Genomic DNA, 69,344 nt, shown 5'->3' with positions numbered 1-69,344 from the left:
GACTTCATTCTACTGCTTGGAGAAATGATAGCATGCGTTTCACATGCACAGAAGCATTGGAGCACAAGGAGAGGAGCTGAAGATCAGAAAATCTGTCCAAGTGGCAACATACCTGAGAGCAAGTGCAGAGTTTGAGCACAAGCAGAAAGATCAAAGCACAGACAGTTTGAGTGTGAGCTCAGGATTTAGAGTGAAAGCTTCACAACGTCTGAACAAGAAATGAGTCCTGATCTCAGACTGAACGCTCTGGAACGAAACATCAGGATGAAAGGTTCCTCAGAGCAGAAGAGGAGTTCTGGATCTGGATCAAACTGAACCAGGTTCTGTTGCTTTGAAGTGAAAACACTTTGTTGGAGAGTTTGTACTTTTGGACCAATCACAGGAGGTAGAGACAGAATTAAACGATAGAAGAAGAAGAAGAAGAAGAAGAAGAAGAAGAAGAAGAAGAAGAAGAAGAAGAAGAAGCTGCAGTCTTCTCCTCCTCAGATGTAATGAACCACGAGGACGTTCATTTGGTGCATTTGAACTAGTGGAGTTCTGTAGTACTGTAGTACTGGAGTACTGTGGAGTTCTCTAGTACTGTAGTACTGTAGTACTGGAGTACTGTGGAGTACTCTAGTACTGTAGTACTGGAGTACTGGAGTACTGTGGAGTTCTCTAGTACTGTAGTACTGTAGTACTGGAGTACTGTGAAGTTCTCTAGTACTGTAGTACTAGAGTACCGGGGTACTGCGCCTGAAGGTGTTGATGCTCCTGGTGATACCATCATCATTTTACCATGGCAACCAAATGAAGCGCTTCATTCATTTCCCCCCCCCCCCCCCCCAACTGACAACACGCCTGAGTCAGACGACGTCTAGCAACCAATCAGAGTCAAGCATAGGTAGACTCCACCCACATGGGTGATGACTAACTTCATTAGGCCCTAAATTACAAAGTGAAAGCCGAACTACCAGATCAAAGGAAACATAGAACACAGGAAGCTTCAGACTCAGAGAGGAACGGTCCTTTGAAGTGAGTCAGTCGTCCATGTCGTCCATGTTGTCCATGTCCTCCATGTCGTCCATGTCGTCCTCTCTATGACCGTTACTCTGGGCGACTCTGTTGTCGTTGTTGCCATAGTGACGTCACAGAGGGTACTGGTCCCAGTTCAAGACGTCGTCTCCAGATTCATGACTCACCCGTCGCTCAGCGTTTCTCACCTTAACAGGTTTTTGTGAGTTTAAACTTTACAGTTTGACCTCTGCTGGTTCTCGTCCAGCCTCACCTCCAGGACGGGACGCAGAGTGAAGCCAAGGCGCCACGGCACTGGTTCCAAACCAGTCTAATATCGTCACGGTCTAACAGGGACCAGCTGATCTCACATCTGCAGAGCGGCTCTGTGTGTGTGCATCTATCTGTAGTTCTGGGGACACTTTTGGTTTAATACCATCACTGTGAGGACATTTTGTCTGGTCCTCACAAAGGTCTGTTTGAGGCTTAAGACTTTGTTCTAGGGTCAGAATCTGGGTTAAGCTCAAGTTATGAGTTGTGATGGTTAAGGTGGGGGGGGGGGGGGTAGGGACTTCAAAAAGCCAATGAGTGTCCTCACAACTATAGAGAGACAAGTGTGTGATGGTTTGCATGTGTGTGTGGGTGCTGGTGAATGGGGGGTTACATGACATCAGAAGGTCGTCACTAATTAAAGGGCGAGTGGACTGAGGGGGGGGGGGGGGGTTTCCGTCATTATTAGCCTGTTAGCTGCAGTGTCATTACTGTGATTAACCCAGGTGTGTTTTCTCAATGACCCAATCCTCCGTCCTGAATGAATGGAGCGAGGGATGGATGGAGGGATGGAGCGAGGGATGGATGGATGGAGGGATGGATGGAACAGAGGTCTTCCAGTCCCACGAGGTGCGGCCCACCATGGGGGGGGGGCACCATGTCACCACTGGCAACAGCAACACAAAGAAAAACTCCTCTGGAAACCGAACCCCCATCACGAGGAGGAAGTGATGTCATCGTCCGGTGAGTTGGACGAACACAGAAACATGTCGACACAGAAGACACACAACGGGTTTGTTGATGTGGTGTCACCGCACAGGAAGAAGGTTCCTGGTTCGGTTCTGTGTACCGTTTGATCCTCTTCCTCCCACAGTCCAAATATATGCTCCACTTCCTCTACTTGTTTCAAAATAAAAGCACTGCAGAGGTCTGTGGTACTTTCTCCTTAAGAACAACTGACCGCTTGTTGGTCTTTTCAGTCTGTGTCTTGTAGAAATCAGAACTGATCTGCTGACACCATCACTTCTACTTCATAAACCTCATTAGCAGAGACAACATCTCTTCTCTTGTTTCACAGCCGTGGACACAGCAACCATCTGATGGTCGTTACAGAAGCCAAACAATATCCTGCAGACTCCTGTGACCCCCCCCCCCCCTCCCCCCCGCCTTGAAAAACTGAAACTTAAACATGTCTTTTGTCGACTGAAGAGGAAAAGAAAGTGTTGCTCATTTGTTTCACTGCAGGATTTGACCCGGTGTCCTCCCGTCAGTGCAGCGTCCTGCTGGCTCGGCAGTAATGGCGTCCAGCTGATGATTCACTGAGATCAGATGACTCCGATCCTCAAGCCAAATCAAGCTTGGAGGATTCCCCTGGATATTCCCTGCTGTCCTCCATCCCTCGCCTGCAGCTCTCCTCCACCTCACTGTTTACTCAAACTGGTTTCACACTGAAGACTGAGATTTAACTCCTTGACGCTCAGATCTGATTGACCTACATGATGCTGGTCTGAGCCTCATGACGCACGGCAGCAAAGCTCCACATGAGCTGAATGAAGAGGCTGGTCTGAACCTTAGAAGAATTTAAATCCTTCTTATGAAACCACCTTTAAATTCATTACATCCAGATTTGAATTTGTATCTGCACCAAATTACACACACTTATAAATACCAGTGCTCTCAATGTGTCGGAGTCTTTTCATCCAGATGAATTGATTATTCTCTGAGAAATCACTGAGGATGTTTTCAGACCTGAACTCGAGCAAAGTCCTGGAACAACGTGCGATTATTCAAAAACTATAAAATCTGTGAAATAATGACATCGTGAGAAGCTTTATTGCTTAGAGTTAAGAAATGGATCCATGGGTGCGAGTTAGAATGTCTAGACATTTCCTGTAGTGAGTGTTTGTGTAGCAGCAGCAGCAGGTTGTCGGGTCCGACTCCTTCACACCAACAGGAACATGTGGGAACATCAAGGCGAGGGGCGGAGCCTGTAGAGCAGTAGGGGCGGAGCCTGTAGAGCAGCAGGAGGCGGGACATGATGTATAAACTCTGCTGTGGACAGATCAGTGTTGTTGTTTACAGCTCATCCACACCGGAGTCGGTCCTCATCACCAGAAGATCTTGAACCTCCTCGTGTTTCCAAGTGGACGTCTTCGTCTTCTACGTGTCCGGCTCCTCTTCTTCATCCTGAGATGTTTGTGTTCTTCATGTTTCACGTCACGTGTTAGAAACCTCATCATCACGTCCACTCGCTCACTGGGAAGCTTCCACACATTGTCCTGCTGGTTCCTCACATGGACTCACTCTGACATGTTGTGAGGCAGCAGCTGACTTGGACAATTCAGGAGATCAGTGACGTTCTGAGAGCAAATCCAAAAGAAAATTCATTGAGCTGTTATGCACCAAAATGTTATGTCCCCAGCCCTCCACTGAATATCATGGAATCTGTCCAGTTGTTTTTGTGTAAACAATCTAACATATGAAAACATAATCTGTGAAAGTGAAGATGAGTCCAAACAATGGAGGATCTGTTTGTTCTTCTGTGAGATCTAAAGGCCGATGGAGACGGAACCTTCTCTTCAGGCTCCACGGCTGCACTCCAGGCTCCAGATGTCTTTCTATGTCAGCTCCAGAGGATCACAGCCCGAGTGCTCACACTCGGTTTCCATGATGGGAAAAAAGACACAGATACAGTACATTCTGGATTTTTGGATAACAGAATCTGTAATGAAGAGCCCCTGGGGATGGAATACTACATACACAGATATGCTGAGTCATACTAACAGAAGAAGAGGGCCAGGTACAGGAGGGAGGATGTTTCCATTCAAGGACCAAAATAGATCATGTGAAGTTTTCTGTTATTGACGCTGGAAAATAATCACGTTTATCGTTGTGTGTAAACCTGCAGGTCCACTAATGACCTCATCTTGTTAACAATCCACGCAAAAACAAACACAAATTTTAGACACAAATCACAAACAAAGTCACTGCAAAGACACCTACAGCTGAGAATTTGTGGCAGGTGAAGCAAATAGACACAAATACATTTTCCAACATTGCAGAATGCTGAGTCATCGTGGAGATTCTCCTGACGTCACAGAGAATCAGCACAACTACCAATCACAGTCTGTTAGTCTCATATTCCCAGTTTGTCTCATAGATGTTCACAAGGAGCAACTTCCTCTGTTCTTAACTCAACTAGAGTCAAACTACAGAGAAACTTAGTGATCAGTGAATGAAGCTCAGTCCCATGTGAGGATCCTCTCCCAGGACACACACAGGTGCTGATGGACCTGAACACATCAACACAACAACACAACAACAGGATTCACTACATGAGAAGAACCAGTTTGTAACTTCATGTTTAAAGTGTTTCTACAGAAAGTCTGATGGAGATGAAGGAGCTGACACGGGGGAAAGAATCAAATATTGAAGACATCTGCGACAATTCTGTGACTAACAACCAAATCCTTTGTGTTGACACATGACCAGTGCACCTGAGTGGTCATGTGATATGTGTCAGAACAGACGTGGGTTTAAAACTGTGATGCAGCCAAAACGCCCACGTGGACACTGATCGCTTTAGTTTGGAAAACCAGTGGAATGGACGTCAGGAAAACCAACCTTCTTAGACCTGAACACGTCCTGCAGAAGAAACTCCGGAACTCCTCGATCCTCCTCATGAAAACCTCTCAACATCTGCATCAGGACCTGGAGCTAGAGTTCAGAGTTCACACGTCTGCTCAGCTCCAGGATCTGATGTGGTTTCCAGATGGGAACAAACATAATGACGCCTCTGCAGACAGGAGCTGCTCTCTGTGAGTCTGTGACGATGAAAGCTGCTGGGAGCTGGACCGCATGGCGGAAAACCACAAATTAATTTAACACATCCAACTGGTGGGATGGGCCGGGGGTGGGTGTGTGTGGAGGGGGGGGTTCCAGAGTCTCAAACCTGCAGTAAGTCCCACACACTCTGACTTAAAGGTTTCAGTCATGACTTCCAGGTTGTGACCGAGAGTCGACACCAAAACAACCTGAACCTGTGAAATCCATCACCTGCAACTAAAGGGACCTTCACCCCAAACTGTTTCACTCTGCTTCACCACAACAACTTTGGTTCATCAGTGATAACAACATTTAAATTATACAATCTGTGAAACTGTGACATCGTTAAAAAGAAGAAGACGAGCTGCAGCTCAGAAACATCCTCCATCGTCCCTCAGAGACATTTAAACTCCTTCACATGGGGAAATGATGATGTGCAATCATAATCTATGTTCCAGCTGCGTCCCATCACACACATTATCCTTGTGTGTGTGTGTGTGTGTGTGTGTGTCTGTGTGTCTGTCTATCTCAATGAGCTGTGTGATTGGCTCTTTACTGAATAAAACAAACAAAACGACATACAGCCAGAAAAGCTACCTGTCAATGAGCCGACCAATCAGCAGCAGATTTCTCTCCTCTGCCCATAAAACTGTTGAGGGAATTGAACCTTCAACCCTGCAGGCTCTGAGACAAAACTCGAAACATGATGCAGACCAGTGAGGGACTGTTATATAAAGACGATTAAAGCCATTTAAACCTGAGACATTTGAGAAACATTTATATTGAATAAGAAGAAATCAACCATTTTAGTTTGGCTCTGCAGGAAAATAAATTAGATTGGAATTAAATTAGAAAGAAGCTTTTTCGCTCCCAGAGTGTAGTACCATCTGTAGCCACAGGGTGACAGTAGAGTAAAGGAGAAGTGGAAGCTGAGGTGCATCAGTCTCAGGACGATGATGAAGATGAGGCGGATGATGATCAAAATCTGATCAGTCAGAAAGGATGGCTGTGTGACTGAATTAAACTAACACACTTTTAAATCCCTTAAACTATTGCAAGGAACCTAAGATCCTAGTTTGATATATATCTTCCTGAACCTCCTGAGAACCTCCTGAGAACCTCCTGTAGAACTCCTGAGAACCTCCTGTAGAACCTCCTGAGAACCTCCTGAGAACCTCCTGAGAATATCATGTAGAACTCCTGAGAACCTCCTGTAGAACTCCTGAGAACCTCCTGTAGAACCTCCTGATAACCTTCTGTAGAACTCCTGAGAACCTCCTGAGAACCTCCTGTAGAACCTCCTGAGAACCTCCTGTAGAACTCCTGAGAACCTCCTGTAGAACTCCTGTAGAACCTCCTGAGAACCTCCTGTAGAACTCCTGTAGAACCTCCTGAGAACCTCCTGTAGAACTCCTGAGAACCTCCTGTAGAACTCCTGAGAACCTCCTGAGAACCTCCTGTAGAACCTCCTGAGAACCTCCTGTAGAACCTCCTGAGAACCTCCTGTAGAACCTCCTGAGAACCTCCTGTAGAACCTCCTGAGAACCTCCTGTAGAACTCCTCAGGAGGCCTCTCCACATCTGGCCGGCTCAGGCTCGTCCTTGTTGGGTTTTCTCTGTTGAGCTCAGGTACCTTCAGTTTGATGTTTGTAAGTTTTCTCATCTTCAGAACTCAAACACTTCCCAGTACAGTTTACCATTCACACATACATTCATACAGTGCATCTATTAGCAGCACCTTTTTCATACACTTAGGCAAACAGATGGGGAAGACTGGGGATTGAACTACCGACCTTCTGGTTGGAGGACAACTGCTCTACCCCTTAGCCACAGCCACCTGTTGTCTCTCTATGTCCGTCCTGCAATGTACTGACGTCTCTGACTCTCGCCAATGTCCCTCAGAGGAACACTTCTATAGATGATGGATGTGTCCTTGTGTCTTTGTGTCTTTGCACTGACACAAAACACACACCTTGTATTTTTTCCATACATGACAAAGTGACTGACAGCAGATATATTCAAACTTCGGCAGCTGCACTAATCTGTTTGATCAGATGACTTTAGCAACGGAGACATCAGCATGTGTCCTCCAGAGACGAGTCCTCTGATGGGACGTTGACGTCCAGTTTCTGTTTCCCAGCAGCTCTGACAGTTTGAACAGGGACAAGCTGAAGTGTGTTCCAGTTTAACAGCCAATCAAACAGCCTAATCAATGTGTCAGCCGGGGGGGGGGGGGGGGGCGGCCGCCAGTCGCTGTGATGACAGGTTAAGAGTTCCACTGAGAGTTTGACGGACAGCGGCGGGCTGCAGGCCAAGTCCCGCCCCCTGAGCAGAACATGCAACAAATCATGAAAAACTCAAAACACAATCGGAGGCAAAATGTTGATGAAACCAGACGACAACGGGTGCAAACACACGTGTAAAGGTCCTGTGACAACATGACACATGAGGGTTTGTTACATGTGTCTGTATATTAACACAATCAGTGCATGATCCAGGTGATAGAGAGACACTGTGAAACTGTGAGAGAGAGAGAGAGAGAGAGAGAGAGAGAGAGAGAGAGAGAGAGAGAGGGAGAGAGAGAGAGAGAGAGAGAGAGAGAGAGAGAGAGAGAGAGAGAGTGAGAGAGAGAGATCCAAACCCTTGGGATCCAATCCCAACAGCCAGTAAAAACAACCATTTTAAAAATAGTTCCCAACAAAAAGGCTAAAGATGAATGCTCCTGGCCTCTGGTTTGTCTGGCTGGGTACAGACTCCATGTTGCTGCTCAGTGGACCTCCTCAGTTCCTCTTCACCTTCTGAGAACCTGCTGCTGGAAGGAAACATCTCAGACATGGAAGGAATCTTACTGGCTGATCAAACTGGAGAGAGAAGGCTACACTCCAGCAAAGTCCTCAAACAACGTGTGATTATTCAAAAAACTATAAGTTATGTGTGAATAATGACATCGTGAGAAGCTTTATTGATTAGAGTTAAGAAATGGGACCATGGTTTCCCCTCAATATTAATATTAAACCCAATGGAGAGAGCAACAGAGAACTAAAGAATAAAAGATGGATTCAGTCAAAGGTTTAGTTCTGATATATTTCATAGAGACATTTCTGTGAAGCTAACACGTTTTCCTACGTTTTGATCTAAACATCATGTGTAACAATCTCCATGAGTCACTTTGAGAGCAGCAAACAAAAAGTAGCTGTCCTGACCCCCCTCTCGCTCTAAATGGGTGAGAGACCTTGACTCCTATTCATTTATTTGGGGCAGTTTTGGGAAATTTTGAGTGAACTGTTTGGAAAATGTCTGAGAAACGATTCCTGAGTCTGATAGGACCTGATGGGCAGGAAGGGAGGAAACAAGGAGTAAGGAAGGGAGGAAACAAGGAGTAAGGAAGGGAGGAAACAAGGAGTGAGGGAGAGAGGAAACAAGGAGTGAGGGAGGGAGGAAACAAGGAGTGAGGGAGGGAGGAAACAAGGAGTGAGGGAGAGAGGAAACAAGGAGTGAGGGAGGGAGGAAACAAGGAGTAAGGAAGGGAGGAAACAAGGAGTGAGGGAGGGAGGAAACAAAGAGTGAGGGAGAGAGGAAACAAGGAGTGAGGGAGAGAGGAAACAAGGAGTGAGGGAGGGAGGAAACAAAGAGTGAGGGAGAGAGGAAACAAGGAGTGAGGGAGGGAGGAAACAAGGAGTGAGGAAGGGAGGAAACAAGGAGTGAGGGAGGGAGGAAACAAGGAGTAAGGAATGGAGGAAACAAGGAGTGAGGAAGATAGGAAACAAGGAGTGAGGTGAGGGAGAGAGGAAACAAAGAGTGAGGGAGAGAGGAAACAAGGAGTGAGGGGAGAGAGGAAACAAGGAGTGAGGAATGGAGGAAACAAGGAGTGAGGGGGGAGGAGGAAACAAGGAGTGAGGGAGGGAGGAAACAAGGAGTGAAGAAAGGAGAAAACAAGGAGTAAGGAAGGGAGGAAACAAGGAGTGAGGAAGGGAAGAAACAAGGAGTGAGGGAGGGAGGAAACAAGGAGTGAGGAAGGGAGGAAACAAGGAGTGAGGGAGGGAGGAAACAAGGAGTAAGGAATGGAGGAAACAAGGAGTGAGGAAGATAGGAAACAAGGAGTGAGGTGAGGGAGAGAGGAAACAAGAGAGTGAGGAGAGAGGAAACAAGGAGTGAGGGAGAGGAGGAAACAAGGAGTGAGGAATGGAGGAAACAAGGAGTGAGGGAGGGAGGAAACAAGGAGTGAGGGAGGGGAGGAAACAAGGAGTGAAGAAAGGAGGAAACAAGGAGTAAGGAAGGGAGGAAACAAGGAGTGAGGAAGGGAAGAAACAAGGAGTGAGGAAGGGAGGAAACAAGGAGTGAGGAAGGGAGGAAACAAGGAGTGAGGAAGAGAGGAAACAAGGAGTGAGGAAAGAGAGGAAACAAGGAGTGAGGAAGGGAGGATATGTGAATGGAGAGAAACAAGTAAGAAAGTAAGATAATGTCAGGTGACGGAGAGAAAAGAGAGATGATAGAGGGAAATGTTACAGGGAGCGGGGGGGGGGGTGAGGACGAGGGGGGGGGGGGGGGGGTTGAGGAAGGAGTTGAACCATTTAAAGAGGAAACTGGGGATGATGTTCCCCAGTTTCCTCTTTAAATGGTTCATCTGCTCTTCTCTCCCCTTCTTCTCTTTCTTCTCTCTCTTCTTCAGTTCTTTCTCTCTTCTACAACTTAAGTATAATAAATTTGAACATGGCAATAAAACAGGTAAATACTTAGCCAATCAGTTACAACAGAAAAAAGAACGAGCAAAAATCTTAGCCAATAGGATCACAGCAGGTGAAACTAACCAAAACCCACAAGAAAATAAATACAATCTGCCAGAAACTTTACAGTAATCTATATTCTTCAGACAAAGACCTGTCAGACACACACATTGTGTGAGAGAGAGTCAGTGTGTGTGTGTGTGTGTGTGTGTGTGTGTGTGGGCGATCTCAGAGCTGATATCAGATTTAACAGTTTAGATGTTTGTGTGTAATCCAGTCTGCTGTTCGCTGGGAGGACTGGTTCAACTGGTTCTTAATTATAACCGTTAAATCCAACCTGTGTGTGTGGCTGTTGTTAATCCAGTCAAATGTTGAGTGACACATCACACTCAATTTGAATGGGTGTGTGTTTGTTCATGATTGAGTGTTTGACTTACATTCCATCACACGGCTTAGAACACAGCGACTGCCGTTATTTGATGCACGGTACAAAAGAATCACCGCCACACGCTGAGTTCAGGTTCCTGCTTTTCTTTTCTCATCTGTTCATGTTTTCATGTCTTCTTCTCAGGGACTAGAGGCAGACATCTTTAAACTTCAGCGTTTGAAATGAAAAACGACCCAAGTTAGAAGAAAACAAACCAATAACACATTCAGGACCAGGTTTAAAGTCATTAAACTTTTTAAAGGGACTGACCGAAGTGACGATGACATCTACATGTTTTTGTTTGATCTTTTATTAAAGGACCAGTGCGTGGGATTTAATATCAAACCCACCGTGACATCACCTGTTGGTCAGTGAGCTGCTGCTCTGAAGCCTCAGTCGGACATCTTGTTCAGCGCCATCTTGTTTTTTTAAAAGCAGAAGTAACCATATTTGGAGGAGCGGGGATGGAGCCTGACTGAGAACGTAAGGATACGCCCACCTACACCTGCACCTGCACAACCCCCATTGATGGTGCTACCTGTCAATCACACTGTGGTACCCCCCCCCCCCCCCCCCCCCATTCATCCGGTGCTTTATGGTCTGTTTGACTCTAAATGATCATAATTCACTAAATGAACATCAGCTGTTTGAAGAAGACTTGAAACTAGAGACTGAGACAGAAACTCCTGAATGTTACTGACGTTATAAAGAGAGAAGAAGAGTCACTTTCTATAGAAACTACCAGAGGAGTCGCCCCCTGCTGGTCACGACACAGAACACAGGTTACAGACTCCTCTGCATTTGCTTCGTCATTCAAACCCAGAGTCTACGAGTTTTGGAAAGGATAATGTGTAACTTTTATGGAATTAAATACCAAAATATAAGTAACAATTACAATTTAATAATAAACCAAAATTAAACTATATATATATATTCAGTAGCACTTCCATGTTGCACTTTGCAGTTTGGCCTCTTGAAGCAAATTGTCCAGACTTGATTCTTGTTGTTGTTTGTTTGTTCCTCTCTGCTGATTCGCTCTCTAGATTAAACATCAGGTCAATGAAAGGTCACAACAATCAGCCCAGATTACATTGTGATTAGATTAAAGTTATGCTGTTAATGATTACATTTTGATTTCATCTTTGAAATTAGGAAACTTGCTCCACGATAACGAATGATATCAACTAATGAATCACAGATTACATTGCAGAGGGATCTGACCCAACCCTGTCAGTGGTGACCTGCTGAACTCCACCTGACCCACAACTGGAGCTTCACATTGCAGTGTGTTAATTATTAGTAGCTTGGTATGTAGAATACCATAAAGAATCATGAACCTTCTAACAGACAGAAACACTGAGTGATAAGAATCAGGATGAAACACATTGTTTTTCACACGTATTTACATTTACATGATTCACACCTCATTCAACTTCTTTGTGTGTTTTCTTTATTAAACTATTTAATTAGCATGTACCATTTTTTTGGTCTATTATGAAATAGTGGACAGACTGCTAACATGACCTGTGTTTTATTCTATCTTTGCTTGTGTTACTGTATTACACCTTCACATGTGAACATGAAAATCATAATCCTGAGTCGAGGCTTGAGCTCAGCATTTTAGATTAAAAGTACACAATCATTAAACTACAGCTAAAAAATTGTGTTGTGTAGAATAATTAAATCATTAAGTCACAGATTGTGAGTACGTGTGTATGTGTGTCTGAGTGTGTCTCTGTGTGTGTGACTGTATGTATGTGTGTCTTTGTGTGTCTCTGTGTGTGTGTCTGTGTGTGTGTGTGTGTCTTTATTAACCAGCAGGCCTCTCCTGGTGTCTCATCACTCTTCACTTCTCCTCTGCTGGTTTTCTCCCTCACTGCTCCGTCCATCCAGAGGTCAGAGGTCAGACACATTCATACACTTATACATGACGTATTACCCAAAACCAATTAGTGTGGCCCACAGAGGCCCCTCAGTCAATCTGTAACTCGGTGTGTGTGTGTGTGTGTGTGTGTGTTAGTGTCTGCCTTCCTTACTGTGTAGGTTTCTTTGTCAATCATCAATAACTGACTAATCAATACATGTGTATGAATGCGTACATCTATATATTGAATTCAGTGATATGGATACAGAATTGTTTCACCAGGTCACTGAGGCCGAGAGGCTGAAACAAGTGGAAACTTTGGGGAGTGATCACTTCCTGTGTGTGCGCTGGTTGAGGTGAGCCAAGCTGTCGGTTCCTGCGAGAATGTGGCGGCGAGGCCGTTCCCCCGATCAGCCGTGGCGGATTGAGTTTCAGTCGGCCGGCCTCTTTAATGACCCCTCATCCGACACGCCGCCCGGCAGCAGAGCCTGTGATCCGGAGCGGCCCTGCGTTCACATTCCTGCCTGCCGGCGCTCACAGGCCCTGAACAGCCTCCAAGCTGTCGGACATCTGCAGCCCGGCTCACCGTGTTATTAGAGATAGACCACTCGCTCGGCCCGCCACGGACACAGCCCCCCCTCAGGGGACCGGGGCAGGGCCGGGACCCGTCGCTGGGATCCCCCGGGAGGGAGGAACCCCACCATCGTTACCTGGGGGGGGCGGATCGGGTGGAGGAGGAGGTGTGGTCTGTCCCCGGGGAAGGCCGCGCGACTCCTTTTGTTAGAGAGGAGAGAGAACACGGCTCAACTGGTTCAACTGGAAACTGAGCTGGAGAGCGAAGAGACGAAACTTTAACATGTTTCACTGATCACACAGAAAACACACAGAAACTCGATAGCTCTTCAGTTTCTTACTTTAAGATTTAGAGGATTAAGGCATAATATCATTTCCTTTTTAATGATTAAGTCGTAATTTTTTTTTTTACAAGAAATAGGGCTTAATATTACGAGGTATAATTATACATTTTACAGCCATAAAGTCATAATATATGAAAAGGTTGTAGTTTTATGATCATAAATTGATAACTTTAGTCTACTTGTCATCATGTCAGGGGATGAGTATCTAAATTTGTCTCCTGTGTTAAAATGAGGAATGTGCAGCATAATGTTTCAGGACTTTGAAAAGATTGTGAAGGAAACTTTCTGTTGTGAAGAAAGAACGACGGAGGAAACGTTCTGTCCACGGAGACGTTATCGTTTGTCTCTGTGTTTTCACACAGCTTCTCTTTACTGTTTTTTACTAAACATTTTCCTTTATTCTCATAAAATTATGACTTATTTCTCTCGAGATTACAACAATTACACAATTCTAAATGATCTGTATTGTATAATTATTGTGTAATTTTTCTTTTTGTAAAAGAAAGTGAGTGTTTCTGTTTCAAATCACACGTCTACATCCCCCAAACCTTCAACCAATCAGCGGCAGCTTTAACATTCTGTTTGAAACTTACTTAAACTTATTAAAGTAATATGTTGAAACCTCATAATAACTTGAAATATCCCAATAATGACCTGAATTATAACCTGATAACAACCTGTTAATAACATGATGACAGTCGGATCTTCTTTTGGTTTGAAGCAGTTTTCACTTTGTGGAACTGTTTTGGAAACAAATCCCTGTTTTAGATTTTGTTTACTTTTACCATTGTTGTCGGGTCAAACCGGATCAGGAACCGGTTCCAAACATCGGTGACAATCTTCATAAATCTCATAAATCAGTTTTTTAAAGTAAATTCATTAGAAGCCAAACATACTTTTTTCTTCTTTCCAACAAAAATAAACACAACTTCCACTAGGTAACATTTTTCTTTGTTTGGGGTTTATTGGCAGTTTAGTAAAGAGATGGTTTGCACATTACTGCCACCAACTGGTCTGGAGTTGCAGTTTCACAGATTAAATAACATGTAAACAAACTTAAAGGCAGCTGTGTTCATTTTAACCAGGGGTCACTGGGAGTCCAGAGTTTTTATAATAACATCTTAAAAGCAGTGCTGCATTAGAATCAATGATCTTTATATTTATTTTAGCAGCTGGAGACATTTTCTTTTCTAGATATAAACAGTAAATTTCACTTCAGGAAAATTAAAGAAATCAGATTTGTTTTTCAGATCTATTTAATCCCCTGAAACCCTTTCTGGTCACTTCTTATGTTTTCTACATTTGTGCATCAAATTATAAAAAGTATTTAATTGAAAAAGTAATAGGCCTACTCTTACAAAGTTATTTCTTTCAATCTGATTAGTAAACTCTTTCCCTCTGCTGTTACAGCCTCTGGCCAGTAGGCGGCCCTCCTTAGCGACCACACATGCTGTGAATTAGCTTCTTATCTAAAACGTAAACTGATCGTAATCCCCACAGTGTGACTGTAATCCTAAAACAAGCTGGTTATTCTTGTTCCACAGTTTAACAAACACTTTTCTTACTGAATGCACCACAACTTTTTTTAACTCTGAATGAGATCCATTCAGTTTCACAAGCAGAAGGCAGAGAATCAGAAGCTCCATCAGAAGCAGCTGATGGGACTGAAGTGTTCTTTTTAAAGTCTTTATTTGCTTCTCAGTTTGTTGGGTATAGTCAGAACCTCCAGATCCGGACAGAAGTGGGAAGTCAGCAACAAGTTCAAGAAACTGAAATCTGAACAGTTTGTCCCCGGACGTTTGTTCAGGGACCAACGAGAGGGGACGTGGAGTTTCTTCAGAGTCTCTTTGGTGGAGAATGACCCAGCTTCCTAGGGTCCCTGTCTGGGCAGCCAGGTGAAGTTCCACGTTCCGTCTGTGTCCTTTGAGACGAAGGCCTGTCCCTGAGGGAAGCTGTGGGTCTTGACGCTGCTGGATGGACTGAGAGACATCGTGAAGGCCAAATCGGTCCGGCTGCGCGGCGTCTGTGGCGCGGTGGCAGGCGGACAGCCCACTGGCGGACTTGTTGGGCTGCAGCCTGGAGCTGGAGGACAGGGTCGGTTCTGGACTGGACTCGAAGATGAAACAGGTGAAAAAATTATTACTTTTACTGGTGGACTGAGCTGGTTTGTGCCCTCTGATGGTGTCTGGCTGTCTTCCAGTGAAGACCAGTATGCTGGACGGTCGGCTGGGTGTCCCTCTAGAGACGGAGCTCGACTGGAGGCAGTGATGGAGCAGGTCTCTGCTCGGTCTGGGGACTCGGTGAAGTTCTGTGTTATAAGCTGGGACTGGAAGCTGGCTGGTGTCTCGTGGCTCCGGGTCACAGCTGCAGTGGAGTCAGAGCGCTGACCTGGAGAAGCTGTGCAGTTCTGAGATGACTCAGCAGGATATCCACAGTTTGCTCCTTGGCTTCTGGCAGCATGGTACCTGAAGTCAGTGAGAAGGCTGGAGCTCTGGCTGTGGGCAGCTGAAGGGCTCAGAGAGTTCAGAGAGTATCCAGAGGACGAGGAAGACGTGGCATCGAAAACTGAACTTCTGAGGCTGTGTCCAGGTGAGGACAAGGATTCGTTGGATGTATCGATGGTGTCTCTGTCCTTCAGTCCCAGGGTTCTTAGAACCCACAGGTCCAGATTTGGCTCTGAGAAGACGTCAGAGGTTTGGGAGGACACTGAGCTGAGCTCCTCAGTGAGGTTCCTGCAGACTCTCTTGCTGACCTGATGTCCACGGGCCTGGAACCATTCTTCATCGTGGACGTACATCAGGTTTCTCTTGAGGTTCCTCCTCCCATCAGCTCTGAGCTTCTGTTGAGGGAACACGGAGAGAGAGAGCTCGTGAACACAGCTTACTGTCTTTATTAATGACTTTATTACAGGAAGTGTTTCTGCTTCTGTATGGAAATCAACTGATGTTTAAATAATAGTAAATCAAGATGGACGACACGTCTCTACTTCCTCCCAAGTTATTAACAGAAACCAGGATAGTTGGTGCATTTAGGATCGAATAGGAAACTCCAGAACCCAAGACTTCAAACACATAGATGAGATTATAATGTGTGATTGATTGATTGATCGACTGATGTCATTAATAAAGTTTGATGGGGGGGGGGACAGACTTTAGCTTTCTCCTCCAGCTTCCTGACGAACGAGGAGCAGAGGAACTCTCTGAGCTTGTTGTTCTCCTCCTGCAGTCGCAGCAGCTCCTCCTCCCTCTGCAGCAGGACGTCCCGCAGCTGGACACACAGGGACACATTAACCACACACTCATGATACAACGACAAGTTAACACAAAGCAGGTCGACACGGCTCATGTGATGTAAACAGGAAGGAGATGTACCTGTTGGTTTCTCTGGATGTGAGGCGACAGCTGCTCCGTCCACATCCGTCCAGCAGGGGGCGAGCAGCTGAAGACACAGTGAGACTCTGACACACAAACACAGAGAGAGAATAAGACGGTGCTTCTAGAATCTATAACACATCATCCGTCTGCTGTCTGCATGTGCAGCATCTAGTGGCCATCAGAGGGACTGCACCTCCTGAGCAGAAACCAGATCATATTTCAGAGACACTGGATGAATTGAAGTCTCTGAGCAAAGCGACAGGGAGAAGATTAAAAGATGAATCTTCATAAAGAAACGGTCGTGGATCCAGAGACGGATCTGTCACGTGTCTGATGAACGACTCTGCTGAATGTGGGCCTCAGAATCACTGAGCTCTGATTGGCTGGTTTCATGAGTGTGTTCTGCTTTAAATGTTAAAAGTTTAATAATCAGCAGCTGCTGCAACATGAAGCTCACAAAAGTATTAAAGGAACAATTTATTCTATGAGTTACCACGTTTAGATTCATGTCACTTAGCTTAGCATTGAGTTACAAGCTACTTTGCAAGTGAAGATTCTACAAACAAAAATTACAATCATCCATTGAATGAAAATTAATGAACTCTGGTCTAAAGCAGCTGAAATATTAAACGGCTGCATAATAATTATAGCAATGACAATGAATTGTATAACTGTAACTACAACTTGTAACTGGAACTTATGACAATATCTTTTAACTGTAAATGCAATTTTTAATAAAATGTAACTTGTGACTGTATGTTACAACTGTAACTAACGTAACTCAAACTACTAGTGTAACTTGTGACTAGAACATACAACTGGAACTTATAACAGTATCTTATAACTGTGAATGTAACTTATAACAAATCCGGAAACTGTAACTTGTAACTGTAACTGTAACTTGTAACTGTGTGTGTTGTGAGGACTCACCCCACTCGGTCGCTGGTGCCTGCTTCTTCTCTCTGAGGTCGCTGAGGTCACTGAGGTCACAGGGGTCATGGGCCCAAACTGGGGCCAGGGTTTCCATGGAAACGTCAACAATGTCGGGCCAAGGGCCGAGTCCTGGAGCGATGAAGAGGAGGAGGAGGAGGAGGAGGAGGAGGAGGAGGAGGGGCCCTACAGAGAGAGGCGCTGTGTGAATTAAGGGACTTTGTGTGTGTTTTTGTGTGCGTGTATGAACGGAGTGTGTGTGTGAGTGTGTGTGTGTGTGTGTGAAGGCAGTGTGTGTATGTGAAGGGAGTGTGTGTGTGTGTGCGTGTGTGTGTGTGTGAAGGCAGTGTGTTTGTGAAGTGAAGGGAGTGTGCGTGTGTGTGTGTGTGTGTGTGTGTGTGTGTGTGTGGGTGTGTGTGAAGGCGAGTGTTTGTCAAGTGAAGGGAGTGTGTGTGTGTGTGTGTGTGTCTGTGTGTGTGTATGTGTGTGTGTGTGTGTGTGTGTGAAGGCAGTGTGTTTGAGAAGTTAAGGGAGTGTGTGTTTGTGTGGGTGTGTGTGTGGGTGTGTGTTTGTGGTTGTTGATATGGTGATGATCAACACTTCACTCACATATTCAGACCCTTCTCTTTCTAACATTGACATATTCAGTGACATTAAAAACCACATGACCAAAAGTATGTGGACGCCAGTCAGGTCTTTCTGATGCGGCCCTAGCCGGCTCCTGATTGGCTCGGACATGAGGAGAAGTTCTAAGAGTTGGAACCGGGCTCACACCGGGTGTCCTTCTACTTTGGGCCTCACACTGGATTTAAATGAAATAACTCAAACGTTTGAATAATTCAAACAACAAATAAAAATAAGATTCTTCAGCTATATTCTATTTGATCTATTTACCCTCACACTAGTTCTTCTTGTCATTTATCTATTTATTTATTACTTTTATGATTCTTCTCTTTGCTGCTGTAACAAACTTCCCCATTATCTTATCTTAATTTATCTGATCTCATCTAAACATATGTGATCTTATATCTTATCTTTTATATTTGACATAGTAAATTAGATATATAACAAAGTAAATGTATCAGGATGCTCAAACAATCTGCAGCGAAATAATTACAGCTTTTTAATAAATGTAATTTCTTACCGTCACGTGCTGTTTTTACTACGTGAATGTTTCAGTTTGATCTGATGAATCCCCTGACAGAGTCAAAGGGCTCCGAACCGAGCGCTGTCACCAGGATGAGAACAAACGTGTGAACTCACTCAGACGCAGTTTGCGCAGAAATCCTCGTCTCGCGCTGCACGTGTGCGTCAGGCTGTGCGTAAAAGCGCGCTGCGGAGATTCCAAGTACAAAAGCTGCAACAGGAAAAAGAAAACAATGGAAGCAGGTTTCTCTTGATGCTGAATGAACGAAGCAGAACAGGTCCTGAAGAAGAAGAAGGAGAAGAAGGAGAAGTGAGGAGGAGAAGGAGAAGTGAGGAGGAGAAAGGCTCCTGAAGGATCCGAGTGTTTGACTAAGAGACGTGAAGGAAAGCTCCGGCAGCACAGACAGGTGTGTGTGTGTGTGTGTGTGTGTCTGTGTGTGTGTGTGTGAGGACACATCCCTCTGTCCAATCAGCTTTCTGGTCTCAGATGATGACGCAGTGAGTTGAGTCGCTCAGGTGAAGAAGCGCAGTTCACTTCCTTTTGCTTTATTCAGTTCACATTATATAATAAATATAAAATATACAGAAAAATATTTATTCTCAAATAAATCATCATGAATCAAATACAAACTGCAGCTTCTATTTATTTATGACTTGGTTTTTCTTTTATTCTGTTATTTATTTCTCTTAAACTATGATATTTTATCTCTCTAATAATAATTATGATAAAGATTTGTTTTGTGTTGTATCAGCCAAATCCAGAAAAAATACTTTATAATAAATATAAATCATTTGAGCAATAAAACTAATGAACGAAGAAGAAGAAGAAGAAGAAGAAGAAGAAGAAGAAGATGAAATCAAGATGGACAACACGTCTACAGAACCATCTTTTACAAACATGTTTTTAACTTCTGCTTCTTTTTTTAAAAGTTGGTCGATGTCCCATCTGCTAACATGGAGGAGGAGGGTTTGACCTATACTAGAAATAACATGTCTATGTGTTTTTAATGATGCTGAGGCTGGATTGTTTAAGTTGATACCACACACACACACACACACACACACACACACACACACACACACACACACACACACACACACACACAGTTAGCAGGTCAGTTAAACTAACAATTACCACAAACTGAGACTGTGGAGGAGATAAGAGGAGTAGAGAAGAAAAGGAGGAGAGAAGTGAAGGAGGAGAGGAGGAGAGAAGTGAAGGAGGAGAGGAGGAGAGAAGTGAAGGAGGAGAGGAGGTGAGGAGGAGAGAAGTGAAGGAGGTGAGAGGTGAAGGAAGAGACCCCCCATTGTCTCCTCCACCCCCCCACTGGGAACCTGACCGACTATGACAGCTGACTGTCCCCATCAGCCTTTGTGACTGGTTAAGTGGTCGTGGACATAGTTGGAGTCTGCAGGAGAGGAGGTTGCTGGTTTGAATCCTAGTGGAGGATGTGTGGTGAAGCTGAGTCTACTTGACTCTCATTGGTCTGATGTTGAGGTGTCAGAGTGGACGTGCAACTATTCAAGAAGGAAGTGTGTGTGTGTGTTTGTCTGTGTGTGTGTGTGTGTGTCTGTGTGTGTGTGTGTGTGTGTGTGTGTGTGTGTCAGCAGGTCGTCCTCTCTTGTGTCTTGATGACACGCTGAGCTCTTAGCGGATCAGGACGCCCTCTGCTAATTAAACTGAGCCTCCGGGTTGCCGTAGTGGGGCTGGCTGACAGACGGCCTGTCGGAGGATTACTGACCGTCTGTAGCCTCAGGTTCAGGAGCCAGATGCTTTCATTAAGTGAAACCTGTCTCTGCCGGGGAGCCTTTGAGCACACTGAGCTGCCTCAGAAGAGAATGACATTTTCGTTGATTTGTTTGTTGTTGTTATTGTTTTATTTAATTTAAGTCTATAAAAATAAATAAATTTGTTATTGTGTTTATTTCTGCTGGTGTTTTAGTTTTTTGTGTTTATTTCTTTCTAACGCAAAGTACATCTTACACACGCACCTGTCGTTTAACTCCACTCTGGTCCAGGAGGCAGATGTTACCCCCCCAACACACACACACACACACACACACACACACACACACACACACACACACACACAGCTCCACCCTGCTGGGATCCTAATGACAGGGGGACGGACGACAGGATTTGTTGGACAACAGCAGCGGCTGCCTCAACTGCCTGCTCTCCACTGGACGTCCACAGACCCACACACACACACACACACACACACTGGTATTAAAATAGGTAATATACCTGAACATAAACCTCATGTAAACCACAACAACCCTAACACATCAACCACAGACCCACTAAGACCAGAAACCACCACACAACAGCAAAAAACTCATCACTCTGATTTGACAGATCAGTTTTTTACTATATATATATATATATATATATATTACAAGTGTGTGTGTGTGTGTGTGTGTGTGTGTGTTAACCTGCCTGGTTATTGCCTGAGTGTGTTTGTCCCCTGTGGAGATGAATTAAAGACAACAGGCTGGTTCGGCTGACTTCCGCCCAGGAGGTCACTACACACACACACACACACACACACACACACACAAAACCATGTATGCACATCAGTCTGTCTACTCTAACCATCAATCTCAGCTGTGTGTGTGTGTGTGTGTGTGTGTGTGGTATCAACACCTCAGCCACGTGCTGCTAAAGCTTCTTTATGTCCACGATGGCGTCCTGCTGAGAGCTCAGGGCCAATTAGAGCCTCAGGAGAGAGAGAGAGAGAGAGAGAGAGAGAGAGAGAGAGAGAGAGAGAGAGAGACCTCCAGTCTCTAACCTCGCTCGCCCAGGGTGCTGATCACAGACTGAGACGAACCTGGTTTATGTTTGGTGTCCGAACATAAAAGATGTAAAAACATATTCTAATATTCCTTTGATGTCTTCTCTGTCCGTCCTGGACGAGGTCTCTTCACTCGTTCATTCTGTTGGTAACTGAACAACTACTGAACACAGGATATTACCCACAATCCCCTGCTTCCTGATATCTTCCAGAGTGTTTTGAACTGATCTGAGTTCAGCTCCACTCTTCAGCTGCAGCTGGTTGTGTCTGTGACTCTCAGTCAGTTGTTCTCTCAGGAGATGGAACCCACTCAGGAGATCACAGACGCTCAGGAAGAGAAGGAGGACACGTTCTCTTGTTCACACTCACACTTCAGACTCTCTTCATCCAGCTGCTGCTTTCAGGTCAAAGAGTCTGAGGTCCAGATGTTTCAGGAGCTGTCATGTTGTTGATCGTCCATGAGGCCGGAGGCAGCTCCTCGTTCTGTTTAAACATTTGATAACAGGGTTAAAAAATGTTTTCAGGCAGTTCTCAGATGTTTATGAATATTTCAGATCTTAAATTAAGAACACGTGTCGTCTTAATTTTTAAGAACATTAATAATCTTGATCCTGTGGAGTTTTCAGTTCTGTAAAGACAGTAGTTACATGTGGGACTCACTGGATGCTGATGTTAAATGAGTGAGATCCAGTAGGAAATGAGTGACGGCTAATGACACGTTACTGACACCTGTAGCAGTGAAGAGGAGTGTCGCCGGGCAGCATGCCTCCACTTACCTGGTGACATCACCTGCTAGCAGCTCTCCCATTGGCTGACGAGACACTCAGGAGAGGTCGCTGGGAGTGCGGTTGTGTGTGGTGTGTGTGGGCGAACGGGTGCTGCCACTGAAGTGTTGTTATTGTTTTGTTGTGTTTGGACACAGCGTTCTTTCTGGTTACTGTGGTGTGAGAAGAGTGAGATGTGATATTTCCTTTTGCAGAGTATGTGTGTGTGTGTGTGTGTGTGTGTGTGTGTGTGTGTGTGTGTGTGTGTGTGTGTGTGTATGGGTTTGTGTGTGTGTGGGGGGGGGGATGGGGGGGTTGGTGTGTGTGTGTGTTTATGCAATTTGTGCAATTTGTGCACTATTGCACAAATTGCACTATTGTTGTTTTATTTTTCTCTTCATCTGTAAATATATATATTTATATATATATATTTTATTTTCTATTTTAAATTTTCGATATTCTATTTTATTCTATTTTATACTATTTCTATTTTATTTGTTTTTGTTGTAATTACTAGAAGAGAGCCTGTGACTTATGCATTTCACTGCCAGCGACTGCTTAATGATATCGTTGTGCATTTGACAATACAAATCTTGAATCTTGAATCTTTCTATAGAGTCACTGACTGTCACTGTCTTTGAATACATCTGAAGTCAGGATGTATATGTGTGTCTCAGTCACAGGGACAGATGCTGTCTGAAGGAACTCGCTCCTCAGAACGTTGCTCTAGCTGCTGAGATCGATCCTCTGGAGAGAAGAAGGAGAGAGAAGAACTGAAGAAGACAGAGAAGACTTTTACTTTTGAATAACTTTATTCATGACACATTGTCAAAGTAAATCTTAATTATTCAATTATGTGGAAAATAAAGGATAAAACATTCCATGCACACACACACAACACACACCAACCCTAAAGTTAAAGAATGTTCCGCTAAATTTTAAAACCAGAGTCTGGTTGTCCCCCAGTGAGGACAGGTCCTGTCCCCCAGTGAGGACTGGTCCTGTCCCCCAGTGAGGACAGGTCCTGTCCCACCCCCCACACAGCCCTGAAACCCTCCAACTTGTCCGTCAGTGTAAATTAAGCATGTTCAATCCTCAGCCGAGCTGCCACCAAACCCCTCAGACACACAGTGGATCAGTCCACCCCTCAGACACACAGTGGATCAGTCCACCCCTCAGACACACAGTGGATCAGTCCACCCCTCAGACACACAGTGGATCAGTCCACCCCTCAGACACACAGTGGACCAGTCCAGCCTCCAGGTTGCTATCTTTGCATTTGAAAAGAGAAATTCATTAAAACCATAGTGTGTTTTTTCCTTGCTATGTATTTGGGTCCAAAAACAAAGAGTGGCATAGAGACACCTCTCCTAGACCCCCCACCCAACAGCTTATCTGGGACAGGACACTACTAGGCGTTCTAGGGTCTCTGGCAGTGAGCAGAAAGGACCCCCCCCCCCCTCACTATACCTGCCTCCCTGAATTTATTCTTTACTGTAGTGGATGTGGATGTTAGGACTGAGTCAACCAGGAATCCATTGTTGAACAGTGGCTCCTCAAAGAGCCACATCCCAGGCGTGGGGTCAGGAGGCCTCGTGAAGGTGAGAGTCCTCCAGGCATCTATCACAGAGGAATAGAAGTTACTGAGCCCAGTCAGTCTGTGTAGAGGAGAGTTTAATAGGAACAGCTGTTTGTCGTACCCGAGGCCCCCGGCTCTCCAGAGCAGCAGGCGGGCCACAGCCGACCAGCACCGTGTGGATCCGTACAGCAGCCTCTGGGCGGCCTGCAGTCTGAAAGCAGCCGTCCTGGAGATGATGTCTGTCAGTCCACGACCCCCCTCTGCCACAGGGAGGTACAGATCGGACGCCCGCACCCAGTGATGGCCCGACCAGAAGAAGTCCACCAGCAGCCTCTGTAGTTGTTGCAGGAGTCCCGGTGGAGGAGTCAGCACCTGGAGTCTGTGCCACAGGGACGCTGCAACCAGGTTCTTGACTCTCAGAGTTCTTCCCCTGTAGGACAGCTGGGGTAGCAACCATTTCCATTTAGACAACTTGAGCTGCACCTTCCCCAGCACCCCCTCCCAGTTCTGCCTCTCTATCTCTTCACTGCCTAGAAACAAACCGAGGACTTTTAACCCTTTACTCCCCATGTCAGGTTCCCAGGGAGACGGGGTACTCCCCCTGCGTCCCACTGACCAATCACACTGGCCTCGCTCTTCTCCCAGTTCACCTTGGCTGTCGTAGCCTTCTCATATAATGCCAGACTGCCCTCTAATTCCTGTACGTCTGATCCTGGACAAGGACGTTTAGATCGTCAGCATAAGCTGATACTATTATCGGGGGGGCTGTGAGGCAGCTCAGGCAGACGCAGGCCTTTCAGCTGAGTCCTGAGGCGACACAGGAGAGGTTCGATGCCCACGCTGTAGAGCTGGCCTGAGATGGGACATCCCTGCCTGATCCCTCTTTGGACTGGTACCGGTCCGCTCAGCCCTCCCCCCACCTTCACCACACAACATGTATCATTATATCATAACTTCACCCAGGACAGAAAGTGCTCCCGACACCCGGCCTCCACCCGATCCACCACCGGCACCAGCGCAGGCGACCGAGCAGCCAGAGGACGCAGCAGCAGAACCACCCGACCCCCCCCCCCCCCTTTAAATGGTTCATCTCCTCTTTCCTCTCCCTCACCCATCCCCTCGTCCTGACTCCCCTGGAGGGTGAACCTCCTCGTCTTGGCTCATGTAGATATATAATATATGGACATGAAGATTATCTCCTCCACACTAAAGGAGGAGGAGCTCAGCTGCAGCTGCATTAATAAACACTGATCCGTGTGTTTCCCTTTAAAAGACGGTTGTTCTTCATCAGTCAGGACATAGTGAAGACAGTCAGGACATAGTGAAGACAGTCAGGACATAGTGAAGACAGTCAGGACATAGTGAAGACAGTCAGGACATAGTGAAGTCAGTCAGGACATACTGAAGACAGTCGGGACATAATGAAGACAGTCAGGACATAGTGAAGACAGTCAGGACATAGTGAAGAGAGTCAGGACATAGTGAAGACAGTCAGGACATACTGAAGACAGTCGGGACATAATGAAGACAGTCAGGACATAGTGAAGACAGTCAGGACATAGTGAAGACAGTCAGGACATAGTGAAGACAGTCAGGACATACTGAAGACAGTCAGGACATACTGAAGACAGTCAGGACATAGTGAAGACAGTCGGGACATAATGAAGACAGTCAGGACATAGTGAAGACAGTCAGGACATAGTGAAGAGAGTCAGGACATAGTGAAGAGAGTCAGGACATAGTGAAGACAGTCAGGACATAGTGAAGACAGTCAGGACATAGTGAAGACAGTCAGGACATAGTGAAGACAGTCAGGACAAACTGAAGACAGTCAGGACATAGTGAAGACAGTCAGGACATAGTGAAGACAGTCAGGACATACTGAAGACAGTCAGGACATAATGAAGACAGTCAGGACATAATGAAGACAGTCAGGACATAGTGAAGACAGTCAGGACATAGTGAAGACAGTCAGGACATAGTGAAGACAGTCAGGACATAGTGAAGACAGTCAGAACATACTGAAGACAGTCAGGACATAGTGAAGACAGTCAGGACATACTGAAGACAGTCGGGACATAGTGAAGACAGTCGGGACATAGTGAAGACAGTCAGGACATAGTGAAGACAGTCAGAACATACTGAAGACAGTCAGGACATAATGAAGACAGTCAGGACATAATGAAGACAGTCAGGACATAGTGAAGACAGTCAGGACATAGTGAAGACAGTCAGGACATAGTGAAGACAGTCAGGACATAGTGAAGACAGTCAGAACATACTGAAGACAGTCAGGACATAGTGAAGACAGTCAGGACATACTGAAGACAGTCGGGACATAGTGAAGACAGTCGGGACATAGTGAAGACAGTCAGGACATAGTGAAGACAGTCAGAACATACTGAAGACAGTCAGGACATAATGAAGACAGTCAGGACATAATGAAGACAGTCAGGACATACTGAAGACAGTCGGGACATAGTGAAGACAGTCAGGACATAGTGAAGACAGTCAGAACATACTGAAGACAGTCAGGACATAATGAAGACAGTCAGGACATAATGAAGACAGTCAGGACATAGTGAAGACAGTCAGGACATACTGAAGACAGTCAGGACATAGTGAAGACAGTCGGGACATAGTGAAGACAGTCAGGACATACTGAAGACAGTCAGGACATAATGAAGACAGTCAGGACATAATGAAGACAGTCAGGACATACTGAAGACAGTCAGGACATAGTGAAGACAGTCAGGACATAGTGAAGACAGTCAGGACATAGTGAAGACAGTCAGAACATACTGAAGACAGTCAGGACATAGTGAAGACAGTCAGGACATACTGAAGACAGTCGGGACATAGTGAAGACAGTCGGGACATAGTGAAGACAGTCAGGACATAATGAAGACAGTCAGGACATAGTGAAGACAGTCAGGACATACTGAAGACAGTCAGGACATAGTGAAGACAGTCAGGACATAATGAAGACAGTCAGGACATAGTGAAGACAGTCAGGACATACTGAAGACAGTCAGGACATAATGAAGACAGTCAGGACATAATGAAGACAGTCAGGACATACTGAAGACAGTCAGGACATAGTGAAGACAGTCAGGACATAGTGAAGACAGTCAGGACATAGTGAAGACAGTCAGGACATAATGAAGACAGTCAGGACATAGTGAAGACAGTCAGAACATACTGAAGACAGTCAGGACATAGTGAAGACAGTCAGGACATAATGAAGACAGTCAGGACATAGTGAAGACAGTCGGGACATAGTGAAGACAGTCAGGACATAGTGAAGACAGTCAGGACATAATGAAGACAGTCAGGACATAGTGAAGACAGTCAGGACATACTGAAGACAGTCAGGACATAGTGAAGACAGTCAGGACATAATGAAGACAGTCAGGACATAGTGAAGACAGTCAGGACATAGTGAAGACAGTCAGGACATACTGAAGACAGTCAGGACATAGTGAAGACAGTCAGGACATAGTGAAGACAGTCAGGACATACTGAAGACAGTCAGGACATAGTGAAGACAGTCAGGACATAGTGAAGACAGTCAGGACATACTGAAGACAGTCAGGACATAGTGAAGACAGTCAGGACATAGTGAAGACAGTCAGGACATAGTGAAGACAGTCAGGACATAGTGAAGACAGTCAGGACATAGTGAAGACAGTCAGGACATACTGAAGACAGTCAGGACATAGTGAAGACAGTCAGGACATAGTGAAGACAGTCAGGACATAGTGAAGACAGTCAGGACATAGTGAAGATAGTCAGGACATACTGAAGAGAGTCAGGACATAGTGAAGACAGTCAGGACATACTGAAGACAGTCAGGACATAGTGAAGACAGTCAGGACATACTGAAGACAGTCAGGACATACTGAAGACAGTCAGGACATACTGAAGACAGTCAGGACATAGTGAAGACAGTCAGGACATACTGAAGACAGTCAGGACATAGTGAAGACAGTCAGGACATACTGAAGACAGTCAGGACATACTGAAGACAGTCAGGACATAGTGAAGACAGTCAGGACATAGTGAAGAGAGTCAGGACAAACTGAAGACAGTCAGGACATACTGAAGACAGTCAGGACATACTGAAGACAGTCAGGACATAGTGAAGACAGTCAGGACATACTGAAGACAGTCAGGACATAGTGAAGACAGTCAGGACATAGTGAAGACAGTCAGGACATACTGAAGACATCTGATCCCTCCGACCTGAGGGAGACACACTGTGATGTTCACATGTTCCAACACCTGAACATACGTGTCAGTGTAGTTATGTTGATCCACACACAACAACTAGCTTTTATTAGAAAAATCTCAATCTGAAGTGAGTTGCAATCATTTGTCAAGTTGTTGATCGATAAATAATTATTAATAATTGTCGCAGTTCTGGTCACTGATTGTTTTCATGTGTTTGAAACAGATATGAATCAACTGAGGGAACTCAGGAAACAGAACAGATTATATAAGAATGAACTGATGTGAAATTAAAAAGATTGTCTGTTCTCAGAAAAATATACAAACAATCTTGTGATGATGACCTCATTGGCAGGTAGTTTGTTCAGTACACACGCTCCTGACCAATCAGGAGTCAGTGTCATCTGTCAATCATTTCGTCTCAGCCTGTTTTTATATCATCAATAACTGATTCAAACCAAACGGATCAGAAACTTGATCAAACATCAGAGAGAAGAGCTGAAACCACAGAAACATCTTTGACTAACTCTCTTTGTGTTGTTTGGTCCGTGTCCCATCTGCTAACATGGAGGAGGTTTATGAGCTATACAGCAATGTAACGTCTACTTGGATCTTTATTCTCAGTCTGTCTCAGTTCAGCGGCTGCATCCTCCAACGGGCCGAACCCAAATGAGACCATCTCTTCTTACTCCCCTAGCAGCACATCCACAGATGTTCTTCAGTGGAAAGTTGTCGGTGGAGCCTCTGCTGGACGAAGCAGGAAGGACACGTGTGGAGGAGCCTTTGAACTGGGACAGTCCCACGGAGGAGGTGGCCCCTGAATTGAGACACAGCCCAGTCTGAGGATGTTTTCTCTTCCTTCATGTAGAACTGAGTGGATTCATCTCGTCTGCATTCATCTCATCTGGAATGGAGGACGCCTCCTTCATGAAGCTGCACCTCCTCCACAGCATCAACAGGCCCGACTTTGAGTTGTGTTTCAGTTTCCTGTATCTGTTGTAGGATCTATCTTTAACCACAGGAACCTCAGAACTAATTTTGTACGAAAAGTCGAATTCTGATGTGACTTGAAAGCAGCGTCACAAGCCCCGCCTCTCCTCTGAGCACCAGGAACCAATCATCTGCTGCTGATGGTTGTGTTTCCTGCCATCATCCTCCTCACAGGTGTGGGGGGTGGAGTCAGGGGCCGGGTATGAGGCCTGGGCAGGTGTGGGGGCGGGGTTAAAAGTAAATTGTGTTTCATGGGTGGAGTCTGGATTTGGGGTGGAGTCTGTTTGTGGGACGGCATCAGTCCTGTCATGTGCCACCTGCTGCATTTCTGTCTCCACTTTAAGCTCCTCCCCTCTGTCATCCACCTGGTCAACAAATCCAGCGCACGCCGAGCAGTTCCTGCTGTGCTGGGGTCCCTCCCCCCTGCAGTGGCCCCAACTCTTCACACTCCCACTGGGAGGGGCCTGTCTGTCTATGCGGCTATGATTGGCTGAAGCCCATCTGCTTCTGTCTTTCTGATTGGCTCTGTCTTTCTGATTGCGTGACCTTTGGGCTCTTTGGAGCGCTAGCGCGGCCAGGTCCGAGTGAGAGGACGTGCTGTCGATCAACCTCCGGCCCATGGCGAGCGGCCGGACGGGCAGCGCCAGCCGCAGCCGCAGCCAGAACCGAGAGCGCAGCGGCCGGGATGGAGCTCCTCTCCACCTCACCAGGCTGCCGGCCGCCTGTCGGAGCTGCGTCAGCTCCACGCAGCTCATCCTACTGACCGAGCAGAACACCACGGCCACGATGGAGGCCCGGTGGCCATGCTGGAGGTGCAGGCCCAGCCGACACTCCAGGAGGCTGAAGCTTTTCTCCGTCAGAAAGACGGGGCTGAGGACAAACAGGAGGCGTCGACTGCGCTGCATGGAGAGCAGGATGGAGTCTGAGGAGCCTGATGGAGGAGAGACACCAGTCAGACCACACATCTACATCAGCTGTGACCTTCTGCTGCTAGAGACAGTTTCTACACTTTGGTCCCAACTGAAACATCTCCACACCTTCTGAACTGAAACAGGGTTCAGACCTTCAGCAGTCAATCCCACCTGACACAGAACATCACAGCTTTCTACAGGAAACATCTGGAACTGTCTGTGTAATGGATGGAACTGTCCTGAAGAGGGCAGCAGATTCTACATTTAAGGTAAAACAGGTCGTGAAATGCTAACATGCATTAGCTTGGATGCTAAATGTGGGTTATAAACTCATCCTCCCAGGAGGCTACTGGTCAAATCCCAATCTATGAAAGTTAGATTCAAAACATGAACAGGTTCTAAAACATACTAGAGATCAATCTTCTCTGAATTTCTTATTTCAGTGGAATGTGAGATAAAAAAATGAACCATGAGTTGAAAAATGAAATAACTTAGTTTCCTTCATGTTCGAGAGAGAAAATAATAATTGTGTGAGAACTACACATGTGAGTGTTTGTGCAAATGGAAGATGAGACAATGAAATGAATGACATATGATTGATAACCATTTATTAAAAAAACTGACAAAGTTCAGGATGCAGTCTCTCGTTAAAATACTGTTTTTAAAGTGATAAAAAAATAAAAATAAAAAACTGCAGAGTAATTACAATGTTGAAAATAACGATCAGGCAACTTTTACTTAACATAATTAATCTTCTGACGTCAAAGTTGAAGTGCATTAGATAATCAGAAGAGATGAGCAAGAAGATAAGTGACTGGAAGGTGCTGAGCTCCGTCACATGTTCTGAACACGTGACTGGAAGGTGCTGAGCTCCGTCACATGTTCTGAACACGTGACTGGAAGGTGCTGCGCTCCGTCACATGTTCTGAACACGTGACTGGAAGGTGCTGAGCTCCGTCACATGTTCTGAACACGTGACTGGAAGGTGCTGAGCTCCGTCACATGTTCTGAACACGTGACTGGAAGGTGCTGAGCTCCGTCACATGTTCTGAACACGTGACTGGAAGGTGCTGAGCTCCGTCACATGTTCTGAACACGTGACTGGAAGGTGCTGAGCTCCGTCACATGTTCTGAACACGTGACTGGAAGGTGCTGAGCTCCGTCACATGTTCTGAACACGTGACTGGAAGGTGCTGAGCTCCGTCACATGTTCTGAACACGTGACTGGAAGGTGCTGAGCTCCGTCACATGTTCTGAACACGTGACTGGAAGGTGCTGCGCTCCGTCACATGTTCTGAACACGTGACTGGAAGGTGCTGCGCTCCGTCACATGTTCTGAACACGTGACTGGAAGGTGCTGAGCTCCGTCACATGTTCTGAACACGTGACTGGAAGGTGCTGAGCTCCGTCACACTGCACAGCTGAAGACCTTCTTGGGGTTTTTGTTGGTGTCAGTGATGAGGCCGGTCTGTGAGTTGGTGCTGTTCTGACTGTGCAGCCTCATCAGCTCCTTGCTGTTCCCCTCCTCCTCCTCCTCCTCCGCCCTGCGGCTGAGCCTCCTCACAGGAAGCTCCACCCTCAGCCTCTTCCAGAAGCGAGACGTCAGCTCGCTGGATTTGTCTCCCTGCCATTGGACCAGGGCCAGAGCCACCCGGGCTCGTCTCAGCTCGCGGACCCAGCCCTGCCACCGAACCGGTTTGAACTGGACCAGGATGACCCTCAGGTCTCCGCTCAGCGCCATGCCGTCGATACCGGCCTTCAGCTCCAGCAGGGCCTGGGAGCCCTGGGTGGCGTAACCCGGGCTAACGACCACCAGGACGCGCCGGCTGCGAGCCACGAAACTCAGAGTCTCATCTGTGATGGCTGCAGGGAGAACGAGGGGGAATGGAGGGATGAATAAATACGAACAAAAGAATGAATGGATGGATGGACTGAGACTTTTCTTCTCAAACCAGAGTTCTGGTGTGTATTAGTGTATACTCTTGTGTACATGTGTGTACTCACTCCCTCCCGGCAGACTGTCTCGGTCAAAGATACACACCGAGTATCCGAGCTCGTTTTCCAGAACCGTGCGAAGCGTCGACAGAACAAACTGCTCGTCCTCCGAGTTCCTCGCATACGAGATGTACACATCGTACTCTTTATCATCTACACACACACACACACACACACAAAGACACACACACACACACACACAGTGACATTAACTAGGGAAAGAACATTTGTTTCATCTCTATCAGGAAGTGGTTCTGTGGGTTGAGTCAAAACTGATTCAAATCAAATTCACTTTCCATGAATCATCATCACTGATGTGTCGCCTGATATCAAAGCTCTTACCTCATAGTGAACTCCCTTTTCAAAAAGTGGATTTCCATAGATGTATCATTATTTTTCTAATAATATTTTTACATATTGAAAATTATTATGTTGGTTGTAACTTGTGTTGTAAAATGAACTTTGTCTGCCACATGGAAAAACAGCTGAATCTCTTTTTTGTGAGTTTCCTTGAAGCAGCCTAGTGAACGAGCTCCTGCTGCATCACTATTAAACTGTGTGTGTGTGTGTGTGTGTGTGTGTGTGTGTGTGTGTGTGTGTGTGTGTGTGTGTGTGTGTGTGTGTGTGTGTGTGTGTGTGTGTGTGTGTGTGTGTGTGTGTGTGTGTGTGTGTGTTACAAGCTTTAGTCGTCTAAATGCAGGGGACGCTGCAGATATTTCTGGTTCATTTACAGTTTTATGAACGTTCATTTTTCTTCCTTTGACTCGTTTAATTAAACCAAGAGGAGCCGAACAACCTGCAGCTTCATCACATCAACAAATCATAAGAGTCATCATCATGTAAAGCACAGACACACCCACACCCTCTCTCGACCAATCAGGACGCCTCAGCCTGTTTTATATCATCAATAACTGATTCAAAACAAACGGATCAGAAACTTGAACAAACATCAGAGAGAAGAACTGAAACGACAGAAACATCCGTGACTAACTCTTTGATTTTTAGTTTGGTCCGTTTCCCATCTGCTAACATGGAGGAGATCTATGAGCTATACAGCAACCAGACACCAGGGGGCGATAGTGATGCTTTGGCTTCACTTTGGGGAGCCGTCATGTCGTCCATCTTTATTTACACTAGTTCTAGGTCCTGTATCGGACCAGCAGCCGATCCTCGGACCCGGTCACATGTCAACTCACCCGTGTGCCGCTCGTCGCTGCCGAACCACGAGCGGTAGATGAGCAGCAGCTCCAGCCAGAAGACGTGATAGAGCACGAAGAGCAGCAGCATGAGGACCAGGGTCACGCCGAGACCACAACCCAGCTCCACGGACGGCAAAGACACTGTCACAACACAACACACCATCAACAACCGGGTCCCACATCGGGTCGGAACCCCCGTGGGGGAGACGTGTGCTCGTCTCACCCTCGAGCTTCAGCTCCGCCCGGCGCGTCTCGGCCCCTCTGGAGTTCCTCACAGAGCAGCTGTACTGTCGCCTCAGGTCCTCGGAGCCGAAGTCCTGGATCACCAGCAGGCTCTCCTCCGTCCGGTCCCCGTTGTACATGTTCACCTGACTGCACACAAGTACCTGAGTATTTGTATCTACCTCTCCCTCACCACATTACTTTCACATATACTTATATCTTGATCTTCACAGACCTGTTGATCTTAGAGAAGCGGGGGTCGTCCAGTTCGTCCAGAGTCTTCCCGTCGACCGTCCACCAGATGTCCCAGTCCGAGTCCAGGGACGGGAACAGACCAGTGCACTGCAGACGCTCCTCCATACCTGGGGGGGGGGGGGCGGAATATAACCTGTATTAATCCCTGCAGTCCACCACAGTACTGTGTGTGTGTGACTGTGTCTCCAACCAATAGAAAGCAAGGTGTAGTGACAGCAAGTGCAATGGTCCCGCCCTCTTTGTGGTGTGCTAGCTTTACATTGGACAGAACCTGTGCGCTCACAAAGCCGTAGAGGGCGGAGTTAAGAAGTATATCTAACATGTAGACCAGTTCACATCTGCACTAACATCTGTCTCTACTTTTTTATCTGACATATTGAAGTTGATCAGACTTTAATCCAGTGACTGAATCTGTTCCCTGAGTCAAAGAGTCATCAGGGCAGGGATGTCCCACACGAGGCTTCTTCTTCTTCTACTTCTACTTCTTCTTCTTCTTCTACTTCTTCTTCTTCTTCTTCTACAGTGAAGCTGCAGCGGGGGACTCACCCAGGCGGACGGAGAACACCCGGCCTCTGAACGGCTGCATGATGCTGGGTTCCTTTGGCAGCGTGGTGGGATCTGAGAGAACAGAGCAGATCAGTGAGCGGCGGCCGGGGACACGCGGGGACGTCCTCAGAGTGATGTCAGGGCGGTTGTCTCACGGACTGTGGTGACGTTGATGCTCCTGCTGAAGTGGAGCGTCTTGCCTTTCCTCAGGTAGGTGACGGTGCAGAAATATGAACCACGATAAGGACCAATCATGGTGTAAAACCTCAGACTGGATCCCTGCTGCTCCCGGTCGTGGTTCCAGAACGGATACTGGTAACACTGTGGAGAGAAACCATCCAACACAAAATTAACTGTATAGTGTGTATATATATATACACACACACACATATATATGGATTGAGTGGAACCCTCTTGTAGTGATCATGTCTGTCTCAGACCAAAGTCCTCACTGAAGACGTTGATGACAGACTCATCTGACGTCTACAGTTTAAATGTTGATTTGTGTGAAATGATCATACTTGTCTTCCAAACAGCCAATGAGACAGAGACAGACGGACGTCTTACCGAGCCGGATAGTGTCACGTGGTACCAGGTGACAGTGGGATCGCTGTCGGCCATCTTGGTGGCGTCCTGCAGGTCTGGACAGTCCAGGATCTTCCCCTCCTGCAGTGGGATGACCACACTGCTCGGGGGGGAGGCCACGGGAGGCCGGCAGTCAGAGGGTTGGACCAGGTCTGCAGGGCGCAGCACCTTGAGACGCATGGCCATCTTACTGCAGGACGACTTGTTACTGCAACACACCAGAGACCCGGCCACACAGTCAATTGACTCAACACAGTCAAGGCACTGTTCATATTATTACTAGAGTTAGTCAACGTGGGTAAAGTCAGATTCTTTGTGTTTCAGCAGCGACAGAGCGGTCAGTGATCCACAGCGTCAGTGATCCACAGCGTCAGTGATTCATGCTGGAACCACTCGGTGATTAGAGGGAACATGGCCGACGGGTCTGTGCTCATCTTCACCTCAGCTGATTCAGCGTAGAGCAGTGACACATAGAAGGTGAAGGAATGGATTTTATCGGACAGAGCGGCAGGTCGGACGCTCTGGTGTTTGATCACCGGACAAACTTCATCAATTCATCTTCATCTTTCATCTACGTCTTCGTCATCCTGAGGTATTTGTGTTCCTCTTCTTCAGGTTTATAACTGGACTGAGTTTAACACATGGACCAAAGCTCAGGGAGAAAAGGATTAAAGAGTGAATCAGAGCAGACGAGGCTCAGTGTCTCACCGCAGCATGCAGATGTACAGTCCTCTGTCCTCTAGAGCAGCCGGCTGCAGCCACAGCCGCTCTCTGCCTGGGGTGAGCCGGGAGCTGCAGGGAGACAGACAGAGGGACAGAGAGAGGGACAGAGAGAGAGACAGAGAGAGGGACAGGGACAGAGAGAGAGACAGAGAGAGAGACAGGGACAGAGAGAGAGAGAGGGACAGGGACAGAGAGAGGGACAGAGACAGAGACAGAGAGAGAGAGAGGGACAGAGAGAGAGGGACAGAGAGAGGGACAGGGACAGAGAGAGAGACAGAGAGAGAGACAGGGACAGAGAGAGAGAGACAGAGAGAGGGACAGAGAGAGGGACAGAGACAGAGAGACAGAGGGACAGGGACAGAGAGAGGGACAGAGAGAGACAGGGACAGAGAGAGGGACAGAGACAGAGAGAGAGAGAGGGACAGAGACAGAGAGAGAGGGAGGGACAGAGAGAGAGGGACAGAGACAGAGAGAGAGGGACAGGGACAGAGAGAGAGAGGGAGACAGAGGGACAGAGAGAGAGAGGGACAGAGAGAGAGAGGGACAGAGAGAGAGAGGGACAGGGACAGAGAGAGGGACAGAGAGAGGGACAGAGACAGAGAGAGAGAGAGGGACAGAGACAGAGAGAGAGGGACAGGGACAGAGAGAGGGAGACAGAGGGACAGAGAGAGGGACAGAGAGAGAGAGGGACAGGGACAGAGAGAGGGACAGAGACAGAGAGGGACAGAGACAGAGAGAGAGAGGGACAGAGACAGAGAGAGAGAGACAGAGAGAGGGACAGAGACAGAGAGAGAGAGGGACAGAGACAGAGTGGGGGAGAGACAGAGAGAAAGAGTGAGTGAGAGCGACAGACATGAAAGACAGAGAGAGAGAGACAGACAGAGGGACAGAGACAGACAGAGCGAGAGAGACAGAGAGAGAGAGACAGACAGAGGGACAGAGACAGACAGAGAGAGAGAGACAGAGAGAGAGAGAGAGAGAGAGAGAGAAAAAACATATTTTTATAACAATAAAGTTTTTATATTTTATGACTGATATGTTTCTAGTGCATCATTTGAATGAGTCCTGAACTTCCTGCAGCTACCTGTATGGGATTGGCTGCTCCAGGTCGTGACCCTCGGGGACTCGGTACCAGAACAGGTTGTGTCCAGCGCTCTGAGTGGACGTGTAGTTGTAGACGGAGGGATGACAGAAAAGAGGACAGGAGAGCCAACCGGCCTCCCCTTCCAGGACAGAGACTGTCCCCTCACTGGACTCCCCCCAATCATAACACATGGGATCTGAGAGAGAGAGAGAGACAGAGTGAGACAGAGACAGAGAGAGACAGAGAGAGAGACAGAGAGACAGAGACAGAGAGAGAGACAGAGAGAGACAGAGAGAGAGACAGAGAGAGACAGAGAGACAGAGTGAGACAGAGACAGAGACAGAGAGACAGAGAGACAGAGAGAGAGAGAGAGACAGAGAGAGAGAGAGAGACAGAGAGAGAGAGAGAGAGACAGAGTGAGAGAGAGAGAGAGAGAGAGACAGAGAGAGAGACAGAGAGAGAGAACATCATAAACCACTATGTTCCAGTCTGGGGGTGGGGGGGGGGGGGGGGGGGGGTCTTTATCTCATCGGTCTTCTTCTCTTCTTATTTATCACTTTTTATATAAAAACAGTTGATATTTTTACAGTGAAGACTTTGCTGACACTCAGTGATGTGAGTCAGAATCTGGTGGAGGTGAACAGAGTCTGTGACCCTGTGACCTTGTGACCCTGTGACCTTGTGACCCTGGGACCTCGTGTCAGACCCGTCACCGTTTAGTTCTCCAACCCGACCTGAGCCTCCGGGGCCTCACCGGGCATCGAGCCTATGATCAGCACCGACACACGATCAGAGGTGAGTCTCCTCATCGAGCTGATTGAAACGTGAAGACAAGGTTAGAAAGATGGAGCAGAACTTAAACCAGCAGCTGATCATCATCATGAGCTGAGTGAGTAACTTTCTGACAACTGATTTAATGTTTACTTGTTTTAGCAAAGACAAACGTCTTCAATCAATCAATCAATCAATCAATCAATCAAACATACACAGCCCTCTTCAGATCCATATTTCTAATGGATGAGGTAATTTAATGGAGGATTTAGAAAATGGCTCCAACCACAGTTCCTTCAGAAACTTCAGATATGGGATGACTGAATTATTTCCAGCAGCCATACGAGGACCGCATAGTTCTCAGTGTTCCTCAACCAGCACTGGACTGGGACCAGAGCTTCAGGATCTCAAACACCAGTTCAACCTCTATCTTCAGGTTTCACTGCTTGTTGAATCTCTGACACTGTGACAATAAAAAACCCTGAATAAAAAAAAAACACTAGATTCACTCAGATCCTCCTAAACTAAGAATATCAAGAAAGAAGATTCACAAACGTGTTCAATCAAAACCTCAAACTGAAAATCCAGAGCAGCTCAGGATTCACTGAAATCCCACGAGACTCAACAAGCTCATGAACATGTGGTGTCCTGAAAAGAGGATGAACAATTTGATTCCATAAGAAGAGAGAGAGGATCAGAGAGAATCTGTTAGAGAACCTGAAGTCCAGGTTCAGGGTCCTGGTTCAGGGTCCTGGTTCAGGGTCCAGGTTCAGGGTCCTGGAAGGAACGCTGGATTAATGAGAGGCTTGTGTGCGTGTGTGTGTAATTGACCTGTCAGATTTTCTCTGCCAGACTATTAGTCTTTCTATTACAACCTTCTACAACATCCCCCTAATTCTTCTCCTCTTCTTCTTCTTCTCTGCCTCATCCCTCCATCCAAACCCCTGCACCGCTCTATTTCCTCCATCCTTCTCTACGTTTAATTAACCTCATTTCTGCAGAGTTGCACCAACATGAACCGATCCCCCGTTTCCTCTGGTGTAAAGGAACATGTGGATAGAGACAGAGGATACTCGACTGCTTTCTGTTCTGTGTGACATCAACACGTCAGAGCTCAACCCTCTGGAAACAGAACCTTGTTTTCATGATCATGTTTAAATCTATAATAAAATCCACAATATTTAGAAGATTCAGTGTTTTAGCAGCAGAAAGTCGAGACCTCTGTTTTCTCTCATCAGGTCGTGTGCTCATGTTTTTAAATTAGAAGTTAGAGTTAAATATTGAGTTCATGTTTCTATATTTAGAATCAATATGTTTTTAATTAACCATGAAATGACCATAGAGGAAGAAGCTCCAGCAGCAGCCTGTGTTTGTTTGAAGACTTCAGTTCATGTGGATTCAAACTACAGGTTTGTCATGTTGTGGAAACTAAGTCTGGAAAAGCCTCCAGCTGGAGGGAAACACACATAACTCATTCACAATATTTCTACTGCAGAGTTCAACGTTGTTTTGTTTTCTTGTACCTGTCAGGTGACTGGACTGAGTGACAGCTGCCACGCCGCAGAGGAAGACGAGGGTGGAGATGAAGGACGACCTGCAGAAAGATGGAGACACTGTTTAAACTGCTGATGTAATATCCATGACCATAAATCATTTATAGTCCCAGTGCTCCTACTGGACACAGGAAATCCACTGCTGCAGCTTCCACAGCTTCATCAGGTCTGTACACGTGGATTCAACAGCTGATAACACAGAATCACTTCCTGTCTCTGACAGGAAGTGACGCTTCAGGCTGATAGGACGACGGACTTTCTGCAGACATCTGGTTTTCTGAGATTCTTCATTTGGTCGTGAGTCATTTTATGTTCTGGTATTAACGTGTCACAGAAACGGTCACATGAAAGATTTGTCTTGTTAGGAGAAGTCATCAGTTCAATCATAACCTGCAGGAAACTCAAGAAGCTTCACACGTGTGTCAGAGCTGGTGAAGATCGACATATTAGCCCCGGACCTATAAATACACACACCGTGAATCCAACAGGAAGTCCGCCATTTTGAATTTAATATGCAATGTGGCCGACTTTCCTCCTCTCGGAGTCTTACTTCAACAAACTCATATTCAACTTCATATTCGGTCGATCTGATAATAAGACTGTGGCGGTCGACCACGACACGGGGCCCACACAGCCAGAGACACCTTGTGTCCCTGTGTCTCTGTCTCTCATGTCCCTGTCCTACCAGCCGCCTCCACCAGGACAGGTTCACGTTTCAATGAGTTGATTTCATTCATCGACCAAACAGAACCTTTTAAATCCAAACACAAAATGTCAGCTGTAGAATGAAAGGAGGGACACGAGAGACAGAGACACGGGGGGACACGAGAGACAAAGACACGGGGGGACACGAGAGACAGAGACACACGGGGGGACACGAGAGACAGAGACACACGGGGGGACACGAGAGACAGAGACACGGGAGGGACACGAGAGACAGAGACACGGGAGGGACACGAGAGACAGAGACACACGGGGGGACACGAGAGACAGAGACACACGGGAGGGACACGAGGAACAGAGACACACGGGGGGACACGAGGGACAGAGACACACGGGAGGGACACGAGAGACAGAGACACACGGGGGGACACGAGAGACAGAGACACAGGAGGGACACGAGGGACAGAGACACACGGGGGGACACAAGGGACAGAGACACACGGGGGGACACGAGAGACAGAGACACACGGGGGGACACGAGGGACAGAGACACACGGGGGGACACGAGAGACAGAGACACGGGGGGGACACGAGAGACAGAGACACACGGGAGGGACACGAGAGACAGAGACACGGGGGGACACGAGAGACAGAGACACACGGGAGGGACATGAGAGACAGAGACACACGGGGGACACGAGGGACAGAGACACACGGGAGGGACACGAGAGACAGAGACACGGGGGGACACGAGAGACAGAGACACACGGGAGGGACACGAGACACAGAGACACGGGGGGACACGAGAGACAGAGACACACGGGAGGGACATGAGAGACAGAGACACACGGGGGACACGAGGGACAGAGACACACGGGAGGGACACGAGAGACAGAGACACACGGGAGGGACACGAGGGACAGAGACACACGGGGGACACACGAGAGACAGAGACACACGGGGGCGACACGAGAGACAGACACACGGGGGGGACACGAGGGACAGAGACACACGGGGGACACACGAGAGACAGAGACACACGGGGGGACACGAGAGACAGACACACGGGGGGGACACGAGAGACAGAGACACACGGGAGGGACACGAGGGACAGAGACACACGGGAGGGACACGAGGGACAGAGACACACGGGAGGGACACGAGAGACAGAGACACACGGGAGGGACACGAGGGACAGAGACACACGGGAGGGACACGAGGGACAGAGACACACGGGAGGGACACGAGAGACAGAGACACACGGGGGACACGAGGGACAGAGACACACGGGGGGACACGAGAGACAGACACACAGGAGGGACACGAGAGACAGAGACACACGGGGGGACATGAGGGACAGAGACACACGGGAGGGACACGAGAGACAGAGACACACGGTGGGGACACGAGGGACAGAGACACACGGGGGGACATGAGGGACAGAGACACACGGGAGGGACACGAGAGTGAAGAGGAGAGGAGCTGAGAACCTTCTGCTCGTTCAGACTCAGTTTCCTCTGAAGCTCGGTCACTGCTTCCGAACACATACACAAGTCTTCATGTGTTTAAAAGCAATAAAATGTGGATGTGAGTTATTTCCGTTGGTTTAAATGTTTTCAGTGAAGAAGACGAGCTGAGTCTCTTCAGTCTATTACTCTCCTACCCCCCCCCCCCCCCCCCCCCCCTCTCTCTCTCTGCTGTATGCGTCAGGCTCTCTCGCCCGTCTATAATCTGCAGCAGCAGCAGTTTAATCGGCGGCGGACGGATCGTTACTGGAGATGAGATGGATGATAGAGTTCTTCACCTCTCTTCACCTCTCTGCTCATCCCCCCATCCAAATGAAATTACTTCATTTATCTGCATGTGTGAAAATCAAGTTTTATTCTACAGACTGGATTTATTGGTAGTGTTCATTTAATTAGGATTAAACAGTGGAAGGAACAAACTCACCTGATGTGATGCAGACTAACTCTAATGTAAAGATGGACGCCGCTGGTGGCTTCAGTTAGTGAACATGTTGAAGCCTCACTTTGACCTTTAGTCCAGCGCCATCTTGTTTTTTTTTATTATAAGAGACTTTAATTGATAGGACAGAGTAAGGTTGTGAAATAAGGGTGGTGCTGTACGCCGCCACCATCTTGTTTTTTTATTTCTTTGAGGAGCGGGGGTGGAGCCTACCTAAAAGCTAGAGGACACACCCACTTGCACCTTTCATCTGCACCCATTGGAAGTTACCAGCTGTCAATCACACTGTGGTATTTCCCCCCCCCCATCACATCCGGTGCCTTATGGTGTGTTTGACTCTAAATTAGCATAATTCACTAAATGAACATCAGCTGTTTGGAGAAGACTTGACACCAGAGACTGAGACGTCTGTAGAAACTACCAGTGGAGTCGCCCCCTGCTGGTCACTACACAGAAGACAGCACACAGGTACTTCTTCTTCAGCTTCATTTTCTGGACCCAGAACATTTTCTCTGATTTAACATTTTCTCTGATTTCTCAAAGAAGAATTGTTAAATAAAATAAGACATATTTAGAGGATAGATTTATACGAGTGTGAGATTTGGTTGATTGAAGGTAAAACAAACTTCAGTCCCACGTTGTTGAAGAACTGATGTTCTACTTCTTATTGGTTGATGAGAAAGTTGACTTTATGTTTTCTGGCTCATTAGACGATGAATAATTAGCTTTTCTCTCAAATCTCATCTGATTGGACGATAACAGAAAAACAGCTCGTTAAAGAAGTGACGTTTATTTCTCTTTATGACTGGAAGTGAAAGATTTAGAAGGAAAAACAGAGGATCAGAGCTGATTCCTGTTTGGACTCCTGTAAGTCTGATGATGAAGGTGAGGAGGAGGAGGAGGAGGAGGAGGATGAAGAAGAGGAGGAGGAGGAGGATGAAGGTGAGGAGGAGGAGGAGGAGGAAGGTGATGATGAAGAGGAGGAGGAGGAGGATGAGGAAGAGGAGGAGGAGGATGATGAAGAGGAAGAGGAGGATGAAGAGGAGGAGGAGGAGGAGGCAGTAACCACTGCAGACTGAGGCCCTGATGTGATGGACGTTAATCTGATTATCAGAACGGATCGATGAGGACCATGTCTGCCCCAGACTCACGTTTTAGAGAAGAGCATTTTAAACTTCTGTTAGCGTTCACACGTTTTAAAAGAACGACTTCTATAATGTAAGCAGTTCATAAACACACGTTAGGTCTCTCCATGAATTCGGCAGACATTGATTTAGCAAACAATCTTTAAATGAAGAAATCTCAACCTTCTTTCTCTCGTTCGATGCGTGTTCGCGTCCATCGCGCGTTGTGGTGACAGAAATGGACGTGATTGTGTTGAGCGTTGTTGTGTTGTATGTTGTGTGTCCGCCGACCATTGGACTACAACTACCTGATTAACTATGAGGGTTCGTAGCCCAGTCAGCGTGTGTTCCATGTGATTCACCGACAGGAAACGAGCAGGTTTCTAAAGAATGTTCCGCGTCACAGAAAACACAAGTTCCTCCATCGTTTAACGTTACAAGAGAAACAACACGAAGAAGAAGCAGCGGGAGGAGGACTTACATGAACCCGACGAAGAGAGCGGATCCCGGGCGTCTGGAAGTGGAGCGGGTCGGTCCTCACGGAGCTCCGCTGGGCGGGTCCTCACAGTGACGGTTAACCCGAGTGTTTACACACACTCACACGCGAACGCAAGATATTGACCCCCCCCCCCTCCCCCTCCAAAAAAACAACTTTCAACGATTCACGTAAAATGTGCGTTAAAAGCGCAGAAAACTTGTTTAAAGGAAAGTGAACGTAGTGTGTGCGTGTATCAGTGTGTGTGTCAGACAGTGTCTGTGTGTTTGTATGTATTATTGTGTGTGTGTGTGTGTGTGTGTGTGTGAACATCAGGAAGTAGAAGAGTTGTGTGTATTCCGGTTAAGGCTCCTCCCCGTCACCGCTGTTGCGACATCCCCCCTTTCCTCCACCTAATACGTCACAGTCAGCTGACTCACCTGAGCAACACAAGACTCAAAGACTCAAACAGGCTAATTACTGCTACTCTTACTGCGGAGGAGTAATCAGATACTTTACTGGAGCAAAGTATCTGAAAAGTATAGACTGAAATTCATTCCATTACAAGTACTGAGGTACAGAAGTATTCATGATTATTCTGTATTCTGATTCTGATTCTGATGTCTAAAGCAGGGGAGGAGCCAAAGCTTCAGCATCAGGCTCCTCCTCTAAAGCAGGGGAGGAGCCAAAGCTTCAGCATCAGGCTCCTCCTCTAAAGCAGGGGAGGAGTCAGAGCTTCAGCATCAGGCTCCTCCTCTAAAGAAGGGGAGGAGTCAGAGCTTCAGCATCAGGCTCCTCCTCTAAAGCAGGGGAGGAGTCAGAGCTTCAGCATCAGGCTCCTCCTCTAAAGAAGGGGAGGAGTCAGAGCTTCAGCATCAGGCTCCTCCTCTAAAGCAGGGGAGGAGTCAGGGCTTCAGCATCAGGCTCCTCCTCTAAAGCAGGGGAGGAGCCAAAGCTTCAGCATCAGGCTCCTCCTCTAAAGCAGGGGAGGAGTCAGGGCTTCAGCATCAGGCTCCTCCTCTAAAGCAGGGGAGGAGCCAAAGCTTCAGCATCAGGCTCCTCCTCTAAAGCAGGGGAGGAGTCAGAGCTTCAGCATCAGGCTCCTCCTCGAAAGAAGGGGAGGAGTCAGAGCTTCAGCATCAGGCTCCTCCTCTAAAGAAGGGGAGGAGTCAGAGCTTCAGCATCAGGCTCCTCCTCTAAAGCAGGGGAGGAGCCAAAGCTTCAGCATCAGGCTCCTCCTCTAAAGCAGGGGAGGAGTCAGAGCTTCAGCATCAGGCTCCTCCTCTAAAGAAGGGGAGGAGTCAGAGCTTCAGCATCAGGCTCCTCCTCTAAAGCAGGGGAGGAGCCAAAGCTTCAGCATCAGGCTCCTCCTCTAAAGCAGGGGAGGAGTCAGGGCTTCAGCATCAGGCTCCTCCTCTAAAGAAGGGGAGGAGCCAAAGCTTCAGCATCAGGCTCCTCCTCTAAAGCAGGGGAGGAGTCAGAGCTTCAGCATCAGGCTCCTCCTCTAAAGCAGGGGAGGAGCCAAAGCTTCAGCATCAGGCTCCTCCTCTAAAGCAGGGGAGGAGTCAGAGCTTCAGCATCAGGCTCCTCCTCGAAAGAAGGGGAGGAGTCAGAGCTTCAGCATCAGGCTCCTCCTCTAAAGCAGGGGAGGAGTCAGGGCTTCAGCATCAGGCTCCTCCTCTAAAGCAGGGGAGGAGTCAGAGCTTCAGCAGCAGGCTCCTCCTCTAAAGCAGGGGAGGAGTCAGGGCTTCAGCATCAGGCTCCTCCTCTAAAGCAGGGGAGGAGCCAAAGCGTCAGCATCAGGCTCCTCCTCTAAAGATGGGGAGGAGTCAGAGCTTCAGCATCAGGCTCCTCCTCTAAAGCAGTTGTGATGGAAATTCATCTTGAGATTTGAAATAACTAAATTCTCAGACCGGAGTTGCTTTTGAGTCTTTATAATAATAAGCTCTGCAGAGTAAACAAGCACGGTGGTGCTCAAAGTGGAATCACAACAACAACAACTGGCTGCAGGTTCACATAAGCCAGAATTTATACAAAGAGGCATTACATGAGAGATGATATAATAAAAAAGAAGACATCGAAGACATGAAAGACATGAGATCATCATCTATGGAGGTTGTTGTCCTGGCTCCAAGATGTCCGGGCTCTGACCTCCTCTCTGTAGACCTTCTCCTCGTGGCCGGTGATCAGGCCCATGACAGAGGTGTCTCACGGGTCCTCACATGTGTCTCTGAGGTTTCAACCTTCTTCACCTGTTAAAGGACGTCTCACCTTGTTAAAGACGAGGAGACAAACTGGGACTGTGGATATGAGACTATACTAATATGATGTGATTGATTGATCTCCAGATGTGTAAAAGTACACAGGTTTTATCATATCAATGTACTTAAAGTATCCAAAGTAAACGTGGTAATTTGTAATTTGATAACAAATTACTGGTTTACAGGGAGACTCTGTTTTCATTCATAATGTGATGTCGCCTCCTAGTGGCGTCACTGTGTAACACCGTGATGACTGTGGTGCGTTCATGTCCCTGGGATTTTCAGTGGTTATATCGAAGTTTAGACAGACATAGATAGATAGATAGATGGATAGATGGATAGATAGATAGATAGATAGATATACATCTATAGGTTATGAACCTGAAACACCGGACGAACTTCTAAATCAAGGTGAGTGAAGAAGAACGAGTCGGACAAAGAACTTTTACTATTGTTCTTTTTTATTTTTCAATCATCTTTTTCATCCTGCTGTGTATTTTGCGATGATTCTTTTCTAACATATGATATATGATATATGACGTGTCTGAGAAAAGGTGCAAACATTAGCAGACACAAAGAAAGCTCCGCCCACAGGCTGAGGTCAGCTGGTCGACTCGGCTCAGAGGAGACGTCAGTGATGACATCATGAGTCGACCTGCCGTCATGGATACGAACCAGAAACAAAAACACCATCACATCATGAAAACTGACCAGACCATAATATGTTAATAAATAAATCTACATCCATGAGGTTGAATCTTTAATGTCTCCCATGGGATGTAAAAAATAAGATCATCAATAAAAATAATAAGACAGTTTTTGTCTTTCTTTGTGTTCAATACGTCAAATGATATTAATGTGCAGTCAGATCAGCATAACGTTTAATTAGATTCATTAAAAAATAGTTAAATGAATTTACAATGAAAAAAAAACAGATTTTTCGTGAGGACAAAACCTCAAAATGATTTAAAATTTTCGATTTAAGATTTTTGTTTGCGTTCAGCTCACTGTTGATGTTCTGACAGATTTGAAATAACAAAAAAATAAAAGATGATATAAAAAAGTGAATACATTTTTTTACATGAAAAAAAAGACGTTATTCTTCTTCCAATCACAGGAGCATTTATAACATCAGACTAAACTTTACATTTTCTCCAAACCCAAACTTATTTTGAGACACTCGTACTTTACTGTTTCTCCAAAGGTGTCGTTCTGACGTCACAAAGGAAACTGGTGATACAACATTCATGTGGAGTTTGGTTTGTGTCGGGAACAGAAACATTCAGTCACGAAACATCGTGGATCTGTCGCTCGCCATCGTCCGCTCTCCGACCCGACAAACTCCAAACTGGAAGACTTCCTCTGAGGCAGTGCGGTGGATTGTGATTGGTTCGTTCCTTCAGTGTGTTCCTCCAATTTTAACCAACAAAATTCTAAATTCAAAAGGCAAGATAAAAGAAGAAAAACCTCAGCTGTGGCAGCCAATCAGAGTCGAGCTCTACCCCTGACTCCTCCCCCTCGCTCTGTCTCTTTAAGTGGAAGCGAAAGCAGCAGCATGCATCAGCTCAGACAAACAAACAAACTTTCAGCTTCACGTCTGTTTTCGTTTCCTGCTTCAGCGATGGAGACGACCAAGTTTCCCAAAAGTGATTCTGTGAGTTTACTTGAGTTTAGACGTCGAACTAATCGTTTTCAAATAACACCTGAAAAAAATTACTTAAACTAAAGATAAAAATCATTTCAAATCAACTGATTTAAATGATTTGGTCCAACTGTGAAAATGTTCGTTATTTCTTTTATTTTCTGCCTCAAACTGTTTTTAGACATGAACTGAACCACTGACGTGTTCCTGACGTGTTCCTCACATGTTCTGCAGGTTCTGTATGTAAGAACCGATTTCTGAGTCAGTGTCTCTGTAACATGTCGGAGTGAGTCCATGAGAGCAAACAGCAGGACGATGTGTGGTGTGGATGAGATGTAAACAACAACACTGATCTCTCCACAGCAGAATGTATACGTCGTGTCCCGCCTCCTGCTGCTCTACAGGCTCCGCCCCTCGACCCGACAACAAGCTGCTGCTCTACAGGACAAACAAACTTCTCTTTCATGTCTGAAAACAGATTAGAAACGATGCTGAGTCACTCCGTCTGAACGACTTCATGTCAAATGTGTTAAATTTACAGCCAAAATTAAATAATTTAAATCAACACAAGACAATATGTAGAAGCGACAGATGTGATGTATTTCGTCCACTGATGTTAAGCCGTGAGAGAAGAGTTCATTCTGCTTCTTCACAAACTTCGGCTGCAGAGGAAAACGAAGGCAGTGACAGGAAGTGAAGGAGTGAAACACAGGAAGTTGACATCGGCCTGTCAACCAGGAAATGATGAAGATGTTTTTGGGGAAACTTGGTCATTCAAATGTAAAAGTGTTAAAGGTTGAATGAGGCAGTGACGAGACGTCAACTACAGAAAAACTCCTTCAGTCTGTGACATCAGAGCGAGACGTGAACCAGCGACTTCCTGGAGACGCTCGTGTCTTTTATACGTTTAAAGAAAGTCTACATCACTGTGAACTGTTACTGAAAAAACCTCCTGAGGTTCATCAACGTTTCTCCATTCTCACTGTTTTAACTTGATTAATTCTGAGCTCAGAAGTTCGGATCATGACATCACTTCAGCAAGAATCCCAGGCTCCGCCCACACTGACACGTTTATCTTAAAGTGTTTTAGCTCCGTATCAGAACGAATCTCCGTCCACGCTAACACACCTGAGAACACACGTCACATGACCAGTGACTGGTCATGTGACGTGTGTCTGCAGGCGTGTTCTCGGGTTTTTTCCCCGATGTGACGTTGACGGTGTTAACGTGTAACTGGTGCAGCTCAGTTTTTGGGGCAGTGGTTTTCGTCTTGGTGGAGCAGGGCAGTCAAACAGCCTGAACTGTGGTCCCAGTTACCTCAGGACCAGTAACACGCCTGCAGAGGAACAGACGGTTTCAACCATGTGAACTTCATCGTCCTGCCGATCAAACCATCGTCATCAGTTTATAAATCTGTTTCCTGCTTCCTGTCGCCTTCACTTCCTGTCCAATCAACCTGCAGAGATCATAGTCATGTGATGTATGACTTCATCACTTTATGGTTATCAGAACTCACTGTAAAAACTGATGCAGGTTCAATAAACTGATTGGCAGGATTGTGAAGTTCACGTGATTTGGCTGCATTAGCGGTTCAGGTTCACCACAGCGATCACCTGACCTCCACCAGAGGAACCGACCCCGGTCCAAACCCGACAGGAAGCTCCTCAGGTTTGTGTTTTGTGGGCAGTGTCTGGCCTGAACCTACGAGTCCCCGAAAACAGAACGAGAGGAAAACCAAACAAGACGTGGCTGCTGCAGAAGATACAGCAGTAGAACTCTTCTCTCTGATTGGACAACACGGAGAAGAAGAACGAGTAGAAGAAGAAGCGTGAGATGTCGAAAGTGCGAAAGTGATTTCATTCATTAGATGACAGGAAGTGACGTTTCTAAATGGCTTAAAGCTTTGAAGTTTGAGCGCTCGCTCGACTTGGAAAACATTTTATCATCAGCGTGACGATGTTGACGATGATGATGGTTACAACGTGGTGATGAAGAGGAGGTGTGCTGCCTCCTGCCTTCTCTCAGCAGGGATTCTTGCATAAAATGTAAATCATCATCATCAACGTCCTCATTTTCAAACAAGCCCCGCCCCCGATACATTTAAAAGATTTCGTCATGAGCAAAGATTTTTTTTTTTTTTTTTTTTAAGCTTCTGTTTTTCTTTGTTTTCATTGTTGTCGCCGTCGTGGCGGTTGTTGTTGTTGTTGTTGTGGATGTTGCTGAACAGAGGGAGTGTTAAAATGGGAGTTCGCCTCCTCCTCCTGCGGGGGGCGCTGCAGGCTATGACCCGTCCTGCTCTGTGACGTCGTCCTGCGGCTCCTCCTGCTGGTCCAGGCCCCTCGCTCGCTCCTCGCCGTTAATGGTCGGGCTCCGTGAGGATTTCAGCAGCTTCTCCTCCAGGTCGTGCAGCGACGGCTCCTTGTACATGCACACTGCGGGGTGGGGGGGAACAGAACGTGTTAACATCGGGGGAAATCTCTTCTTCACGTCTTATTCAACAATCGTTAGACAAAGTCCAAAAGTGAAGACTCTCAGTGCAGCGTCAGCAGCAGTTTCCCTTATGAACCAGCAGGGGGCTTTAACGTCACCCTCACATCATAGACTGTTAATAAAGATGGACCACATGACAGCTCCTCCATGTTAGCAGATGGGACATGGACCAAACTAAAACTCAACGTAGACGTTAAATAAATGTTTGTCAAAGATGTTTTCTGACGTTTCAGGTCGTTCTTATCTCTGTGATGTTTGTGAAAACAGGGTGGGGCGTCAAGAGTGACAGCTGAGACTAGCTACTGATTGGTGGAGAGTGTGAATGGGCGGGGCCTTGATGCCACATTTTGATGATCTGTGTAAATATCACAGATTTATATGATGTGATTTTTTTGCAGTGACTCTGGATCTTTCGACTCATTTTACTTATGATCACATTAACATACAGATGTGTTTGTTTATGTGGTATTCACAGGTACATCCGTTTCTATGTTTTTAATGTATATAATCAGAAACTTGTGCAGAACGAGAGGTAGAGGAATGAGAGGTGGAGAGGTTTAAGGTGAAGGACGAGTCGTGCACAGGAAGAAGAGGAGATGGACGGAGGGACAGGTGGAGGGGGGGGGGGACAGAGCAGCAGAAAGCAGAGACGAAGCCTCATGTTTCCTGTTAAACCTCCATCTGTGATATTAGAGCTTCACTTTGACCTCCAACTCGGAGGAGGACGACCTTCGCCTCCAAGATCTCTAACAACGCTGCCCCCGGTGGCCGAGCACAGTAGCGGACAGCTCAGTCTCACTGCTGTCCGGTTCAACAGTCTCAGTTCAGTGGGACGACACAGTCAGAGCTCAACATGTGTGGCTGCAGGGGGCGCTGTGGCTCAGTGAGACAGTGTTGAGTTAGAGAAACTTCATACGACTCAGTTGTTAGCGTAGTTAGCATGTATTAGCTCGTAGGGAAAACTCAGCTTGTTGACTGTGAACGTCCTGAAGAGATAATCCAGCGTCGGCATAAAGAAATACATTAAATCTGATTCTAACTTACACTAACCCTAACCCTAACTTACACTAACCCTAACCCTAACTTACACTAACCCTAACCCTAACCCTAACTTACACTAACCCTAACCCTAACCCTAACCCTAACTTACACTAACCCTAACCCTAACTTACACTAACCCTAACCCTAATTTACACTAAGCTTTGAAAGTTGCTGTATGATCGAATTATTGTAACCCTTTCACTGAAGCTTCCAAATAAAATCCAGTCATTTAATAAAGAGAAACGTGACGTGGTTCTTCTTCCTGCTCAATGTGCCGCAGACGTCACGTACACGCATGTAAACACGTAACATGGAAAGAGCCGGGGTAAAGGACCTTTTCTGAACATGTGATGGAGGCGAGGGACAAACATATCTGTGGCTCAGGGGGTTAACCGGTCGTCCTCTAACCAGAAGGTGATGGTTCGATCCCAGTCTTCCCCATCTACTTGCCTTGTGTCCTTGGGACCTGGTAGAAAGAGCGCTGCCCGGTGAGACACTGAATGAATGTGAATGGAGCTCAGCTCCACTGTGAAGAGCTTTGAGTGGTGCCATGTTAATCCAGAATATTTAGGTCTGTTGTCTTTCTTGTTTTTCTTTGTCCTCTTTGTGAGGAACCTTGTAACCGATGCTTTGAAAGTTGCTGTATGATCGAATTATTGTTAAATATTCATCTGAAGAAACGTCTGAAAGAGAAATAATACACTCTTCATTTTAAAGATTTCTGAGAAATCATTTGTACATTTATGTTGTGCATTAATAAATATGTTTAGTAATCGATATGAACAACGAAACATAAATAATGATATTCATGAAACTCATGGAAAACTTGAATTTAAATGGTAAAATAAATATCCAGTAAAGGATTTAGGCACAATTCAAACAAATGTGTACAAGTGACACAGGGCTAACAGTTTCCCTCTGCTTCCAGTGTGTGTGCTAAGCTAGGCTAACCGCGTGTGTCTCACCTTCGATGGGTCTGGGGACGAAGTGCGAGCAGGGTTTGGTTTTCTTCACTCGGTTCCCCTTCATGGTGAGGCCGTCCTTGTTGAGGCCCAGGAACCAGGCCCGGCCCGACTCGTGCTGCCGGTACAGCGTGGAGGAGTAGATGACGTAGTAGTTCTCAAACACTGACTCCTTGAACTTACACTCTGCTGTGAACACATCCTGGCACACACACACACACACACACACACGCACACACACACACACACACACACACGCACACACACACACACACACACAGAAAACAATTTGTATTTACTGTAAATCAATTCTGGCGATTTTATTTTGAAAGAGGAAACGACAGAAACAGTCTCTGTTCTGAGGACGTGGATCAAACTGTCGGACATGTTTGTTTGTAACACACTTCATACTCTTTTATTTTAGTTTTAAATGCAAAAGTAAATGAATAGTTTGTGAAATTCTGCAACTCAGGGTCTCTCTATCAGAACAATAACTAGAAGTGCGCTCAGAGCGAGAGTGAGAGAGAGACAGAGAGAGAGAGAGAGAGAGAGAGACAGAGGGAGAGAGAGAGAGAGACCGAGTGAGAGAGAGAGAGGGAGAGAGAGAGAGACAGAGGGAGAGAGAGAGAGAGAAAGAGTGAGAGAGAGAGAGAGAGAGACAGAGTGAGAGAGAGAGAGACAGAGAGACAGAGTGGGAGAGAGAGACAGAGTGAGAGAGAGCGAGAGGGGTAGAGTGGACGTCCTACAACCAGAAGGTTGTGGGTTCAATCCTCAGTCTTCCCATCTGCCTCCCCGAGGTGTCCTTGGGCAAGATACTGAACTCCTAAATGGCCCCTCATAGAAGCTCTAAATGTGAGTCACTAACATGTGATGGAATGTGTGTGTATGTGTGTGTCTGTGTGTGTGCGCCCTCTGGTTAACACAGGTGGTGCAGCAGAACAACAGACTCAATGTAAAACCCTTTTCTAACATTTGAACCCTGATGGTTTGTTTCACTTCCTGTCATCCAGCAGCATCTCTGTGTTTCCTGGTGGCCGCTCAACTCCTCCAGTAACGTTCCATCATGACTCCTGAGTTTAAATCTCCAGTGAAACAGACGTCACACGTTTGATTCCTCTTGTGTCTGGTAAAAACATGAACCCCTGCATCGTGACTCTGAATGTGCATCACACCCCAGTGGCAGAGTCGTCAGAAACCAGCAGCTCAACCTGAAGACAGCCTGCTCTCTGTGGGACGTCTCCCCACCACCTTCCTACTGGTGGGACATCCCAGACTCATGTCCACTTCCTTATCGTCCAGCGGGAGGAGACACGTCCAGTCTCTTTAGATCAGTGGCAGCTACAGCAGCAGGTTGAAAGTGATTTTGTCTTCAGCAGGAAAACCTGACGACAACATTCTAACCAGAGAGAGAAGGAAACGAGGGGAGAAGAAGAAGTGCAGCTGCAGAAACAGAGGGAATAAAAGATGGATGCTGCTTCTCTCTGCAGGCTGCATCACATGTGATTCACATAAACACTGTTACCACAGCACAGACTCACACCGCTGCTGTGTGTACTGTGTGCTGCACACAGGGAAGATACACACAGCTGGTAAACACAGCTTATACACACACAGCTCATAACTACACACAGCTGATACCTACACAGCTGATACACACACAGCTGATGGGTCACTGGTCTTTGTGTTTCAGTCTCAAATCCTGATCAACGACTCTTAAATAAAGTTGGACATCGCGTCTCCACTTCCTCCAGGAATGAAGCCAAAACATCCCGGATTCGAACGCTGCCCTCTTGTGGTGGTGACGTCCGTAGTATCAAGTCAGTCTCGGCTGTCAATCATGACGTCTCAGCCCGCTAATATGTCATGAAATAATTGATTCAAACCAAACTAAATCCAGAAGGATCTCGGAGCGTGACCCGATCCTGGATGAGTGGTCGGCCTCCGGTGAGAAAAGACTTATGTCAACAAAACCAAATCCAGAATCAAGATGGAAGACGTCATTCTGAACGAAAGGAGCCGATCACAGTTTATCAAGAACTGTCAAGACTAGTGTGATATGAGAATCACAGAGTTTCATCTCTCTCTTCCTCCATCACTCCATCCTCTTTCTGATGCTGCACACACAGTGAAGAATGCTGTTTTAAAGTTTTATGGAAGGAGCAGACATGAATAATGGATGGTGGATGGACTCACTGAGGAGAAGCAGCTGCACTCTGTCTTCACTGCAGACTGATCCCCACTCCTGGTTTATTATTATCATTATTATTATTATTATTATTATTGTTATTGTTATTATTATTATTATTATTATTATTATTATTATTAGTAGTAGTAGTAGTAGTAGTACTGGTTACAAACACACTGTTTCCTGATATGTCAGTAGAGGTGACATCCTCTCAATTAGGCGAGTCCAGAAAACCTCCAACGGAAAGTGAAGAGAAGGATCTTACCACTACTTCTATTACTACTTCTACTACTACTATTACTACTTCTATTACTACTTCTACTACTACTACTAAAACCGAACCGAGTGTCAAGAATGAAGAATGTGTGCTGAAGAACAAGAAGAAGAAGAAGAGACATGGATAAATTAAATATTGGCAATGGAAGAAACGTTTTCATAGATGAAACAGACAAAAGACAGATAATGAAGTTTCAACTCTATGTTCCCCACGGTTCCAAAGGCTGTGGGTCCTGTGGAACAGTTGAAGAGCTGTCATGTCGTCCATCTTTATCTACAGCTCTAGGCCGCGACCCAGAGCTCAGACCACGGTTCAGGGCCGTAAGGTAGATTTAAAGCTTTGTCACGTTCTGTCCATCAACACCACGCCCCGTCCCCCCCGATCGATCCTCCGTTACCCACAGAGAACCACAGCCTCCGTCCTTAAAGACGAGTTGAGCAGTACATTCAACAGTAGATCTTATTTGATTCCTGATTGAATCAATGTTTGAGACCTCAAGCGCAGCAAAGTGAATAAACCAGCGTGTTCTTACTGATGTGTAGAGGAATCCGTCTGCATTCATCCCCATGAACAGTCCAGCCTTCACTCCCTGCATCGCCACGACCCTCAGACCCACAGGGATCAGGTTAAACAGAGCTGCATGGAGAGAGAGAGGGGGGGGGGGGGGTGAGAGAGAGAGAGAGTGAGAGAGAGAGAGAGAGAGAGGGTTAGTGCAGACGGAGCTTCACTCATTCACACTTGTTAAAATCAGTGAATTTAATATAAACTGCAGCAGTTAGAAATCCTGCAGGATGTGACACTGCAGATAAACGGAGAGAACAAAAGAGGACGGGGGGGAGAGGTGATTCAATCCTTGGGGACAGAGAGCTGCAGAGTGGGTGAGGAAGAGGAGGAGGAGGAGAAGGGGGAGGAGGAGGAGGAGGAGGAGGAAGAGGAGGAGGAGGAGGAGGAGGAAGAGGAGGAAGAGGTCTGTGGCAACGGCTGCTGTTTATCCTCCTTTATTTAACTCAGGGATGATCTGAAATGGGAGGAATCCCAAACTAGTGTCTCCCCCTCGTCCTCGTCCCCCTCCTCGTCCTCGTCCCCCTCCTCGTCCTCGTCCCCCTCCTTCTCTCCCTCCTCCTCCTCTTCCTCCTCCTCCCCACGGCTGCGGCTGCATGTTAAACATTTTGTCTGGAAACTGGTGAGATTCATGTTGTTGGAGACAGGCAGGGGGCGCCACTGTACAAAGCTTCTCAATATGAGAGATTTTATTTTGTGTGATGAGCATTTCATCTTCATACGTGCACGTGGAGCAGAGTCCATGTTTCACTTGTGCACAGATCATAGATCTGAAACACTGGTAAACAGGGCGGAGTTTAGAGACTCACTGTAGTCGCTGTTCTCGTCCTTGTTGCCGCTGATGTTTCCATCAGGCTGCATCTGCAGGAAGAAGCCCTGCTCGCTGAAGAGACGCGTCACGATGCCCTTCAGCTGCGGCTCTGAAGGACACACACACACACACAGGTCAGGGTGACACACACAGGTCAGGGTGACACACACACACACAGGTCAGGGTGACACACACAGGTCAGGGTGACACACACACACACTGACTCACACTCACACACACACACACACACACACACACACACACAGGTCAGGGTGACACACACACACTGACTCACACACACACACACACACACACACACACACACAGGTCAGGGTGACACACACAGGTCAGGGTGACACACACACACACACAGGTCAGGGTGACACACACACTGACTCACACACACTGACTCTCACACACACACACACAACCACACACACACAGGTCAGGGCCACACACATACACACACACAGCACTCTAACACTCACATGTATTATTGAAGAGCAGCATTTATTTTCACTTCACTTAGATATCAAACTTTCTGTTTCCACTTCCTGTTTGTCATCGTCGCTCTAGATTCATCTGACTCTTTATTTCAAACTGATTTAATTTGAACCACCGACGCGATCCGACCGATAAACACACGAGAAACAAACATTTAATCAAGACAATAAATAATGTTGTTAATATCCTCACTCTGTTTGTTCAGTGACTGGATTGTGTGCAGAGTGAGCCCCTTTCAAAAACAATAAAGGATCTCTGCTAAGTTCAGAAAAACCTGAACTTAGGAGAAGAGATGAAGAGATGGAGTGATGAAGAGATGGAGTGATGAAGAGATGAATAGATGAAGTGATGAAGAGATGGAGTGATGAAGAGATGAATAAATGAAGTGATGAAGAGATGGAGTGATGAGGGACGACGAGATGAAGTGATGAAGTGATCAATCAATCAATCAATCAATCAAATTTTATTTGTATAGCCCATATTCACAAATTACAATTCATCTCATAGGGCTTTAACAGGGTGTGACATCCTCTGTCCTTAACCCTCAGCAAGAGTCAGGAAAAACTACTAAAAACCCTTTTAACAGGTAAAAATATGTAGAAACCTCAGAGAGAGACATGTGAGGGATCCCTCTCCCAGGACGGACAGAAGTCAATAGATGCCACGTGCAGGAAAACATCATCAATAATCATGATGAAGGGTTGAAGTGATGAAGAGATGAAAGGTTGAAGAGATGAGTTGATGAAGAGATGAAATGATGAGGTGATGAAGAGATGAAGAGATGGAGTGATGAAGAGATGTAGAGATGAAGTGATGAAGGGTTTAAGAGACGAAGGGATGAAGAGATGAAGTGATGAAGGGATGAGGAGATGAGGAGATGAGGAGATGCTCCAGACAATGTAGGACAGAAAAACTCAAAATAAAGTGATGTGGAGCAGACGGACGATCTACATGCACTCTGACAGAGAGAGAGAGAGAGAGAGAAAGAGAGAGAGAGAGAGAGAGAAAGAGAGAGAGAGAGAGAGAGAGAGAGAAAGAGAGAGAGAGAGAGAGAGAGAGAGAGAAAGAGAGAGAGAGAAAGAGAGAGATAGAGAGAGAGAGAGAAAGAGAGAGAGAGAGAAAGAGAGATAGAGAAAGAAAAACATACAGATGTGTTTGTTTATGTGGTATTCACAGGTACATCCGTTTCTATGTTTTTAATGTATATAATCAGAAACTTGTGCAGAACGAGAGGTAGAGTAATGAGAGGTGGAGAGGTTTAAGGTGAAGGACGAGTCGTGCACAGGAAGAAGAGGAGATGGACGGAGGGACAGGTGGAGGGGGGGGGTAGACAGAGCAGCAGAAAGCAGAGACGAAGCCTCATGTTTCCTGTTAAACCTCCATCTGTTGCTATGGTTACAGACGTTTTAGATGTTACCATGTACTTTTCTCTAATTGGTCACCGTCCAATCAGACGACTCGACCTAAAGGTTTCCACCTCCATAGATCAACCTGCAGCTCAGAGACGTTTGTAAACGAAGACGCCCACGTTCTCTTCCTGATTGGTTCTCATCAGTCACATGACTCGACTAGCAGCAGTGAACACACAGCGTCGCTAATACTTCCTGTCAGTGTCAGTATCACTTCCTGTCAGTGACTCTTCCTGTCAGTATCACTTCCTGTCAGTATCACTTCCTGTCAGTGACACTTCCTGTCCGATGGAGCAGCAGCTGCAGAGCAGCTCCTTCAACAAGATGTTTGTTGGGTTGCCAAGAAAAACACGAAGCGTTGGTCGCAGCAGGACGTCGGTTATGAGAGATTCAAACTCATAAATGTGTAAATGTTGCAATTCGTCTGACGCGCTGTTAAACGCGTCCTCGGGAGGAAACGCTGCTCGAGTCCAGGTCGACTTTTATCTGGTTCTCGAATCTGGTTCTCTCAGTTGATGAAGTGAAAAGTCTCCAGAGGGAAACGTCTGCTGACGGCATCACTGCAGAAGCTGCATCCACACCATCCAGCCATAAATTATTAAATCATTGATCGAAATTATGCAGCGTTTTGAAGTACAGGCTGGATTTCTGCAGGAGCTGATTTCCTGGCTAATCTAATAGCATGTTCCTGAAATGTTCCTCACATGTTCTGCAGGTTCTCCATGTGAGAACTAATGTCTGGATCAGTGTCTCTGGACATGTTCTGGATCTTCTCCTGCAGCCTCCTGGTAAAATGTGTGTAACATGTCAGAGTCCATGTGAGGAACCAGCAGGACAATGTGTGGAAGCTTCCCAGTGAGCGAGTGGACGTGTTGATGAGGTTTCTAACACGTGACGTGAAACCTGAAGAACACAAACATCTCAGGATGAAGAAGAGGAGCCGGACACGTAGAAGATGAAGACGTCCACTTGGAAACACGAGGAGATTCCAGATCTTCTGGTGATGAGGGCCGACTCCGGTGTGGATGAGCTGTAAACAACAACACTGATCTTTCCACAGCAGAGTTCATACGTCATGTCCCGCCTCCTGCTGCTCTGCAGGCTCCGCCCCTCGCCTGGATGTCCCCACATGTTCCTGTTTGAACGAGTCGGACCCGACAACCTGCTGCTGCTGCTTCACAGGACAGATTCTGCACATACGCACAATTGTTCGGGACAAATTGTGGTGTTCATGTGTAAAACAGCTCAACAGAAACAAATTCAACACGTCAACAAGGACAAAAGATCTTCTACAAAGACAAACTCAGTGTCAACACAACTACACAACATCTCAAAGTGGGCAGACTTTTCTTCTGTGTAGCACTCGAACCATCTGAACCCACCTGGTTTTCGGCGAACAGGTCTTTTCTTTCCACTGCAGAAGCGAACTTTGCTGAAGACGCTGAAGATGTTTCTGTCGCACAGAGACCTCGGGTCTTTACTGGGACTCGAGCGTCTCTTACTGGTGGCGACCTTGTCACAGTTTGCCTCGCGGGCCTGACGCCTCTGTCGGATCAGGGAGCTGGCGATGGCCGCGGCCATCTCCCCGAGACGTGGACGAAGCCACCGAGGACAAAATATCTGAGGATGTTCAGTTTTAGTTCAGATCAGAAGACATGTCCATCAGGTTGGTGGAATCCAGCGAGAGTCAGAGGAGACGCTTCATTTGGTTTAAATGACTTCATGGTGAGAAACGGCTCCAGAACCAGAAGTAGCTGATGGATGTTCATGTGATTCCAAATCTTTCACTTCCGAAAACGCAACGAACTAAAATCCCTTTGCATTATTTACTTTTGTCTCATCACACACACAAAGTCTTGAAAGTTATAAACAGTGTTCAGGATCCAGTTGGACGTGTTTGTTCGTTCACTTCCTGCAGCTTCAGTTTCCACCAGAGGAACCAAAACGCTTCAGTCACTACAAACCTTGAAACTTCACGAGCATCGAACAAGACGTGGAGAAGTCTGTGACGTCTTCAGTTCCACGAGGACCATGCGATCCAGGTGAAGACCCTGAGACGAGGCAGGACTTCTATTTATCAATGTTCTGATCCTTGATCGATTGAGAAGTTTGAAGTTTGAGGACGAGTCCTGGTTTGAAAGAAGAAGACATGTCTCATGTCAGAGTCTCTGATGGAAGCACGTGGCTGCAGAAGCTGTGTGTTCAAGACGCGTCTTCATGTCTCCGTGTGGAAGACGACAGGACAGCGTCTCACTCGTCCGTCCAACTTTCAGAGACGACAAGAGAGACCACGTTCAGCAAAGTTCAAAATAATCCCAGAGCGGCACAAGAATCCTTCAGAGAGGAGAAGAGAAAACAGAGTGGATGGTTTCTCCCGTCTGAGCCTCTTCATCCTGCTCGTCTTCCTCACAGCCTGAGAGCTGCTGCATGTGCTGAGAGGCTGAGAGACGAGGAGAGAGAAAAGAGAGCAGCAGCGAGAGAGAGGGGCAGTCAAAGAGAGGAGAGAGAGGGATAGAGAGACACGAGGTGGAGGTGGAGAAGAAACTAAAAATATTCTGCTCCATGTTTGATGTTGCTCCCACATCACTTTGCTCCTGAAACACGCTCACACGCCACAGCTGCTTCTCTACAGACGCTCCAGAGTCCGGTTCAGATCCAGACCCAGAGATCCGCCCCTGATGCCCCTGATGCCCCTGATACCCCTGATACTCCTGATGCCCCTGATGCCCCTGATACTCCTGATGCCCCTGATGCCCCTGATACCCCTGATACTCCTGATACTCCTGATACCCCTGATACCCCTGATACTCCTGATACTCCTGATGCCCCTGATACCCCTGATACTCCTGATACTCCTGATACCCCTGATACCCCTGATACCCCTGATACTCCTGATGCTCCTGATGCCCCTGATACTCCTGATACTCCTGATACTCCTGATACCCCTGATACTCCTGATACTCCTGATACTCCTGATAATCCTGATACCCCTGATACCCCTGATACCCCTGATACCCCTGATACTCCTGATACTCCTGATGCCCCTGATACTCCTGATACTCCTGATGCCCCTGATGCCCCTGATACTCCTGATACTCCTGATACCCCTGATACTCCTGATAATCCTGATACTCCTGATACTCCTGATACCCCTGATACTCCTTATACTCCTGATGCCCCTGATGCCCCTGATACTCCTGATGCCCCTGATGCCCCTGATACTCCTGATACCCCTGATACTCCTGATACTCCTTATTCCCCTGATACTCCTGATGCCCCTGATACTCCTGATACTCCTGATACTCCTGATACCCCTGATACCCCTGATACTCCTTATACTCCTGATGCCCCTGATACTCCTGATGCCCCTGATACTCCTGATACTCCTGATGCCCCTGATGCCCCTGATGCCCCTGATGCCCCTGATACTCCTGATACTCCTGATGCCCCTGATGCCCCTGATACTCCTGATACTCCTGATACCCCTGATACCCCTGATACCCCTTATACTCCTGATACCCCTGATACTCCTTATACTCCTGATGCCCCTGATACTCCTGATGCCCCTGATACTCCTGATACTCCTGATGCCCCAGATACTCCTGATGCCCCTGGCGGCCCCTTACTAAGTAACGTCTCCACTCTAATAAAATCATTATGTTCACAGTCTTGTTCTTCTACTTCTTTTGAATCACACGTGTTTTGGTCTCGATTCCTCTCGAGCTCGTCGACCTGGTTCCAGGATTAAGAATCTTTTCAAAAGGTTTTGAGAAATTGAGAAATTTACTTCCTTGACCAGAGACGTTCTAAAAGTGGGCGGTCCCTGTTTCGCTTTATAGAAGCTAACAGACAACTGACGCCCCCTGCTGGCGCCCCCTCACCAACTGGGGAGATTGGTGCTTACACCATCATTTAAAAATTACAATAAAAACCATGATATCTGGAAATGTCTTTCTTTTTGCAGAAGGTCCAGGCCTCTGTCGTCCACCTGGTCAAGATGTGCTCGTGATGAGGTCATGATGTTCTGCGTCCGATCTGATGAGCGGTGAAACAAACTTTGATGGTGTCAAGAATTAGTCCTCCACGTCTATCCGTCGGTTTCTGGGCCCGAGGCCGGAGAGTCCAGCAGGTTTCAGGGATCCTGAATCAGTCTGAACAGGATTCACAGCCCTTCACTACCTGGGCCCATGTCTGTGCACCATCACGCTGGATGTAGGCCTCCAGGCCCGCAGAAACAAACCAGGTCAGGTTCTTTATTACCGTCGTGTATTTGCGTCCTCGTATCTGCTCTGTGGGACCGAGAGCAGAGATGGAGACGAAGAACAGAACCATCTTCATCATCTGTGCATGATGTCACTTCCTCAGAGGATCACCCAACATTGTGTTACAAGAATTACAGCAAAGCTTCAGGCTGAAGGTTTCACATCTGACCGCATCACACCTGTCTGACCTGGTGTCACAGACTCTAGAAAACTAAACTGTCAGTCTGAGACCTTCATAATATCACACACGCACGCACACACACACACACACAGACACACAAACACACAAACACTCACACTGCAGGGTGTAAATGAGATGAGGGATCGATTGTGATGCCACCACGGTGGATTTCCTGCCTTTTAGTCCTTGACTCTCGTAACTCCAGTGTGTGTGTGTGTGTGTGTGTGTGTGTGTGTGTGTGTGTGTGTGTGTGTGTGTAAACAGTTCAGGTGTGTTTCCTAATCAATATACAAACTGCCTCATCAGAGGGCAGAAGAATGTCAGCGAGACGAGAAGACAGTAACACACAATCACACAAACACACTTTTTTTATGTAACTTTTCCAAAAATAAATAGATTTACATTTCTCACTTCATGACTGGACACTGGGATTAACTCCACGTTTCACTCACTTATAAAAGTTGACCAATTATCTTATATATTCTTCCTGATGTTAAGAAACAAATGAATTCAAAATGATATAAATGAATTACACAACTGAAATGGTATAAAAACTAACAGAATATATACACACAAAGACTTATTTGTTGTTTTCAGTCATCGTCTTCCTCCTCCTAACGTTCAAGAGTTTTTTTTATTTATGATCATTAACGTGTTTCTTTTTATCCGACACATTCATTTGAACATCGTCTTAAAACATCAGTCAAACACAAGATAACTGTTACAGGTAAAACAGTTGATTTCAACACCAATGGGAGGCAGCAGTGTATCACAGAGAAGAAGAAGAAGAAGAAGAAGAAGAAGAAGAAGAAGAAGAAGAAGAAGAAGTCTTTATTTGCTGCGTTTTTCCATATGATCCAATTTTACTTCCTGTCGTCATCTTTATTCACGTTTTTTTTAGTTTGTCGTTGCTCAGACTACTTCACGTAAAATACAGATGTATGTACGATAACTTTATGTGATGAGACATAACTAATATTGTTTTCTCGCAGCATCTTCTCATGTCGCCCTAAATTCACTGAAGCTTGACATATTTTCATGTTCAGTGTCGCCATCATTGTTCTTCATCTATTCATTCAGATTATAAACCCCCATACACACATAGACAAATACACACACACACACACACACACACACACACACAGAATATGACGCATTGACATGCTGCAGAAAAACCCAAATAGAAGAAGAAACACAGCAGCGTGTGGGCGGCAGAGAGAACGACAACTGGATGTTCAAACCTAACAAAGAGACTCACTGCATCACAACCACACAAACAACACAACAAACAGACACACACAAACACATAGACTAACACACAGCATACTGACACAAAACAACAACGAATAAACAAACATACAAAACACACAATAAATAACATTGTGTGGCTGTATGATAAAGTTTAAACCAATCAGCTGCAGCCACTTTAGAACTGGAGACACAGCGCCATCTGCTGGATACCAGAAACATTGCTGTTCACAATGGATTACATGTTACTAACTATTCATACTGCAAATAATACAACTAAAAATAGTGATACAACTGCTTCTTTAGTTTGTAATCTTCTTATTACACACACATACACAGCCTGCATAAACCAGTGTGTGTCTGTGTGTTTGTGTGTGTGTGTGTGTGTGTGTGTGTGTGTGTGTGTGTTGTAAATGTTTGATGTTGAATCACTAAATTGGCTTCAGCTTCTGAAAAATTCATCATTCTGAAAAACAACAAGCAGCATTTAAAAATACACTCGCACACAAACACAAAGACGCAGAGACACACAAACACACACACACAGTCAGTCATTAAAGGTTAATGTTGAAACAGTGTTTTTAATCTTTAATGACACACTGATATTTCCATGTGGTCATTCATGTGGTACTTTTCTCTCTGAAGTCTTTTTGTCTTTGTGGTGGATTTTGAACGTGTTGTGTCTCTATGGGATGTTCACAGGTGAGGACCTCCAGTTATTCACCAGGACTGTTTACCTACTGTCAGTGAGGGGACATGATCAGCAGAGGGCGCCAGAGACGCTACTAGCTGCTGTGTATGAAACACACTCACGTTCTGTCTCCATGGAACATAGGACGAGCTGAAAGACTGAGGAGGCTCACAGCTGCTCAGACAGAAATACACTGTGAATAAACCTGAGACACCAGTGTCAAGGACACACACACACACACACACACACACACACACACACACACACACACACACACACACACACACAGGGTGTTGTGTCTTGTGTTTCTGTCACGTTGCGGAGCTAAAAGTGTTGGTGAAAATAGAAATGGAAAAACACTCGACCGTGACAACAAAACTTTCTCTGTTTTTCTTATTTGTAGACTTCGTTAATTTAGTTTCTTGTATCGTTAAATTGTTTGTGAATCACTTCTTAAATGTACAGTATGTCTTTTTCTGCCAATAGGGGTCTCTTCATTAGCCTCTAGTCTTAGCTTCTCAGGTTAGCTTCTTTATTAGCCTCTAGTCTTAGCTTCTCAGGTTAGCTTCTTTTTTCAGCCTCCAGTCTTAGCTTCTAACATTAGCTTATTTATTAGCCTCTAGTCTTAGCTTCAAAGGTTAGCTTCTTTATTAGCCTCTAGTCTTAGCTTGTCTGGTTAGCTTATTTATTAGCCTCTAGTTTTAGCTTCTCAGGTTAGCTTCTTTTTTCAGCCTCCAGTCTTTGCTTCTCACATTAGCTTCTTTATTAGCCTCTAGTCTTAGCTTCTCTGGTTAACTTCTTTATTAGCCTCTAGTCTTAGCTTCTCAGGTTAGCTTCTTTTTTCAGCCTCCAGTCTTAGCTTCTAACATTAGCTTATTTAATTGCCTCTAGTCTTAGCTTCTCAGGTTAGCTTCTTTATTAGCCTCTAGTCTTAGCTCCTTTGGTTAGCTTCTTTATTAGCCTCTAGTCTTAGCTTCTCAGCTTAGCTTCTTTATTAGCCTCTAGTCTTAGCTTCTCAGGTTAGCTTCTTTATTAGCCTCTAGTCTTAGCTTCTCTGGTTAGCTTCTTTATTAGCCTCTAGTCTTAGCTTGTCTGGTTAGCTTCTTTATTAGCCTCTAGTCTTAGCTTCTCAGGTTAGCTTCTTTATTAGCCTCTAGTCTTAGCTTCTCAGGTTAGCTTCTTTATTAGCCTCTAGTCTTAGCTTCTCAGGTTAGCTTCTTTATTAGCCTCTAGTCTTAGCTTATCCTGTTATTAACCTTGTCCTGTTAACAGTAGATGTTAGCTTTACCTTTAGCCTCTGGTGTTAGCCTCCACTGTTAGCTTCTGTTGGATAGTTATGGATAGTATGTTAGCCTCCACACGTAGCCTCTCCTCCAGTACATTTTTTTGTGATTGAGTTTATTTTTAGATTCACAAATTTATTTGCAAACATAATTATTAATAACTATCTTTATGTTACAAATGAATCAAATGCTTTGTATGGCTTCCCTTGTTGTCCACCACCTCCATCTTAGATGATCAGCTGCTGTGTATTTCCTGTTCTGTGTGAACTTGATGTGAATGTGCTTCTGTCCACACTCCTCAGATTTATTAATAGATCCGACAATGAGACAAAGTCTGGAGTCAAACCAGTAGAAACACACCTGAGTTCAACCCTGTGGAGAACGACAGGTGGTGCATCGGACTCACCCTGTGTCCCGCCATCGCTCTGAGCGCCGCCCTCCTCCTCGCCCGCCTCCTTCCCTTTACTGTCTCCGGACAGGAGGCGACGGAGCAGGCTGCAGTACCGGGTCATCGTCCAGAGATCAGTCCGTCAATCAGTCCGTCAATCAGTGGGGGAGGAAGCTCCTCAGTGTGAGGGCTCCACCCCCATGTGACCTCACGTGACAGCTGTGACATCACAGTCCCCAGCGCCACCAGAGTGTGGACAGAAGACAGAGACGACTCCTGTCCCCAGAGTGTCTCCGTCCTGTCTCACACACAGCCTGACCTCTGCTGGTGTGACAGTTTACTTCTGTCACTGGACTCGTCAGTGGGAGTCACATGAGAACAGTGTTTCCCCCACAGAGGAACAGGAGAACCCTTCAATGGGAACCGTGACGAGAACCACAGCCAAACCACAACGAGGACCCCCAGGGGCCAACGTGAAGAATGCAGAGAGTAACAAATATCCATTCATTCAGTAATCAATAATCACATGAGGTGGTGATCAGCTGTGAAGTCTTCAAGTGAGTCTGAGTCTCTGAGTCTCTGAGGGTCTGAGTCTCTGAGTCTATGAGGGTCAGAGGGTCTGAAGGTCTGAGGGTCTGAGTCTCTGAGTCTCTCAGTCTCTGAATCTCTGAGTCTCTGAGTCTCTGAGTCTATGAGGGTCAGAGGGTCTGAAGGTCTGAGGGTCTGAGTCCAGGTCTGTGTGTGTATGTGATCCTGCAGTAAGAGGAGACAAGTTATTCTGAGAGCGGATCCTGAACACTATTTATATCCGAGAGTGAGAGAGGCAGGGAGAGTTTGTGTGAGTGTGTGTGTGTGTGTGTGTGAGGCAAACAGACTCACAACTAAAAACTGTTAAAAAAAAAGACTGTCCAGAAAGCTTTCTGAAACCTGTTTGATCTCTAATGACCAGCAGGGGGCGACTCCTCTGATAGTTTCTATAGAAAGTGACTTCTCACTTTATAACGTCAGTAAACATTCAGGAGTTTCTGTCTCAGTCTCTAGTTTCAAGTCTTCTTCAAACAGCTGATGTTCATTTAGTGAATTATGATCATTTAGAGTCAAACAGACCATAAAGCACCGGATGTGTGGGGGGGATACCACAGTGTGATTGACAGCTAGGACCGTCCAATGGGTGCAGGTGGCAGGTGCAGGTGGGCGTGTCCTCGAGCTCTCAGTGAGTCTCCACCCAGTGTTTCTCCAAATGTGGTTACTTCTGGTTTCAAACCCCCTGATGGTCTTTATAGAAGGTCTCTGTGTCAAACTGGGACGAGCTGAACTGGGACTGGTAATAGATAAAAAGATGTATATAAATAAATGTATTGATAAATATAATGATAATGTATTGATAAATATAATGATAATGTATTGATAAATATAATGATAATGTATTGATAATGGGTCATAGATAAATGGTGTCTGATAATGTATAGATACATGTATGAAGTCAGTTTGCAGCTCTGTGATGTGATGATGAATATGAAGACCTGAGCTGCACTAATGTTCATTCAGCTCCACGTGGTTCTGTCTTCACCTCCTTCCTCCTCTTCACCTCCTTCCTCCTCTTCACCTGGTTCTACTTCAGATTCAGTTTATTCTCAACATCCTTTTATCTGATCCTCGTTTTAATCTGGAGAATTCAGGAGCGTCGCTGTCACTGCAGTGACTGTTCTGAGTCTGACCAGCAGGGGGCAGCAGGACACCAAGACACCAGGAGGCTTCAGGGTGTGACAGAGAGGAAGAGGAAAAACAACCAGAGTACCAGACCACTACGACCCTGATCCACTACGACCCTGATCCACTACGACCCCGATCCACTACGACCCTGATCCACTACGACCCCGATCCACTACGATCCCGATCCACTACGACCCTGATCCACTACGACCCCGATCCACTACGATCCTGATCCACTACGATCCTGATCCACTACGACCCTGATCCACTACGACCCCGATCCACTACGATCCCGATCCACTACGACCCTGATCCACTACGACCCCGATCCACTACGATCCCGATCCACTACGATCCTGATCCACTACGACCCTGATCCACTCTGCGTGTGCGCACACACACACACACACACACACACACACAAACACAGACACACACAGACACACACAGACACAGGGAGAACATGGGAACATTTCTCCTTGTGATGCCTTCAGGTGCCAGTTTGTCTCAGAGTCTTTAACAAGGTGAGACGTCCTCTGTCCTTCAGCCTCAAAGAGTCAAACTACTAAAGAGTTCCTAACAGGTCTTTACAGGTGAACAGAAGGTAGAACCTTCAGAGGGTCTCATGTGAGGATCCGTCTCCCTAAAGAGAAATGTCCGTCTCGGCTTTGCAGCTCGTTCCCTCACGTGTCTCCTTGTTCCCTCACGTGTCTCCTTGTTCCCTCACGTGTCTCCTTGTTCCCTCACGTGTCTCCTTGTTCACTCTAATTGACCAACTAATATCAGCTGGGCCAATCCCCCCCGACCACTCCACAGAGCTTGCATCACAGGAGTTCAGATGACATCATCGTCCATAACTGTGTCCATTAGCCGCATGCTAATGGTTTAGCATTGATTCTCCTGAGCGGTGCAGGTTCCATGCTAACGCTGCAGCATGCTAACGCTGAGTCAGCACAAACTGCCAGGTGTGACAACAGTCCCTGAAACTTGGTGAACATTAAGACTCTGTGGATTTTTCTAATTTGTGATATAAATACAAAGACTGTTTGGTGTTATGAATTATAATAACAATATACTTTATGAGCCTCAGTGGTGCAGCTGATTCATTATTGTGTAGCTTGTGTAATTCATTGGTTCCATTAATGAGGTTTCACTTCTGTTGTGTACTTGTTAGGTCTTAGGTTGTGTAGAAAGAACTCCTCACATTGAAGTGTGGATCTTGATCAGGGGCGTTTGGTACATGTTCACAGATTGTGAGGATCTAGATGAATAGAAGAACACAGTGAGGGTCATTCAGGTTTGATTTGTATCAGTGAATACATGAGGAGGATCTCACTGGACGTCTGATGACCAGTGCAGTTGTGTAATTATATGACAGTTTAGATGATTATAGTGTCCACACTCTGGATATTTATATAAAGTTGATGCCTGGAACATATGTGGCAGATTTATGTATTATTATCAAAGAGTGAAATCAAGAGCCGGTTTTCAACTTGTGGAGAATTATGTGGAGAAAAGTATGCATTTCTATTTTCTATACTTTGTTACTATCAAAAGTCTAAATAAGAAATAATTGACTGAAGAACAACAATAATGTACTTCTTGAAAACGAATTGGTGCAACTCAAGGTGTTTATCCAATTTTAATAAATACATTTCACTACATGCCAAAGACCACAGTCTCTAAGTGAAACTGACATAAGATAAGATAAAACATTATTGATCCAAACAACGGGGACATTTACACTAAAGCTTCACATTCAAACAAGAAGAAACTGCAAATACATCAACTTAAAAAATGTGTATTTATAAATTTAAAATCATTTGAAGAAATGAGATGTTGATGTAAAATATGTAAAAAGAAAAAACAACTGAGTAGGGAGGGGGAAACTGAGTGTGCGACTCCACCTGCTGGTCATCTCAGGACATGACTGAGTCAGGAATAATCTTTAATGGCCCCATTAATGGTCTCTATATACACTGGTCACTGATCCTCTCTATGTACAGTCACTGATCATCTTTATATACAGTCACTGATCATCTTTATATACAGTCACTGATCATCTCTATATACAGTCACTGATCATCTGTATATACAGTCACTGATCATCTTTATATACAGATGGATCCACACAGTCAGACAGTGTTTGGATGTTTCTCAGCTGATAAGTAGAAACAAACTGAAATTTGAAACACAAACCTCCACTGGGATGCTGTGTTTGTGAGTGTGTGTGTGTTTGTGTGTCTCAGGTTTCTGGCAGCAGGTCACTTCAGTCCTGAATCGTGTGGATTTGATCCGAGAATCAATAAAACACAACTAACTGTCTGCTGTAGACAAAACATATGAAAACTGATCCCACACACACACACACACACACACACACACACACACACACACACACACACACACACACACACACACACACACACTAAGATGACGCTGTGACAATATGAGTCGGATATGCACGCTTTGTATTCACCACTGGTCGTGGAGTCATGTGACTGATAAGAACCAATCAGGAAGAGAAGGGGGGCGTC

The 69,344-nt window shown here is 46.1% G+C and overlaps 3 protein-coding genes across 4 annotated transcripts in view; all 3 read right to left on the bottom strand.

Moving 5' to 3' along the window:
- Positions 1-14,025: 14,025 nt before the first annotated feature.
- Positions 14,026-17,420, bottom strand: gmnc (geminin coiled-coil domain containing). The gene is made up of 4 exons (XM_053423408.1): positions 17,324-17,420; positions 16,391-16,476; positions 16,170-16,286; positions 14,026-15,858 (listed from the first exon to the last, which is right to left on the bottom strand). Exons 1-4 carry the CDS (start codon positions 17,418-17,420, stop codon positions 14,890-14,892), a joined length of 1,269 nt encoding a protein of 422 aa, XP_053279383.1. The 3' UTR covers positions 14,026-14,889.
- Positions 17,421-30,329: 12,909 nt separating this feature from the next.
- Positions 30,330-42,872, bottom strand: LOC128440610 (interleukin-1 receptor accessory protein). The gene is made up of 13 exons (XM_053423376.1): positions 42,607-42,872; positions 38,642-38,712; positions 36,348-36,543; positions 35,249-35,332; positions 34,523-34,748; positions 34,111-34,276; positions 33,956-34,027; positions 33,390-33,516; positions 33,156-33,304; positions 32,930-33,073; positions 31,743-31,886; positions 31,134-31,601; positions 30,330-30,559 (listed from the first exon to the last, which is right to left on the bottom strand). Exons 1-12 carry the CDS (start codon positions 42,774-42,776, stop codon positions 31,147-31,149), a joined length of 2,004 nt encoding a protein of 667 aa, XP_053279351.1. The 5' UTR covers positions 42,777-42,872; the 3' UTR covers positions 30,330-30,559; positions 31,134-31,146.
- A 2,727-nt stretch (positions 42,873-45,599) lies between these two features.
- LOC128440220 (fibroblast growth factor 12) overlaps positions 45,600-69,344 on the bottom strand; it is a 26,275-nt gene continuing 2,530 nt past the window's right edge. The window contains exons 1-5 of one of the 2 annotated variants that reach the window (XM_053422866.1): positions 58,424-58,622; positions 55,127-55,237; positions 54,289-54,392; positions 51,298-51,496; positions 45,600-49,233 (exon numbers count right to left, since the gene is read on the bottom strand). In XM_053422866.1, coding sequence (XP_053278841.1) covers positions 49,082-49,233; positions 51,298-51,496; positions 54,289-54,392; positions 55,127-55,237; positions 58,424-58,622 — 765 coding nt within the window. In that variant the 3' untranslated portion in view covers positions 45,600-49,081. Of the gene's footprint in view, positions 49,234-51,297; positions 51,497-54,288; positions 54,393-55,126; positions 55,238-58,423; positions 58,623-69,344 lie in introns of those variants that run through there. The other variant, XM_053422867.1, reaches the window with a different exon arrangement.

This window comes from Pleuronectes platessa, chromosome 5, assembly GCF_947347685.1.
Source record: "Pleuronectes platessa chromosome 5, fPlePla1.1, whole genome shotgun sequence".
NCBI classification, from domain to species: Eukaryota; Metazoa; Chordata; class Actinopteri; order Pleuronectiformes; family Pleuronectidae; genus Pleuronectes; species Pleuronectes platessa.
This window is presented reverse-complemented; position numbering and strand designations above follow the sequence as displayed.

What these genes read in the sequence shown, in the direction of transcription:
- gmnc (XM_053423408.1), bottom strand. Translation starts at nt 17,420, where the DNA reads ATGGAAACCCTGGCCCCAGTTTGGGCCCATGACCCCTGTGACCTCAGT. An exon ending in ACATCCAGAGAAACCAACAG is followed by an intron (nt 16,287 to 16,390) that starts GTACATCTCCTT and finishes CTGTGTGTCCAG; the next exon opens with CTGCGGGACGTCCTGCTGCA. An exon ending in AGCTGGAGGAGAAAGCTAAA is followed by an intron (nt 15,859 to 16,169) that starts GTCTGTCCCCCC and finishes TTCCCTCAACAG; the next exon opens with AAGCTCAGAGCTGATGGGAG.
- LOC128440610 (XM_053423376.1), bottom strand. Translation starts at nt 42,776, where the DNA reads ATGGAACACACGCTGACTGGGCTACGAACCCTCATAGTTAATCAGGTA. An exon ending in GAGCAGCCAATCCCATACAG is followed by an intron (nt 35,333 to 36,347) that starts GTAGCTGCAGGA and finishes GTCTCCCTGCAG; the next exon opens with CTCCCGGCTCACCCCAGGCA. An exon ending in CTGTACATCTGCATGCTGCG is followed by an intron (nt 34,749 to 35,248) that starts GTGAGACACTGA and finishes GGTGTGTTGCAG; the next exon opens with TAACAAGTCGTCCTGCAGTA.